The 72,089-nt window shown below is 35.8% G+C and overlaps 5 protein-coding genes and 1 pseudogene across 6 annotated transcripts in view; 3 read left to right on the top strand and 3 right to left on the bottom strand.

Annotated features, from left to right (window-relative positions):
* LOC145581846 (lysine--tRNA ligase, cytoplasmic-like) overlaps nucleotides 1–9,649 on the bottom strand; it is a 12,021-nt gene extending 2,372 nt beyond the window's left edge. The window contains exons 1-12 of the mRNA XM_081638875.1: nucleotides 9,396–9,649; nucleotides 9,218–9,296; nucleotides 7,527–7,592; nucleotides 7,224–7,389; nucleotides 7,042–7,135; nucleotides 6,720–6,805; nucleotides 5,233–5,351; nucleotides 5,086–5,148; nucleotides 3,684–3,809; nucleotides 827–1,109; nucleotides 634–730; nucleotides 371–527 (exon numbers count right to left, since the gene is read on the bottom strand). Coding sequence (XP_081495001.1) covers nucleotides 371–527; nucleotides 634–730; nucleotides 827–1,109; nucleotides 3,684–3,809; nucleotides 5,086–5,148; nucleotides 5,233–5,351; nucleotides 6,720–6,805; nucleotides 7,042–7,135; nucleotides 7,224–7,389; nucleotides 7,527–7,592; nucleotides 9,218–9,296; nucleotides 9,396–9,484 — 1,425 coding nt within the window. The 5' untranslated portion in view covers nucleotides 9,485–9,649. The remainder of the gene's footprint in view (nucleotides 1–370; nucleotides 528–633; nucleotides 731–826; nucleotides 1,110–3,683; nucleotides 3,810–5,085; nucleotides 5,149–5,232; nucleotides 5,352–6,719; nucleotides 6,806–7,041; nucleotides 7,136–7,223; nucleotides 7,390–7,526; nucleotides 7,593–9,217; nucleotides 9,297–9,395) is intronic.
* A 26,312-nt stretch (nucleotides 9,650–35,961) lies between these two features.
* On the top strand, nucleotides 35,962–38,479 carry LOC145582902 (B-box zinc finger protein 24-like). The gene is made up of 3 exons (XM_081639951.1): nucleotides 35,962–36,451; nucleotides 37,569–37,880; nucleotides 38,001–38,479. The coding sequence occupies exons 1-3, from the start codon at nucleotides 36,269–36,271 to the stop codon at nucleotides 38,235–38,237; spliced, it is 732 nt and encodes a 243-aa protein (XP_081496077.1). The 5' UTR covers nucleotides 35,962–36,268; the 3' UTR covers nucleotides 38,238–38,479.
* A 1,302-nt stretch (nucleotides 38,480–39,781) lies between these two features.
* On the top strand, nucleotides 39,782–41,023 carry LOC145580762 (uncharacterized). Its single transcript, XM_081637873.1, has one exon. The coding sequence runs from the start codon at nucleotides 39,782–39,784 to the stop codon at nucleotides 41,021–41,023; it is 1,242 nt and encodes a 413-aa protein (XP_081493999.1).
* Nucleotides 41,024–44,220: 3,197 nt separating this feature from the next.
* LOC145581845 (uncharacterized) lies at nucleotides 44,221–49,886 on the top strand. The gene is made up of 7 exons (XM_081638874.1): nucleotides 44,221–44,446; nucleotides 44,789–44,898; nucleotides 45,701–45,850; nucleotides 45,940–46,169; nucleotides 46,948–47,058; nucleotides 48,301–48,345; nucleotides 49,606–49,886. The coding sequence occupies exons 1-7, from the start codon at nucleotides 44,344–44,346 to the stop codon at nucleotides 49,763–49,765; spliced, it is 909 nt and encodes a 302-aa protein (XP_081495000.1). The 5' UTR covers nucleotides 44,221–44,343; the 3' UTR covers nucleotides 49,766–49,886.
* A 1,404-nt stretch (nucleotides 49,887–51,290) lies between these two features.
* LOC145581844 (putative fructokinase-4) lies at nucleotides 51,291–55,463 on the bottom strand. Its single transcript, XM_081638873.1, has 4 exons — nucleotides 54,913–55,463; nucleotides 52,840–53,172; nucleotides 51,783–51,899; nucleotides 51,291–51,668 (listed from the first exon to the last, which is right to left on the bottom strand). The coding sequence occupies exons 1-4, from the start codon at nucleotides 55,342–55,344 to the stop codon at nucleotides 51,534–51,536; spliced, it is 1,017 nt and encodes a 338-aa protein (XP_081494999.1). The 5' UTR covers nucleotides 55,345–55,463; the 3' UTR covers nucleotides 51,291–51,533.
* Nucleotides 55,464–63,423: 7,960 nt separating this feature from the next.
* On the bottom strand, nucleotides 63,424–66,675 carry LOC145581843 (putative fructokinase-1; annotated as a pseudogene). Its single transcript, XR_014099697.1, has 5 exons — nucleotides 66,288–66,675; nucleotides 65,750–65,993; nucleotides 64,852–65,183; nucleotides 64,176–64,292; nucleotides 63,424–63,589 (listed from the first exon to the last, which is right to left on the bottom strand). The product of XR_014099697.1 is annotated as a putative fructokinase-1 (transcript).
* Nucleotides 66,676–72,089: the final 5,414 nt, after the last annotated feature.

Genomic DNA, 72,089 nt, shown 5'->3' with positions numbered 1-72,089 from the left:
AAATCCTAAATCAATTAGTCACAGTCTAAACATTGCTTTTGTCATAAGAAATTAGTCTCTCTCACACACACACATACACATGGATCTGTAAAGAAAACTGCCCACAGAACTTCCCTTGCGCTTCACCAATAGCAGACAGCTATTGCCAACAAGTATGCAACACATATGGTTTCAAACAGCTATTATCAAATACAAATATTGGATTTCATGTTAAACAACCACAAACATTAGAAAAACTTGCCAAACAACCGCACATGCTATAAGATGTGCATTAACCATTTCAAATAAAAGGGAACTTTGATGTTGAGGCAGTGTAGATATAATTAACACTTCCACGTCCATATCATCATACAGAAAAATAGAAACTCACTTTATCCAATAAACGCGTAGTTGTTTGTGGAGGTGGGCATTTCACATCATACTTTGCACATGCATTGATCAAATATTGAGTAGTCTCTTCACTAGCTAAATCCTTGGGTATGGACAGATTTGCCATTTTCTCTAATTCCTCTATCATGTCAATCCTCCTGCAATATAAGGATTCAAAGGGTATTTAATATATGCAATTTCCAAGACCTATTATTAAAACACTCTAAGTAAAAATAATCAAGATGGTATTAACAAGACACATACCTGTAAGGAGGAGTGAAATCAATCTCAATAGGCTCCTTATCTAGCCCATTGGCATGAAACTTAATGACATAACCACCAGTCAATTCCTTCACCATCCCTGTTGGAACATAAATGGTTAAGAACCTAAAACCATGCATGGGAAAAAAAAAAAAAAAAAAAGTTCACCAAGATTATCTATCTCATAGGTGCTTACCACTCAACAACTTTTCAGTCATCTCCATCAGATCATTATAATCTGCAAATGCCATGTAAAACTCGCATGACGTGAACTCAGGGTTATGTGTCAGGTCAATACCCTCATTTCTAAACAGCTTCCCAATTTCATAGACACGGTCTAATCCACCAACAACTAGCTCCTTCAGATACAGTTCGGGCGCAATACGCATATATAGCTTCATATTTAGGTCATTGTGATATGTCACAAATGGGCGAGCCGCTGCACCACCAGGAATCATGTTCATCATTGGTGTTTCAACCTGAAGTGAAGGAAATAAATCGATTTTGCATTATAAATAGTTGATGAGTGTTTCAGGACATAAGAAAGGATTCCAGAGAAGAAGGATGATTTAGCCAGTTCCATAATGACAATAAGATAATTTAAGAAAAAAAATAACAAGGTAGAACATGAAATTTCAGCCAATCCTCCACTGATTTATGCATCAAAATTCTAACAAGTATGCCATTATGAAAGGGTAAGGATGTTTATAAGCGAATCGGGTTTACTGGAAGTCTGGAATTCACCCATTAATCAGAAGATTGCAAATGGAATTGTCAAATCATATTTATTCCAAATAAGGACTGGGCATTTTCAAGAACATTAACAGTTGATCCATCTTGATAGTTTTATAAGAAGAGAAAGGGGCAGTGGGTAATAACTTTAGAATAAATAAGACATTGGTAAGGGATCCAGTTAGAGGGTGTACTTATTTCCTCTACATAAGGATATAATGGGTTGTCATAGGTTCCTCCATCAAGCCCTAGCAGCCATCAACACTACCTCACCCCATCCACCAATGATTTATCTTTGCCTGTATTTGAATCCTAATAACTCTAATTCATTTTACTCAATCCTTCTTCTGCAGTCTCAGTATTACCTGGACATAACAGGCCTCAACAGGAATCAGCAATGGTTCCACCCAGCCACCATCAGTTTATCCATTACTGCATAAATTAATCATCCGGTAACACTTCAAGTTCATGGAACCTCTGATTTTTATTAAAAGGGTTTGCCTGTCTAAGGGTTTTGGTTCTTAGTGTTGTAAGCTTCTCATTCCACACACATGCTGATATGCACATTTTCCATAATGTCAAATATCCAACTCTTCTAACATAACACATTTCTGGCCATGTCTAATCCTGCACTAACTTTTCAGTCCTGTCACCGGGTGCAAAAAATCAAAACAATGGCAACTACAGACTTTAAAGCAAAAGCTTGGGTAGAAAAGTAAGGAAATAATTGGAAAAGGGAAAATATAGACCAGATTAAGCCCCTAGAGGAACGATACCAAATTAATTAATAACCACTCTGCCTAGCAAAGGCAAAGCAGGTGGCTATACCAATCCAGAATACTATTATGACAAATATATAATGACAGGTACAATAAGAAAGTGAACAGCTACAATGAAATACATGGTGACATATTACTAGACCTGGCAATCCTGACCCAGACCTGATGACCCGACCCAAATGACCCAACCCATGACCCGAATCGACCCGAAATTGACCCAAACCCAAATCAACCCAACCCGACCCATACCCGACCCGAAGTGGAATTGACCCGACTTTGACCCAAAACCCGAAACGACCCGAAGTTGACCAAGACCCGAAGTGACCCGAGACCCGAAGTTGACCCGAGACCCAAAGTGACCCGACCTGTAACTTGAATTAATTGACCCAAATAGACTTGAAACACAAAGTGACCCGGACCAAAATTATCTTATACCTTAAATGACCAGATCTATTAAAGCTACTTGACCTGAGCAAACCGACGCGAAATAGAAAAAAACGGCAATCAAACTGATTTAGTTTTTTTTTATTAAATTGTAATGTGTAACAGTGTAAGTAATTTACATATTTTGAGCATTACTTTTCTCGATTTATTCGGCCTTTTATCTCTACAAGTTATTAAAAATTCATAAAAAGATTGAAATTTAACGACTATTCTACGGAGTTTGTCCATAAAATTAAAAAATTAACTAAAGCTCGAAATAAAAGTCACAATTCTCACAAGTCTAGAAAAAAAATAGTACAATAATAATGTGTACATAACATAATGTTCAATACCAAATGAAATTACAAAATATTCTATAGTCAAACAATTACTATGTTCCATGAAAAAAGTTGCCTTAGTAAATATAGTGAATTTCTCATCAAAAAATAAATAAATATATATATAGAGTTAAATTTAACCCAATGCATCGACCCGAAGTTGACCCGAAATTGGACCCAAAGATTGACCCGACCCAAAAATTGACCCAACCCGAACTGACCCGACCCAAACTCGACCAAAATGTTGACCCGATACCCGACCCGATTATCAGTCGACCCGAAATCAACCAAAAATCCAAAATGACCCGACCCAAACTTGACCCGATAACTTTTTGACCTAAACTTGACCCAACCCGAAATAATCCGACCCAAATGACCCATTTGCAAGGTCTACATATTACTAGTAAAAAAATGAGCAGAGTAAATAGATATTTTGCAGTCCCAGTAAGTGCTGATCAGATGCAGTTTTGACCAGCAACCTGTACTAGCTATTAATGATAATTTGCTATAATCATCTTGTGGTAAGAGTAGTGCCTAGTGCAGTGTTAAAAATATGCTGTAGTCAATTTCCCATGCACATTAAAAATATTTCCTTGATGTTCAGCATATTAAACTACTTGTACAGAACTCACAAGCACAAAACATTTATTATGGTGAGGATAAAAGAGAAGGAAATGCTAATCCCTTAATCACCCAAAAATAACGAAAACATTGAGAAAATTTTCGTTTCAGAAACAAGAGGATAGCACAAATTTTCAATGGAGAAGAAACAGAAATTTACCTCTAGGAAACCAAGATTGTCAAGAAACCTCCTGATATATTGAATAATCTTTGAACGGGTCCTGAATATTTCTCTGACCTCAGTATTTAACATCAAATCCAAGTATCGTTGGCGATAACGGGTTTCCTACAAATAAAAAGAGAACAAACATGCAATCAGCATGGTTACAAGAAAAAGAAACCTCCTCTTTTTCTTTTTCTTTTTTTTTTTTTTTTTTTTTTTTGCAAACAAAGAAGTAAAAGCTGTGCAGGAAACAAAACAATGTTTCATTCCCATACACAGCAGACAGCAATAAGCATTTTAAAATTGTACAGCTTGCCAATGCTTAATTGCTTGACATATAGAGAAAACCTCAAACATTAAATGTAATGTCATACCCTAAACAAAGAATTATGCGGACCATAAAATAATATCCAATATATTAGGACAACAAAATAGATAATCTTCCTTTCTATGAGAGCTCCAAAGACTAAGTTAGTTCAAGGGATTCTAGAATGAGGTATGGGTTTGAAATGGATAATACCCATACCATGCTGGTAGTTGACAAAATACTTCCTCCGTTTTTCATTAGTTGATGAACTCAAACTATCTCATCATTTTAATTCTCTTAAGTCTTAAATTAACTCTTTCCCCATACATTTGTTCCCCTCTTTCTCCAAAGAAAAAACCAGTAGGCATATTTGAACAAACCATCTATTCGATACAGATTGCTTCGGTGAGAAGCAATGGTCAACAGACACCAGAAATCAGAAGAGCAACAACAGCCAGCGGGATAGAGCCAAGCATGGTTAAACACTACGAAAAAAGAATAGGAGACAGCTGCTACACTATTTCAGGTCTTTTTTTTATATTGGTTTCTGGAAATTGGAAAAACAACTAAGCGTATCAAGGAAATTTCGGTTACGAGTAACAGATGTACATTTCCAAATACAATTCCCTAGCAGGGACCTCGAAGGAAAATGTTTGTGTAACAAGTCTACAGCTTACTGCAAGTAATGATGGCAACAAACAAACAGGATAACAGGGATTGAAATATTTAGTTCGGCTACAGCTTTAAATCATGAATAGCTTTTCACATTTACATTGTAAAATCTGAACCAGCAAAGCATCATTCAACCAGAGCACAATAGCAATTATCATTGAGTGGTCAACCAACACTATACACTACGACATAATTGTATGAAACTATATGATTCGTAATGGTGCAATACATTAGGCGACAATACAGTGCTATGGAAAAGGGAGGAAGACTTCCTCAATAGGAATTTGATTAAATGCACAAGCCCATAGCTCCTAAAGTAAAATTGTATAACACAGGAGCCAGAAAGCTAATTCCATGCTGGCAGGATGAAGTAAGCAGAGGGAACAGTCAAATGTATAATTTTTCAAAAAACTCCAGTACCTGGTCCTTCAAGATGTACATCTCGGGATTTCTTGTACTTCCAGGGACCCAGACTTCACCTTTCTGAAATAGAATAATACATTATAAGTAGAGCTAGAAAGCTAAATTGGCACTGCTCAAACAAAGGTAAAATTTAACTATCTTTACATTGGCGTTCTCTGAAGCAGCAGCAACACCAGGCTTCTGTCTAGGCATCATATGGAGGCAATGAGATAAAACAACAAAAGACTTGGGGAAAATACTTAGTTCCCCTCTCTTTGTTTTCCCTGTATCGGAAGAAGATACGTCAGTCCATGAGGAAAGGCTGGCAAGATTGACAGCACCTATATGTAAGGTGACACTGCATAGGAAACTCAAAGAAGACTAGGGGGAGAATTGATCAACAACTTTATATTAAAATTTCAAAAAACAACTGATATTGAACTTTCTATACTTCCCTTACAGCAAGAAGCTAAAAATTGACACTTAAACATCCATTCATTTGAAAGTTATACAAACCTAATAGTAACATTAATGAGAAACTAAGGGGCCGTTTGGTTCATCAAAGGGAAAGGGAATGACTTAAACAAAGGGAATGGAAAAGAATAGAATGTAATTCCCTTTCTTTTGCAATTTTGTTTGTTTTATACAACATTAAAATCACAACCACCACAAAACCACCATACAACCACCACAAAAACTACCAATTCACTTCTCCTTTCCCTTTTGCTCCGGCCACTGTGAATATCCCAACCACCCAGTCACCCCACCGCTGCCCCTCTCCCTACCCACGAAACCCTAGCCCTCGAGAAAGCTCGGCAATGGCTGCACAATTGACAAGGACAGCCGTTGCAATTGCGGCCGTATGAAGGGGAGGTTGCAGTCCGGTGGCGAAATCTTTTCTGACAAAGGGAGGGAGGTCTTAGCTGTTGCAGATGGCAAAGGAGTTGAATTTTAAGGGTTTTTCAGTGGGGAAGGAGAGGGGTTTCGGGATAAAGTGGGGCGCCGAGGGGTTGTGGTAGGGTGGCTAGGTGGTGGGGAATCTTGCGCCTAGGGTGTTCGGCTGGGCGTTTCACGGGGAGGGAGGAGGGTTTTTTTTTAGGTTTTTGCAAGGGTGGAGGAAGGGTTTCGGGGGAGGGGAGGGGCGGCGAGGGTTGGGGGAGGGGCGGCGAGGGTTGGGGAAGGGACGGTGGTGCGGTGGCTAGTTTTCCGATGGTGTGGGTAGGTAGGAGGGTGGTGGTGTGGTGGTAGTTACTAAGGAATGGGAATGGAAATACCTAGGGGGGTGGGGAATCAACTTAGAGGGATTTGGGGGAATGAAGAGGGTAAAGGGAATGGGAAAAAAGGCCTAACAAACGACAACAAAGGGAATGAGGGCAGTTGATTCCCATTCCCTTTGATGAATAGTACTACGTATTAAGTATTAACAATTTTACGCCGGGACTGGCAAAATAATGTAGTTTTGCAAATGCTTGACATATCTCACCTACCCTAACAGTTCCCCACCTTCCTCCCCACCCCCTTAAAAAAAGTATATACGTCGTATGTGTGTTTGTGTAAAAGATAGATAAAACAATACAGAGCATTTATCTCCAAGCATTAATTGAACAGAGACTAGATTTTTCAGACAAAATCATAAATTTTAAAACACAAACCTGGGAATCCAGTTACACCGACTATATCACCACGTTTCACAGCAGCGTGGAACTTTGAAAATTCAGCTTCGTCCAGCTCAGAAGTCCTGCAAAACGTAAAAGTTACTAATGTAGAGCAGATTTGGAAAGACCCAAAGATGTGTTCCATAAAAATAACACCGCCTCACTACCTCACCACCCCACCCCCTTACCAACAAAAAATCTCCTTATGTAGGGAGGGTGTCATTGTACCTAATTTCATTCATAAATTCTACAAAACAAACATTACAACCATGTATGCATTATGTGAAAGCAGAAGATTAATAACATAGTAAACAATTACCTGGCATCAGCCATCACTTGGACTTTGACACCTTCGCCATGCAAATCATAAAAGAAAAGCTTTGAAGATGATGCACGCTTGCTCATGATTCTCCCTTAAAAAGAAAAGGCAACACATACATTATCAAAATTGCAAATCATTCAATGACCCTCTAATTTGCCACAAAACTTAACATTCCCTACCAGCTATTGATACTTGCACATCCTCAAGATGGTCCCCATTGTTCAAAACACCATACTTCTGAATATATTCAGGGATACTCAATGTAACAAAGAACTTATGTGGGTACGGATTGATTCCTGCCGCCTTCTGTGCATCCAGCGATTTCACCCTGTTCTCAAAGTATTGCTGCCGCAAAACGAAAAAACCCACAATTCAATAAAATCAACAAAACAATCCTGTCTTCAAAAGATTCGCCTAATAACAATCGTGAACACGACCATGAACTAATCAAAGCTAACAAAAATATCGAATAAATTACATACAGTAGGGTCCATATCCTCATCGTCAGCTAATTGAGCCTTCTGACCTTGAGAGCTCGGCATTGCAGCCTACACACAAAACAACAGTTACAAAACAATTAGCACATAAAATCATTAAACTCTATATATAGAGAGTGTTCACAAGACTAGTCCTAAATCTGCGATAAACATTATCTTCCTATTATATCTATCACTCACTAAGGCCCTGTTCTTTTGAGCTTCAAGCATAGCAGAGCAGAGCAGATTTCAGCAGAGCAGAGCAGATCAGATTTCAGCAGAGCAGAGCAGAGCAGATTTCAGCCGAGCAGAGCAGATTTCATTAATATTAATATTATTATTATTACTAATATTATTATAATTACTAATATTATTATTACTATTATTAATATTATTATAATTACTAATATTATTATTACTATTATTATTATTATTATTACTATTATTATTATTATTTTTACTATTATTATTATTACTATTATTATTATTACTATTATTATTATTATTATTACTATTATTATTATTATTATTATTATTATTATTATTATTACTATTATTACTACTGCTACTACTACTACTACTACTACTATTATAATCATTAAATTTTATTATTAAATATTAATTATAATTAATAATATTTATATTATTAAATATTAATTATATTATTATTATTAATATTATTATTATCAAATATTAATTACGTTATTATTAATATTATTATTATTAAATATTAATTATATTATTATTAATATTATTATTATTAAATATTAATTATTATTATTATTAAATATTAATATTTAATAATATTATTATTATTAAATATTAATTATATATTATTATTATTAAATATTAATTATATATTATTATTAAATATTAATTATATATTATTATTATTAAATATTAATTATTATTATTAAATATTATTTATATATTATTATTATTAAATATTAATTATATATTATTATTAAATATTAATTATATATTATTATTATTAAATATTAATTATTATTATTAAATATTATTTATATATTATTATTATTAAATATTAATTATATATTATTATTATTAAATATTAATTATTATTATTAAATATTATTTATATATTATTATTATTAAATATTAATTATATATTATTATTATTAAATATTAATTATATATTATTATTATTAAATATTTATTATTATTATTAAATATTATTTATTTATTATTATTATTAAATATTTATTATTATTATCATTAAGTATTAATTATTTATTATTATTATTATTAAATATACATTATTATAATAATAATTCAATATTAAGTATTAATTTTAAACAGAACAGAGCAGAGCAGATCAGATTGAAGCAGAGCAGAGCAGATTCAGCAGAGCAAAGCAGAGCAGCTCTAAAGAACGGGGCCTAAGTAAGTTGCACTTCTTTCCAAATAAAATTCAAATAATTCGAACCAATTCCAAAGAATTTACACAATATTCATACAAAAACTTCACAAAATCAAAATGTCAGAATACAATTTACAAAATTATAATCAAATTTACAAAAATTAACTCAATTTCCAAATTATTGATAATTACACCTACTTAGCAATTCATATTCATATACTATTGATTCATAGTAAAACTTCCAACAACTATAATTCTGGCTAAAAATGTAAACACAATTCAATCAAAAAAAAAAAAAACTCAATTGTCCAAATACCTGCTTAGCAGCCTTCTCCTCCTCCTTACGACGACGCTCTTCTTCTTTCTGCTTATTCTTCAATTGCTTCTTCAACGCACTAATTCCAGAAAAACAAAATCAATCAAATTACAAGTACCAAAAAAAAAAAAAAAAAAAAAAAAAAAAAAGAAATTGAACGAATTGAATGAAATTATACTTCTTGCTGAGTTCGGGTTCAGGATTAGGGTTAGAATCCATAGACAAATTAGCGACGGACTTGGCAGCGTCTTCGGCCGGAGACGCCATGAATGACGGCGGAGAAGAAGAAGAAGAGAGGAGAGAGAAAGAGTGCGGTGGTTGAACAAGGGCGGCGCTGAAAGTAAGTACAGTGAGATAGAGAAGGAAGGTGTTTAGGGGTTTTTTTTTTTTTAAAGAAAGAGGTGTTAGGGGTTTTGGTTTGGGCTTTACAAATGTTTCATTTCGTAGAGTTATTTTATGGAGACATTTTTGTAAAGTAATAATAATAATAATAATTTAATAATTACTTGGTCACTTTATTCAAAAAAAAAAAATTACTTGGTCACCAAGTTCTGAATTTTTTGGTTACTTGGTCACCAAGTAATTAAAAAAATGACTTCCCAATGTTTTAGAGTAGCTAATATTTAGGCCCTATGTACTTTACCTTACAAAATACTCGTAATATTAATTAAAATAATTTCATTTCAGTAAAAATAAGTTCATTATAGTAATATTAATTTCAATTCAGTAAAAATCAGTAACTTTAAAAAGGAAATATAATATGAATTCAATAAATATAATTTCAGTTCCGTAAAATTAATATCAGTTTAGTAAAAATAATTTCAGTTTAGCAAAAATAAGGTGAAGTGAACGGAGCCTTAGTCTGCATAATGCACGGGTTAATTTTTTGGTTAAATCAATCAAAGTCTTAATCCCATAAATGAGATAATTTTTTGGTTAAATGTATGTTTTCAATTAAATAGGTGTACAATTGTGTATTTGGATTGTTCTTAGATATTTTTAAATCAAAATATGTGTAGATATAAATTTTATTTTATTAGTAAAATGAAATACTACGTAAAATAATGCAATACATTATTCTTTTTACTAAAAAAAAATTAAAAAATGTTTCCTTAGTTAATATCAAGAAACACGAGGAAACCTAGGTTTATCACATTGATAAAATTTTGTAAATAAAAAGTCTTGGTTTTTCCAACCCACTTGGACAACTGGCAATGATGGATGAAAATTGATGGACAACTGGCAATGATGGATGAAAATTGATGGAGTTAGAGAGCTTTCTCCATTGAAGCAAGGAGGTGCAGCAAAAATTAGTACAGTACCTCTAATCTCAATCAATATCGTGAGCTTCAATGTTGGAATAAGTTAGCTTCAATGGACAACCACCATTTCTCCACCAGATTTTGGCAGCCTCGCCACCAAATTAAACTAAAACCCTAAGAAAAATGGAGAAATCAAGGGCATTGTTTTACCGTCCTCCATTAAAGTTACTTGTGAGCTTCAATCCCTTCATTAATGCTCTTCAAGTGCTCGCCGCTTGCTACTTCAAGATTTTGAGTGATGATTTCTCTACAGAGGCGTAGCCGAAATTAAAAGTTAACAGGGCCAAGACTATTATATTTTCGAGGCTAAAATATCTTTCGTGTTACCATTGATAATAAAAAAATTTCTATACAAATTTCAAAGTTCATCATTTTATTACCTCTATTTTTTTTTTCAAAGTTCATCATTAACGTTATAACAAATACAAGACAGATATAAAGTACTCCACAGAAAAAGTTAAAACTACTCTAAATCAGTAACAATTGATAAGAATAAGGAGAAACATAAACTAACAATATACAACATTTATAATTTAGAAAATTACGTGTTCTTTTTGAATGTATGTCACAACATCATATTAAGGCTAACCCTACTTTAAATTATTGACAATTAACAAAAACCAAGAGAAACATCAATAAGAAAAATGCAACATTTAGATTTTGGAAAGTTATGTGTTTTTTTAATGTATGTCACAACATTATATAAAGGCAAAATTATTATGATCATCAATTAATCAAATTTAAACAAAGTATTATTGAATTTGAAGCATTGAATATTCATCTACTACTTATACAAGAGAGATAGAGAAAAAAAAAAAAAAAAGTGGGATTATAAAAGGGAGAAAAAAAAAACAGGCAAATTATAAAACAAAAATAAAAGAGAAAAAATAAAGTGGGATTATAAAAGATGAAAAAAAAAACACCAGAGTAAGAGAGTTGTAAGAATTGAACTTATAACCTTGAGCTATCAAGTACAGAGTATTACCTTTCTACCACTAAAACAAGACTATCTTTGTGTTACTAGTTTTCACTTAATAATATATGTATAATAAATCTGCAGGGACCAAGTTAAAAAATTATGGGCTACATGGCTAGGCTACGAGGGTCGGGCCCCTGTCAGCCCCCCTTGTAGCTTCGCCCCTGTTTCTCCATTAACTTGTTTGCTCCTTCGAGACTTCAAGTGATGATTTATCCATCAACTTGCCACCCACTCCTCCGAGTGACGACAGTCAGATAGATGACTCGTCGCCGTCGGTGGATGGGTCAACGAAGAGAGATGGGTTTCTAGTTTCTCATTTTTAGTTAACATCGAAGGGAAAGTTAACGCCATTAGTTAGATTGTCTAAATTGTATTACACATATATATACACCTCAATGCACACATAATAGCACCATTTTACCCCTTGATAAACTTTCTCTGTTTATCAATGTTATAAACTTAAATTTAATTACTTAACTAACACACATTATAATAACTAGTTCTTTGCCCAAGCAAAGCTCGAATATTCACTGAAAAACATATTTTTATTAGTTACTCTAAGTTCGTATTTTTTTTTTTAGGTTTTGTATGCATTTAAATATATATTTACGTTATCAAATTATTATAAATGAGACACTTTAATATAGAGTATCTCTATTTTGTAGATCTTGTAGTTTTCTAACAAATTATGAATTTAAAATTGAGATAAGGCCCTGTTCTGTTCACCTTATTTCCACTTATTTCAGGGTTAATAAGTTCAGATAAGTTCTGATAAGAGTTAATAAGTTCGGGAAAAATAAGTTCACATAGCTTCGGATAAGTTGTGTATGGGTTAATCAGGGTTACCCAAGTTTAATTTATAACTAAAATAAGTTATAATAAGGGCTAATAAGTTCTGATAAGTTTAGATAATTAAGTTCAGATAAGTGAAAATCTTGTGAATAGAACGCACCCTAAAGAATCCCTATTTTTAGTAGGAAATGAATATTTCATTTTATAAATTAATGAATGAAGATTTAAATAAATATAAAAGAATTTATAATCTTAATATACTTCGTATAATTAAAACTTTTTTAGTTTGGTGATTTTCTATTTGCAACAATAAATTTTAGTTGAATTGATTTTGAAATTTAAGGGTAAAAAATCACTAATTTACTATGATGTTATTTTTAATCTTTTCTTATTTATTTATAAAGAATATTATTTTATTTATTTAAAGTTGTTGTACATTATTGTTCTACATTTTAGGATTTTTTAGGCTGTAGATTCTTTTTTTAAAAAAAATAAATTATCTTATTATTTTTTAAGGAAAAAAAAAGGAAAAAAATTGGCGGGAAAATTTTAATTGTGGAAGCGACATGTGTACTTATGGAATTTTTTGGTGAATACTTTAGTATATAGTATTGATGCAAAGGTGAATAAAAATCATTTGTACAAAACCAATCATATAAAACTCTTCTTAAATTATTGTAATCAGAAACAAATTAAAAAGCGAAGCTAATATTGAATTTAAACAATTTAAAAGCTCAATTTTAAAAAATATGTTAATAAAGTTGAAAAAATTTATCTTTTAATGCTCCCGTATATTCAATTTCACTATTTTTCCTTAAAATATAGTCTTGATATAGATTTAGAGTGGGATGAGATGAAGTGTTGAGAAAGAGTAAAAAGTGAGAGTGAGGAAAGATGAAGTTTTACTCCATCCATATTTTATTACTTGTTTCACTTTCCTTTTGCAGCCATATCTTATTACTTACTTCATTTTCTTTTTTGAAAATTTTAACAATATTACACTATTTTTCCCCACTTATACTTACTTTTGTTTTTTTTAGTTTTTTTTTATTCTTCCACCAACTCCACTTTCATCATATTTTATTACTTTCTACTATTCTTCCTAGAACTTAGGCATGGAGAAATGGAGCAAGTTTTAGAGGGAATAATTTTTTGTAAAAATGAAAAATTAATAAAAATTAATAAATTTAGAGTATCCAAGAGACACAAATTAAATGAAAAACTTCTTTCAAAAAAAAAAAAAATTAAATGAAAAACTGATCATTTTATTTTTGAAGGGATTGAAAGCGTTTGGTATAGAGATTTTTTTTAAAAAAAACACTTCATCTGAATGCAAAATTTAAATTTAAAAAAAAAAAACTGAAAAAGCAGGATTTGGACAAGTGTCCTTTAAACTTCCCATTTTAAAATAGTAGTATAGATTTATTATACTCTCTCTATTTTTTTTAATATATAACATCACTTGTATTAATGAGAGCTATTTGGTTTAATACTCCCTTCATTTTTAAATACTTGCTCCACTTTCATTTTTCGGCTATTTTTAAATACTTGCTCTATTTCCTTATTTGAAAAGTTTTTACAATATTTAATTAATTTCTCTCACCAAGTGGACCCAGCAACATTAATTCCATATTCTCTCTCCTTCAATTCTCTCTACTACTTTTGGTTTTTTTTTATAATTTTTTATTCTTCCACTAACCCCACTACTTCCATATTTTATTACTTTCTCCAATTTCTCCTAAAACTCCGCGCATGGAGAAAGGAGAAAGTATTTAAAAATGGAGGGAGTATTATGCTAGATAAAAGCCTATGTGATGCACAAGTTTTTTGTTCATAAATTCATGAACAATAAAATATTTTGATTAATTTCTATATTGCTTATTTGAAAAAAGATAATTTTTATTATTTTAATTTATATTGTGATCTTATTTGTTGATGTTAATTATGTGGAAATTGAATTTACAGCTTATAAACAAAAATTATAAATTAATGTGATATTTCATTTGTCGAATATTAGAATAAAATATTTAATGTTAAAATATATTTTTTGTTTTTGTAAGTAATTTAATCCTAAATCACTATTTGTAGTTATTTTCTAATTATTGAAATTACTATCTCAACTCTAATTCGTGATTTTTTTAATGTTATGTGGCTATTGATTTTTTAATTCTAAAATAAAATGTAGATTTTTCATTGGTCAAAATAATGTCTTTGTAAATGAAGAAGTTATTATTTGATTCTAAATTAATGTCTTTTACTCTATGTTTCTCATTAGAAGGGTTTTTCTTGGTTCCCTCGATCTAGGGTTTTTCCCTTAGGAGGGTTTTCCTGCCCTCCATTGCTAGGTTTTTTCGGTTTTATTTTTAAGGTTTCCTTCTCTCTTCTCCCCTAGCCTTTCTAGCTCCATCTATTTTCCTGTAGGTCTCAATTGTGAACCTTTGTAGGGGCTTCCACTGGTGATCTTACCGATGGTAAGAATTGCTTTCAATAAATGGATTTGATCCTTGAAATGATGATTTTTCTCTTGTGTTTATTTTCTTTTATTATTTGTATGGCGGTAATTGAAGATGTAGGGTTTTATAATCTCCATAACAATCCATATGACTATATGAGTATTTTCACTCAAACGACTACGCATTAGTGGATTGAGATGAATAAGTGCTAACTCACTAATTGTATTGCTTCAGATGAAGTTTATATTAAAGCGATTGTTTGTCGAGTGTGTGATGTGTTTAGTTTTAAGGTGTTATGTACTTGTACTGGATTTTTTTGATTTCTTAGGAATTATATGTAAGTGACGCATTTGAGTGTATTTAGTATTATTCTTTATTGTTCAAATAGGTTGATTACAAAGGAAGTCTAGGCTTGACAACAACATACATTAGTGTTACTTTAGAAGAATACTACAAGAGGGGGGGTGAATTGTAGTACTAAGGGAATTAGCCAACTTTTTTGTGGAAATATAAAAACTAAGCTAAAGGAACTCAAAGTCACACAAAGAGTTTCGAGCGTGGAAAACTTCTTGGCCCTAACAAGAAGAAAAATTACGACTACTTGGGATTTTAGGAAGCATTCTTTACTAGAATAGGGAAAACAACCTATTACAAGCTAAAAACTCTATCTCCAAGTTCCTCAACGAACTTGGAGTTCCCAGCAATAAGTCCCTCAACCTACTGCTCTTCTCTTCTCTTTCTTTTCTCTCTCTCTTTCTCTTCTGACTTCTCTTAGAGTTCACTCAAACTCCCAATCCCCAATTACAACTCTTGAAAGAAATACTCTAATGAAAGTAATTAAGAAAGTTATTAACTTAAAGTAGAATGCGACTCTCAACTCTTTTAGAAAACAAAGAAGATAGAAAATATGATTGAGCAATGGTGAAGTTTTCCAAAAAACAACTTCGATATTTATAGTAAAACATAGCTTGATTAAAACGCCACAACCTCCACTACTTACGCCACTACTGCTGCACATCAACGCCACTATTCTCCACCACTTCCAGAGCGGCAAACATGTCCCAGAAACCAGGACACATTGAACCTCTTAGAAGCAGTTTCTTCGTTAAGTGGAGAAGACTTAATCAACCGTTAGTTGCGCAAGTTTAGGAAATCAGTTATGCAAGCTTTTTGAAAGATATTTTTTCCGAAATAAAAAGATATTAATTTGACATAAAATCAGAAAAGATATTTTCAATAACAAACTTTCCTACAATTTAGCAATCTTTAAAATTCTATCCAAAATCAATTTTTAATCGCATTCTACTAAGTATCCAACTTCTAATTATTTTTCACTTACATAAAACCTAAAATATGAAATACTTTAGACTTTATAATTCTCTTAGGAAGTCTCTACTCCGAGCCTTCATTCTCCAGCTTCTACTCTGAAGCTTCTGTTCTTTCAAAGGAACACTGCTACTAATCTTCTGTTTCTTTATGCTCCAGTTCCATTGCCTCAAATAGTTTTGCAATCTCAGCTCGACTTATCAAACTACACAACTTAACAAGTCATTAGTTCAATCATAAGTTTGACTTGTGTTATCATCAAAACATCAAGGGCAACAATTAAGAAAACTACATGGTGAATTTTCAGCATCTGGCCCACAATATGTTTGATAATCTTGATCTGTACATTCGTCTTTATTAAAGGCAAGTCGGCCCTCTTTCGATTCCAATATCTTGAGGAGACCTTGAACTTGTAGCATTAATTCCTGTAATTATAAATAAAATAAAATAAAAGAGAAAAAAATGTACTATATCAATTAATCTAGAATAAATAATAAAATATTTCAAAAAAAAAAAAGAATAAATAATAAAAAGTTCCATTACATATGTAATGGTGTGCATTTGTGTTATGCTCCATGCATGTAAATTGGTAACACTAAAAAATTTAAAATTGTTTGTTATTATTGGATTGAGATACTAAACAAAAATAATAATTGAATTTTTTTTTTATTAGAGCTCCATTTGATTTGATGTAATATGTTCTCATAAAAAAGAATTTTCCTAATTTTTCCATTTTTCTTTGTTTGGTTTGTAAAGGGTCGAATGGGTGGAAAACAATTTTACCCAATGTTGAAAAATTGCATCCTTACTTATGGACAATATTTTATTTTATTTTTTTATTTATTAAAAAATTCCAAAACAAAGGAAGCCACAAATTCCTCCATCAACCAAACATTGAAAAACTGATCATTAGCAATTAAGGTTCTCCTTGAAAACTAATTTTTCAACAACAATGGTTTACATCAAAACAATAGGGCCTAAATAGAAAATTTCAAGTTTTAAAAATGATTTTTAATGTAGGATAACAAATAAATTTGGCATTTACCACAAGACAAGATAACTAGAACACTAGAATAAGATGCATAAATGATGTGTTTCCCGCCATGTTGATTTCCTTTTATAAAAAGTTAAGAATATGGATGATGTATATATAAAGTATTATAGAGATGTGAGCAAATTGTTTAAATTTTTGGCTCTTTATATACTTGTAAATTGTTGTTTATTATTAGTGAATGTCTCGTGATCATATCATATATATCTCATGTCATCTATTTAGATATGAATTCATTCCTAATTACCTATCATATCTCATGTGATTTATTTAGATATGAATTCATTCCTATCATATCTTTGATTTATCATATATATCTCATGTGATTTATTATATCTCATATGATCTATTTAGATAATAGATCATAAGAGATTCACTAATAATAAACAACAATTAGCAAGTACATATAGAGTCAAAAACTTAAACAATTTGCTCACATCTCTATAGATATATAAATCCTCCATATTCTTACTTTTGTATAACAAGTAACTACATTAGTTAATTATGACCGGAAACACATCATTTATGTATCTCATTTTAGTGTTGCTAGTTATCTTGTCTTGTGGTGAGTGGCAAATTCATCCGTTATCCTAGATTAAATATCGTTTTTAAAACTTGAAAATTTCTATTTAGGTTATGTTGTTTTGATATAAACCATTTTTATTGAAATTTAGTTTTTCATGAAAAAATGTTTTCAAGAAGAATCTCAATTGCAAATTAGTTTTCTTTTGTTTGATGGAGGAAAATGTGGCTTTATTTATTTATATATATATATATAAAAAAAAAAAAACGTTTATCATCAGTAATGATGCAATTTTTCACCAGTGGGAAAAATTGTTTTCCACCCCTTCACAAACCAAACAAAGAAAAGTGAGGGAAAATATTTTTTTATGAAAACATATTACATCAAACCAAATGGAGCACTAATAAAAAATCCAATTATTATTTTTATTTAGGGCATATTCTGTTCAATTTATTTTCAGTTCGGTTCCTAATTTTCTTCTCTCATAAACAATTCATTTCAATTCAGTTCAATTCAGTTCAATTCAATTAAGTTAAGTTGTTTTTAGTAAATCGAAACAAACCCTTATTAGTATCTCAATTTAATAATAACAAACAATTCATATTTGTTAGTGTTACTAATTTACATGCATGGAGCATAACACAAATGCACACCATTACATATGTAGTGGAGATTTTTATCGTTTATACTAGATCAAATTGATTAAATAGATCCTTGCAATAAAAAAAAATCAAATAAGTTATTTATAATTACAGGAATTAATGCTACAAGCTCAAGATCTCCTCAAAATATTGGAATCGAAAGAGGGCCGACTTGCTTTAATAAAGAGGGATGTACAGATCAAGATTGTCAGGCATATTGTGGGCCAAACGCTAAAAATTCACAATGTAGTTTTCCTAATGTATGTTGTTGTCAAGCATAGACTTTCTTTGTAATCAACATATTAAATAAAAAAGATTAGAATAATACTCTGTGTGATGCATGGTTATTATATATACTTCCTATTTGTAGTATACAATTATTTATTTATATTTTTTACAAGAAAGTATACATTATATTTTACGTTCTTTCTATAGAATAATACGAAGTACTTAGAATTAGTTGTTCGTTAGATTACATTGTTTGGAATCATAATTTGTCTACTAGTTGCTTGGTATTTTTCACAATGAGGTAATCATGCTATTATTATAATCAAATACCTCCAATCAAGTTCATGAATCTAAAGATTAACTTCGTACTTAAACTGTCATATTAGACTAATCAGTCCACTAATCACCTCTCATCTAAGTTTGACAAACATAAATTAATCTTCTTTCTTATCTAAATTGGTTGTTCTTGGGTACAACAAAAGCCACCAACTACTTGAATTTAAACATTCTTTCTTTTGTTCAACCACTTCTAGTATATACTTAATTTATATAGTTATATAAATGTTTCATTAATTAAGCTCATAGTTCTGTTATATGACCATATCTTATTATAATGATATGATCATGCAAAGTCCGGGAAATCGAGAGATTATAGAGTTGAATTTGCTAGAAAACTATGAATTCTTTGAAGAAACTGATGTATGGCAGATCGTAATTCATCCTATGAATGAGAAGTATGGAAATCGATCGTGCAAAGATCCCGAGTTTTGGCATGCAAGGCAAGCATTTCTTAGTAGCTATCATTTTTCTGAAGGAGAAGATGATGATACTACAAGATATAAGCTTAGAAGATCAGTAAGAAAGATTAATGGGGTTGTTAAAGAAGTTATCTTGGGATTTTATCGTCGAAAAATAATGCAATTGAAGAAATTGAGGGTTAAGACTTATCGAGCTAGTTTGGTTCGTCCATCTATACTTTTTATAAGATGTTTTGTACCATGGAGGAGTAATAAGGAATAGATGTTACAGTATAATATCCTCATACAATCATACTTATAATGTCTTGTTTACCCTAAAAGGTTCACCACACACGTACAATTTTTTTATTTTTTATTTTTAATTATACTTTTCCCGAACCCCTGCCCCCTATTTTCTTTAGGGGCTGTAAGAGGGTGCAATTGTTCGTTATATTATGTACTTCGTATAACATAAATATTCAACTTGTATACCTTTTCTTTGATCACCATTTTCATTTCTAATGTGATTGTTGCATAGAATTCCAAACTTGTAGTGACCTACATAGAGCTCTTTCTCATCTTTTATTCTTTTGTATAATATTTTCTTTCCATTGATCTATCATCTTTTCTTTTCGTTCATTTTATTGGTTATTTCATGTGCATCATTATTATCTAATTCGGTATCTCTTTGTGATCGAACAAAAATCAATCACTTATTTTAATTTCTTTTAATCACACAACAACAATTGTTTAGTTACTGACCAAATTTCAATCACTAACTTATAATTAATCCTGAAAAAAGCTCTCTCATACTAAGAATGATCAAATTATAAAGCAAGCTATCAAACTGAATTGTTGGTAAGGTTATACTTGATTTTCTAGCAAATTAGATGAAAGTTAATTAATCTACATAGTATAAAAATAGTTTAAGAGAATTAATAAAAGGCGGTGAAGATTTAGTGACCCAACTAATAAACTATAAACCCATATTCAAATACTTAAACCTTGACATGCTTAGCTTCATCGTGTTGGTGAGCTCAAGCCTTACCATACTGCATAGTACTGGACTACTGGTACACTCATTGTAGTAAGCTCGCTTCGAGTTCTATATAGGTTGTTTTGCCTAAGGCAATAGCTCTCGAACATTACAAGTTTTCTAATCAATCCCACCTTATTCAATCCTGATGAAATAAAACATGGAATGAAAAAATCTCCTTAATTTAACTTCCAAACAACCACAAGATTGTTCTATGTTATCAGATCATTTGAGTACATACATGCTAATTTCTATTATTAGTCAAATTTGCTCATATCATCGTATGATTATTCATGTCCTATTCTAAAGGAAATGTTTTTTAAGTCAATATCTTTGGTGACTTGAAAGAAATTGGCATCAAGTCAATAACATGCATAGAATTTAATCAACCAATTTACACACAAAAATTTGCCCCCAAAAATTAAATTACTCTTACAAGTTACAACAAAAGAAAGGAACAATAGTTTAACAAATACAAGTAATTTAGTAGATTAAGTTAAATAAAGTAAAATTTTAGGCATGGATTAGTAACCCAGGAAGAGCTCACTTCAATCTCACCATCTTTCTAATTTCATTTTCATTATCTATAAGACTATAAGGGCAGAACCAGAATATTACTATTGGGGGACCAAAATCTTCAATTCCTTTGACTTTTATAAGGTCAAGTAAAAAAATTGACCTATTTCCAATTAAAGTTTTTTTAACCTTGATTTTATTTAAAAATTCGAAAACTGTGGGTGTCGAAGCTTCCACCGGCCCCCCTATATTCCATTGGAGTATATGAGTTTATGTCTTTCATCCAACATACTGATTCAAGTTATATCATGTATGTATGTGCAGTTTACTTTCCTAATTAAAATAATAAAATAATAGCGTGTTACTTTAACATGCATTTAGTATGCGTATGTGTTAGGGTCTGTTCTCTTCACCTTAACTTCAGTTCAGTTCAGTTCCAATCAGTTCAGTTTAGTTCCTAATTTCCTTCTCTCATAAACAATTCATTTCAGCTCTATTCAGTTCAGTTCAATACAGTTCAGTTCAGCTCCAATCAGTTCAATTTAGTAAATCAGAACAGACCCTTACTTTATAATATTGAAAGCCTATAACCATTGAAACACCCTATCGAAGTGGAATAACGCTAACTCTAAAAAGAAGTCCATAAGTGAGAGGAAGGACTAAAATTGCTAAAGGCAAGGTCCAACCGTCCAAGAGATATTGGCTAGCTACTAGAAGGTAGATTATCTCTCTCTAACTCGAATGCCATCTAAGCAAAGAACTCTAGTCTCTTAATTTTGGCTGTGTGATTTGCAGGAATCGAAGGTGGTTAGCGAGTTGGAGTTGCAGAAAGCCTATTGTTTAGGAGGAATGCCCCGGGCCAGCTAGGGCAGATGATGGAGGCTAGGTAGTGTCAAAACCACAAGTACGTTCAACATGAGGTCAATCCTGAAGAAAAAGAAAAGGGTTCTTAATGCAGAATCAACTTTGAAACAAGCAAATTGCATGATTACTAATTGTTAGTTAGCATGCATGCAATCTCCTAGCAAGTTCATTAGCTATTTATGATGTATGACTGTTGAAGTTAATGACTTTCTTTGTTTCATTAAAATTGGAGCAACAATATTTCTGCAAACAATGTCAATGAATCACAATCGTAATTAAACGTACTTAATGTGAAGCTCTTGAAGGGCATCATATCCCTAGCTACCTACTTTTTTTTTTTACAAGATAAGACTGAAATTGTGCAACATCGTAATTATGTTTCCATCTGGCTATGGCTAATTAACATGTATGTTGATTGTGATGTTGAAGGTATCCAATCCATGGATCGAAGTAGCTTGTGTGTGTTACTTTCTTCAACATCTACACAAGGTGATGATGCCACAATAGCTACAATTAAATGTTTGAGCGACTTTCACTTGGTTCTTAACCACATAAAAAGTAAAGATGATACGTTTTGCGGTATATACTTATAGAGAACCATTAAACACTAATCGTTTTAGCGTGTATTAATTAGAAGGAAAATAGTCATTCCAAATTTACAATTACCACATGTCAATGTATGCAATTTCATAATTCTCAAACTTTTGTGACTCCCATAGAAACTGTTTAGGGTAAAAATACCCCAGGTACGTGGCCCAATCTCATAGTGACACGTGGCCCAATAAGAAGGCGACACGTGACCCTATGAGAGTGTGACACGTGTCCACCTGACAGGGTGACACATGTCAGCTATCTTTAAATACACAATACAACATCAGAAAAGAGAAAAAGGCCCAGATTACATCAGGCCCAAATCCCAAGAAACCCTTGAAAGCCGTAAAACAGCGCCCCCCATGACACGTGGCGACCCCTGATTGCGCAGCCAATCACGTCACGACATTCTAGGATACAAACCCTAGAGGGGCACATGTTCCCACCCCTATAAATACCCCAATCATTTATGATGGGAGGGTGGATGGTGACAGAACATAACCATAGAGTATTAAAGAGCTCCAACTTCTCTCTACTTTCTCTCTCTAGCTTTTCCGATTTCCGATCTCTAACTTGATCGTCGGAGGCGAATATTCCGATAAACGGAATATTCGTTGTTTTGCAGGTGTCCACGTCTCATTGTCAGGAGAACGCGACTAGTATCCGAGGAAATCACAAAAAACCCCGAAACATTTGGCGCCGTCTGTGGGGATACTCGTCCGTTATGGCAATAGATGGTCAGACACCTAATACTGGTCCTCGTCCAGGCGAGGACGGATATGTAGAAGACTTACATACAACCATACATTCTAGCAATCCTTTGACTGCCTCATTTCAAGAGGCCGAACAACCTCCTGTTACCCCAGCTACCCTAATGGCCGAGCTGACTAAGCTCCGCAAAGAGTTGGCCTCCAACCGACAAAAAGGGGGAGGAGGTGCTTCCAAGAAAACACACAACAAGACCAATGCAACTGATGCTGGTAATACCCCATTCCGTCGTCCGCATGGAAGGTCTCCCCGAGTCCCACGGACCAATCTCTCTAGTCTGCTGGCGAAAACACAGTCGGCTGGGGGGAGGGGCAGACAGTCGAAAAGAGTTGAGACTGAGCCGTCACAGCGTTTCAAAGACGCAAGGGATTACATTCGGCACAAGCAAAGGGAGAGGGCCGCATATTCTGACACGGCCTCTACCCCAACCATGCCGGATGAAGCCTCCAACCAATCTTTCTCTCAATACACCAACATGGCCGTCTCCAGCAGAAGTCAAGCCGCTCATACCATTACTCCCAGACCAATTCAGCCATCACAATATCAGCCCCCTCAAGTACTCAATGGGTTGATACAGCCAACTCCCCAAGTCTTTGGGCAATATGGGCCGTATGGCCAGGTGTTCGGCCAGGCTCCCTACCTGGCTGGAACGTCCGCGCAGCCTCAGCCTATCGATTGGCAGATGCGTTTGTTGAATTTGGGAGATAAGCCGCCTCCGTTTTCGCAAGACATACTAACGTCCCCTCAACCAGCAAAAGTGAAGAGTGTACTAGTGGGTGCCTATGATGGTACGGGCAACCCAGAGGAACATATTACCTCGTACAGGAATTTGATGTACTTGCAAAGTGTAGATGATGCTACATGGTGCAGATGCTTCCCGGCCACTCTTAAGGGGGTGGCCCAGGATTGGTTTAACAGCTTTCCGGCCGGATGCATAAATTGTTTTACCACCCTCAGTTTGTTGTTTGTGGGAAATTTCTCATACAACATCCCACCAAGAAAGACAAGTCTCAACTTGGCAACAATTGTTCAAGGGAAGAATGAAGGACTACGCTCATACGTCCAAAGATTTAACCAGGAAAAAGCCCAAATTCATAATCTTCCGGACGAAATGACATACTCAGAATTTCTCCGGGGATTAAGGCATAATGGTTTTAAGTTTGATTTGGTAAGGAAAAAGATTCGGTCATACGCAGGTGTATTGCGGGAAGCCGAAGCCTATATTGAGGCCGCGGACTTTTGTTCACTCACCAAATCAGAACAGCCGGCCAAGGGGGCTGAAAAGAAGCAATCTTTTCAGCAAGACTCGGCCGGCCGAAAGAAAGAACGAAGCAAAAGAAAAGAAATTTGGGTAGCTGATGACAAGCAACCCAAGTCAAAGAAAAGCAAGACGTACGAGCCTCAGTATGAGTTCAACAAGGATGGCTACTCCATTTTGATGGAAATAAAGGACAAGTTTGAGTTTGAGAAGCCTCAGCCTTTGAGAGGCTCGGCCCAGTACAGAAATAAGAACAAGTATTGTCATTACCACAAGGATGTAGGTCATGACACGAACGATTGTATCAATCTCAAGAGGCTGTTGGATAAGTTGGACGACAAGGGTCTGCTGAAACCTTATGTGACCAAGTCCAAATTCACTTACAAACGGACAGACAACACGTCCGAGAAAAAGCAACAAAGTGATAAGAAAAATGACAAGGAAGATGATGGGAATAGCACTGATTCAGGTTTTGTGGCCGTGATATCAGGAGGCTTTGCTTCAGGCGGCCCTACCATGAAAGGAATCAAGCAGGACGCTCGAAATTTGTCAAATGTGATGCAAACGGACGCCGTTAAGGCCGAGCCATTTCCTGAAGTGATCATAAGTGAGGCTGACCTTGGAGAGGTCAGGGCTTTGCACAATGATCCCATGGTCTTTGTCATGAAGATAGCAAATTTGAAGGTGGGACGAATATTGATTGATACGGGCAGTTCGGCCGATATCATCAGCCTGTCTGCCCTAAGGAATTTAAGCTTCCCAGAAGATGCTCTCCAGGACATCACTCACCCCTTGGTAGGATTTGGGGGGAATGTCATTCATCCCGTCGGACGGATTGATCTTCCAATCCGTTTTAGGCAGAAGGGAGAAGGGAGAGACATGGTCGTCCGTTTCCTTGTTGTTAAAGAGCTGACTGGGTACAACGTCATCCTTGGCCGCCCCACTCTGAATGCAGCCAAGGCGGTCATAGTGCCTCACTTAATGTTGTTGAAGTTTGAAAGGTCGGACGGAAAAATTGGAACAATACAAGGAAGTCAGAGAATGGCTAAGGAATATAATCAGCTGGCCGTGAAGCCAACAGCGCGCGGCCCAAAACTGTCCGAGCCAAAGGAAGAAGGAACCTCACTCCCAGCATACCAGGTCGGCCAGAAGCGTAAGGCGGCCAGGGCAGAAGAAGCCTAGCAATTAATGACTGTCGGTCGGCCAGATGAGTTGAGGCCCCAGCCAGCCGGCAGCCACCAGGATATAGTGCTTGACTCCAACCACCCAGAACGGACAGTTAGTGTCGGCACTATAGCTTTGGGATTGCTTGGGGATGAGTTAGTCCGGCTTTTAAGAGAATTCAAAGATGTGTTTGCATTTGAAGTTGGTGAAATGCCAGGGATAAGTCCTGACCTGGCCGTGCACAAGTTGGCCGTGAATCCTTTGATAAAACCTGTCCGCCAGAAGAAGAGGAATCACGGAGAAGACAAGAATCAGGCGGCCGCAGCAGAGGTGAAAAAGCTGCTGGACGCCGGTTTCATTCGGCAATGCTTCTACCCAGATTGGGTGGCCAGTGTAGTTCTTGTGAAAAAGCCGAATGGAACTTGGAGAATGTGCGTGGACTACACGGACTTGAACAAGGCGTGTTCTAAGGATAGCTTCCCTTTGCCTAAGATTGACCGTTTGGTTGACTCTACGGCCGGACACGCCCTAATGAGTTTTATGGACGCATACTCCGGATTCCACCAAATTCCTTTGTGGGAAGAAGATCAAGAAAAGACAGCGTTTGTGACCGAGCAGGGGTTGTATAGTTACAAAGTCATGCCATTCGGCCTCAAGAATGCCCCTGCTACCTTTCAGAGGCTTGTTAACACAGTCTTTAGAGACCAGCTCGGCCGAAACATGGAGGCGTACATTGATGACATGATTGTCAAGTCAAAAGAGCCGGCCGACCATCTCAAGGATCTACGAGAAACGTTCACCGAACTCAGGCGGCATAAGATGATGTTGAATCCAAATAAGTGTGTATTTGGTGTTGAGTCCGGCAAGTTTCTCGGATTTTTGATTGATCAACGTGGAATTGAGGCCAACCCTGAAAAAATTCAAGCCGTCCTTGATATGAAGTCTCCAAGAACAATTAAGGAGGTGCAAAGACTGACCGGCTGTTTAGCAGCCCTTGGAAGATTTTTGTCAAGGTCAGGGGATAAGTGCCGTTACTTTTTTCAAACCATTAAGAAGAAAGCCATGTTCGAGTGGACGGAGGAGGCCGAGGAAGCATTCGTACAGTTGAAAAGTCACTTGCATACATTACCTCGCCTCGTCAGTCCGCTCAAGAATGAGAAGCTATATATCTATCTTGCCATCTCTGAACATTCTCTAAGTGCCGTCCTTCTTGCTGAGAGGGACGGCCATCAGGTCCCGGTGTATTTTATCAGCCATGTACTTCACAATGCTGAGCTTAAGTACCCCCCAATTGAAAAATTTGGCCTGGCCTTGTACATGGCATCAAAGAAGCTGCGGCCGTACTTTCTGGCACATTCAATTGTGGTCTACACCGACCAACCCTTGAAGAAGCCGTTCTCATCGTTAGAAGCAAGTGGCCGCATGCTCAAGTGGGCCTTGGAACTCGGGGGCTTTGACCTTGTGTTTGAACCAAGGAAGGCAATCAAGGGGCAAGCTTTTGCGGATTTCTTGGCTGAAATGACACGGCCTGATCTTCAGCCGGCCGGGGACCAAGTCTGGAAAGTGTTTGTGGATGGTAGTGCAACAACGACTGGGTGTGGTGCTGGTGTTATATGTGAATCTCCTGAAGGAGAAAAATATGAGTATGCGTTGAGATTTCAATTCCAAGCGTCAAACAATGAAGCTGAGTACGAAGCATTGTTGGCCGGCCTAAGGATGTGTAAAGCGGCCGGGGCAACCAAAGTTGAAGTGTGCTCGGACTCCCGGCTAATAGTCCACCAAGTCAATGGTGGCTTCGAAGCTAGGGAGCCGGCCATGATAAGTACATGCAGCTAGTGAAGGATGAGGCCGAGTGCCTAGAACATTTCTCTCTCAGACAAGTTCCTCGATCAGAAAATCATCAAGCGGACGCGCTCTCCAAATTGGCTTCCTCGGCAACATGTGATACTCCAAGATCAGTGTTTTGGGAAGTAAAGGAGAAAAGGGGTATTGATGCCGAGCCCGTTCAGATAATAGATAGAAGTTCAACCTGGATGGACGTAATTATTTCCTATCTAAGGGATGGAATACTTCCGGACGACCCAAAAGAGAGTTGGCTAATGAAGAGGAGAGCGGCCTGGTTCGAGATGAAGGATGGGGAGCTATTCAAAAGAGCTTTTGTGAAGCCTTATCTTAAATGTATAACTCCCGAAAGAGGGCATGATGTGTTGGACGACCTCCATCAGGGGCATTGTGGCTCACATATTGGAGGACGAGCCTTAGCTGAAAAAGCGACACATTTGGGATATTACTGGCCGAGCTTGAATACGGACGCCATGCAAATGGTGAAAAAATGTGACAAGTGCCAGAGGTTTTCAACCCTTATTCATCGTCCAACAAATAGTCTATCAGCCATCAGTAGTCCGCTTCCTTTCGCTAAATGGGGCATGGACATCTTGGGGCCGTATACTCCTGCATCCGGCCAGAGACGATATGTACTAGTGGCAGTAGACTACTTTACTAAATGGGTTGAAGCTGAGGCCGTCCGGGGCATCAAATGGACGGATGTTTCAGCCTTCATTTGGAAGAGCATAATCACTCGGTATGGGGTACCTCAGTCAATGGTGTTCGACAATGGACCTCAGTTTGAGACGCGCCAACTCAAGGAATGGTTGGGGGACCAGGGCATAACTCATTGTTTTGCCTCAGTCGGCCGACCACAAGCCAATGGCCAAGTTGAGGCCTATAACAAGCTGATTTCAAATGGGATCAAGCGCAAGCTTGAAAAGGCGGGTGGCCTATGGGCAGATGAGTTGGTTAATGTACTATGGTCCATACGGACAACAGCAAAGAGCTCAACAGGGGAGACTCCATTCTTTTTGGTCTATGGAGCTGAGGCTGTACTCCCAATTGAAATGTACGAGCCCACTTTGCGGGTAATGCTCTATGATGAATCGGCCAATTGGGAGGCCATGAAAACCGCTCTAGACTTTCTTCCAGAAGCTAGGGGCAATGCGGCGCTTAGACATGAAATTTATCGCTTAAGGATGACAAGGGCATATAACCGCCGAGTGTCTAAGAGGCCACTCAAAATGTGGGATCTAGTGTTGAGGAAAATGGAAGCTGTTGGTCGTGCCAATGAGGACGGCAAGTTGACCCCAAACTGGGAGGGGCCGTACCGAATCAGGGAAGAAGTTCGAGACGGCACATATCGCCTTGAAGCAATTGATGGCCGTCAGATCCCACGGACATGGAACACTGACAATCTGAAGAAGTATCATGTTTAAGTTTCTCTAAGTACTTAGCCAAAAAGCTGTGTAAACAGCTAGGTCTATTGACCGAGCCATGTAATCAAAGCCATACGGCCGCAACAATGTACTTTTGACAAAATTAATGAAAAGTCAGACATTGTTGAACTATTTTGCTATTTTACTTATCTTTATTTGCATATTATGATTTGTAAGTAAAGGCCGAGTGAAATGACTTACTAAGTTGCTTCCAATATAGCAACACGGCTTATCAGTCTTACTGAGTGGCCGAAGCAACAAGGAAGCAAGATTGCTTCCGATGGAGCAATTCGGCCACGGGAAAAAAAAAAACTGATTCAATTCAGAGAACAATGCGTCCGCACCAATTCAAGGCGGACGGTTGAGGCAAGGTATTCTGAACTTGTTTAAAAAGCAAGTGTCCTTTACAAATAGGGCAAGGGCATACCTAGGCGTTTAGCCCGGCCGAGTCAGGAATCTCTAAGTTGAGATAATACTTGGGATTTCTAGGGTACGTCCGAGCGATAGATTCAACGGACTACTCGTACAAAGATAGCTGACGGCCAATTAAATTGATTCGGTGCTTCACCTAGTCCAAGGGCAATCATTACTATGATTTGATTAACTTGCTAGTCGTCATACCCTTTAAGGCATAAAAACTACCAAGTTAATCAAACATCTTAGAGTATGGACTAGGCGAACACCGAATAAAGGGGCATACCCCTAGGAGCGTACGAAAAAGCATAATATTGAGACGTACGAAAAACATTCAAAAAGCACAACATTGCAAAAAATTGCTAAGTATGAAACAGAATTAAAGAACCGCTCAACGGGCGGACGAAATCTTCATTAAACTGACCGCGCAAAAGGCGGCCGAAATGTTTACAAAACCGCTCAAATAGGCGGCCTCGAAAAAAAAAAAGAGAGTACAGAATAAGCTAAGTAAAGTAAAGCTGAAAAAAGAAGAAAAAGCTGGGTAGCTGAGCAGACGGTTGCTGGAGGACCTGAGCTCTACTTAGCCGTATCATCCTTGGCAGGCTCCTCCGCAACTTTGGCGTCTTTGGCCGGAGCGGCATCACCGTCCGCCCCCTCCTCCTCATCCTCTCCCTCCCCCTCGTCCTCTTCGGACTCGGGAGAAGTAACTACCAGCTCTGGAGGAGGCTGGCCGGCCTTCTTCGCCTCTTCCCTGAGGCAGACATAGTTCAGCCGCTTCTTAAAGCGTTCTTCATAGTATGCGGCCTCACCATCATCCACCATCAGCTCGAAGGCATCGAAGAAGTATGCCCTAAGCCTGTCTTCGGCATTCTGCTCAATGCGGACGATTTCCTCCGCGCTGGGCGACCGAGGAGCTTTTTCTTCGGCCTTCAGCGCGTCCGCTTCGTCCAAAGCAGACTTAAGGTTGGCTTGGGCCAACTTTAGCTCACTCTTCAAGGCCTCAGACGCCTCGAAGCCCAGCCTCCATTTCTCTTTCTCCAGGACGGCCTCGTCCCTCTCAACCCGCATGGCCTCCCTGGCCAAGGACTCCTCTTCGAGTGCCTTGCCCAGTTTGACCAGGTCTTTAGTTTGCCGCGCCGCCTTGTCGGCCAGCGCGGTTATTTGGGTCTCAAAATGCACCCTTTGGACGGCGGTCGTCCCCGTCACAGCATCCTCGGCCTTCCTGATTTCGAGCCAAGCCTGCTTCAGCCGCTCGTTCTCTTTATCCTTCCATTCAAGGAAGGCGTTCAGGCGGAGGAAGAGCTGCGGACAGAAGAAGGAAACTTAGTCAAATATAGAAAAATTTGCTAAGTGTTAGAAAGAAAAAGTATAGAGAAAAGGAGACGTACCTTAGCAGTACAGTTGAGCATAGGGCCGAGGAAGCCCTCATTGATTCCCCGCAGCTTATCACGCTGCGCTTGGGGAACCGCGCGAACCATGGCCTCGCGCATGGCCTTTCTGTCCGCGCCAGTCAGTGACTGGCCGGGCAGCCTCATTTGCAACTCCTCTGAGATGTCTACGGACGACCGGACAAGAAGAGTTAGCTAAAATTTACAAGCACAAGTAAATCAAGTGGTACAAGAATAAGGAAGAAAGGCTAACCAGTAGAGAAGCTTGGAGGAGAGAGATTGATGGGAGGGGTGGCAAAGAGGCGTCCCCCTCGTTGTCTAAACGGCCAACAGTGTCACTGGCCGACTGACTGGCATTTAGCCAATCAGATTTTTTAACTACCTCGACATGCGGAGTCGAGATGGAGCCGGTCATTTTTTCCGGGGATGACTTACCCCCATCGTCTAGTGGGACGGACGAATCGTGGACCCGATCAGCAATAGGTTCCACGGGCTTGGAGACCCCGCTTTGTGTCAGCCGGGGCTGTTCTCCTTGAGACTGCGTTGTAGCAGTCTGCGACTTTGCCTTGGCCGCGGATTTTGAAGGCGTCCTGGTTGCAACCGTCTTCCTCCTTTTAGATGCGTTCGCATCAGGAGTGGACGAAGCCGGCTGCTTCCTCCTTGCCTTCGGAGTAGAAGAAGACTGTAAAAACACAAGCAAAGTTAGAAAAATTTCAACAAGGCAAAGAACGTGTCAGCGTCCGTGTAAAAGTGGGAAAGAGCCCCCTTCCAATAGGCCTGAACGGACGAAATGCGTCCGTGCAAACTCGGGAAGCAGGCTCCTCCCAATATAGTAGAACGGACAATGAGGAAAGAAAAACTCAAAAAATAAACTAAGTGTTTACCTCCTTGAGTTGCTCGTACATCTTGAAACGAGCCTTGTATCGAGCAAGGTCCACCTCGGACATCGCCACCTCTCCCTTCTGAGCCGGGTCAAGCATAGCGTACGCCTCCGCTGCAAAGAGAAAAAAGCAAAGTGTTAGAATATTTTTCTAAAAACTCTACGTGCGTACAAAATTTTTATATATCTAAGTGTCCACCTTGGGGCATGTTCTGGTACAGGCCGTACGCAGACATGAAGGTAGTGTCTCTAAGCCAATTGGCAAGAGGAACCCAATGGCGAGGGACACGTTCGGTTTTGTTACCCCGCTTGACTCGGTTGACCATGAAATATTCAAGTTGGTGCTCGTGGCTTGGATGGATGGGCGGCTTGTCAGGTTTATGGTCCCCGCGTCCGAGCTGAATGATCCGGACGGCACTTGTTCATGCGGAGGTTGAACTCCGCATCTTGGGTTTTGATGCGGTAGAATCGGTGCTTCCAGTCCCTCCATTTGCTGACACGGTCGACCACAACCATGTAATCCCTGGTCGCGCTCAAGACGAGCCAACCATCCGTATCCTTCTCCAGCCGAGTAAGTGAGTGCATCTCACAGAAGACTGCAAAGTCTGGCGTGAAACCCTTGCAGATGCACGTCACCAAATACCCAAAAATATTTAACCAACTGTTTGGCGTCAGTTGGAAAAGGCCAATGTCATATTCGTCCAGAACTGTCCGGACGAATGGATGAAGAGGGAAGCGAAGGCCTACATCCAAAGCGGCCCTGTAAACGCAAAACGCCCGTTTGCGCGGCTTCTCATCATCCTAGGTAGCCACAGCAATGGCTTTCCTGGGGACTTGTATTTCGAATCCCTCCCCCAAATGGAGGGACTCCTTGTACTCCTCAAAATCCTTTTTCAAGAACTTCAGGGCCGTCTCTCCAATCGTACAGGCGTACGGGTCCCTGAAGTTGTCAATATTGGCGACGTTTTCTTCGGCCGCCGCCTCACCTTCGGCCGTCGCCTCACCTTCGGCCGTCTCACCCACGGCCTCTTTCTCAACTTCTTCTTCTTCCACTTGGTGAGAAAGGGCACTCCCAAACTCTGAAGACAGCACCCTGTCCAAGTCTGCTGCCTCGGCCGAGCTTCGGCCTCTTGAGCTATGTACGCCCATGGAAGAAGGAACGCCCTCCTCAACTAATGGACGCTTGCCTTTGTCTTTGGCAGCGTCCGCCTGATTTCCCGAAGGAGGGGCGTTGCGAATAGGCAGGTCGGACGGTTCCCTAATTGAGATTCCCGTCATGGGTCTGTCCGCCCCGCCCAGTTGAAGTAGAGGTTGAGAGGAAGAGGGGACGGACGAACCAGCAGCGTCCGCCCCAAGATCGGTAGGATGGTCTTTGCAGGCTACCAGTTCGGCCCCATCCATGACTGAACTGGAAAATTGAGGGAACCTAAGTTCCGGAGCAGGAGTGGACGAGGCGCCTTCAGCTTGTAGACGTTCCTCGAAGGAAGAAGTGACCTCCACGGCCAAGTGATGAGAGCCAGTGGAGGCGGTCGTTGTTTGGGTGGTGGAGGTAGTCTCCACCTCCATGGTACTTGGGTTATTAGGGTCATAAGGGACCCTAGGGTGAACCAGACTACCGTCTGGGTTCCTGGCCGCATGAAGATCGCGCGTACGCATTGTTCTTGCCATTGCCTGTGGGGACAGAGAAGAATAAGTGGGGGTGAGTATGTATGCATCAGACATAGACTCACTCCAAGGAGGAGACAACTCTTCTCCGTCCACTCTAGACTCCTCAGTCCCAGGCGAATGGCCGGCCTCATGAGGAGAGTCGGACGAAGCCGAGTATGGATCCAGAATTAAAGTAAAGAAAAAAGAAAAACACAAGAAAAGAAAGAAGTGTAGACAACCTACCTGTGTACGTTCTGAAAACTTTGAAAGTGTTCTTGTTATTGTTGAAGATTGACCGGAAAACTCAAAAAATGCCCGGACAACTCAAACTCACGGCGGCGCTCTTGAAGATTAAAAGGAAAATCACTTTCTCTCACTAGACTGCTCTGACTTCTCTCTAGAATTCACAATTGGGTAAAGTGTGAAAATGAGAATTCACTTCCCATATTTATATAATGAACTTATGGGGGCAAAATGGTAAAACCATCTTTCCCGCCTAAACATTCAAACGGTAATTTTTTGAGAAATTACTCGAAGAAAGGGACAGAATGACGTTAGGGTTCTGTTAACTTGTGAAAAAATCAGACGGACAATTGACGGCACGTTAAAGTGAGTTGAAGTGAGTTAAGTCACAAATTCAAGAGATTTACACCTTCAATACTTAGTCTCCAGAATTTAAAAATATCTAAGAGGAAAATGCGTCCGCCCAGTTCCCAGACGTTTAGTCCAAAGGGGAAAGTTCAGACGTACGCAGTATGATGAAAGAACCATAGAGTACGCTTGAAATCAAGGAAGCCCAATCCATTTCAAAAATATGTGGACGCTCTGGGTAGTTAGGAGATAAGCTCCTCCCAGAGTATCAGAACGCCCAGACCAAAATAGGAGGACGTCTAGTCCCACTGCTGAGGTCGCTCTGGGTGGCTAGGAGATAAGCTCCTCCCAGAGTACGAGAACGTCCAGACTAAAAAGCAAGGATGTTCATTTTAAATGCTGTGGACGCCCTGGGTAGTTAGGAGATAAGCTCCTCCCAGAGTATGAGGACGTCCAGTCCAAGATATGCGGACGTCCCGATGAGCTAGGAGATAAGCTCCTCCCAGAGCATGAAGACGTCCAGTCAAAAGTATGTGGACGTCCAAATGAACCAGGGGTTAAGCCTCTCTCAGAGTACGAGAACGTCCAGTACAAAGTATGGACGTCCAAATGAGCAAGAAGACAAGCTCACTCCAGACTACGAGGACGTCCAGAACAAAATATACGGACGTCCAGGTAGCAAAGAGAGCTTTGAGTCCAAAGTATATGGACGTCCAGGGCAAATGGGAGGTAAACCCAACCCAGAGTGCCAGGACGTCCAGAATGCAAGATCAGAGGAGGCGACCAGTAAGTGTACGAGCCACCCCCTCTGAGGGGCAAATGTTTAGGGTAAAAATACCCCATGTACGGGTCACTAACATTACACATTTGGACCCTATTTCCGCCACTTATTGGGTTCGAACCTCTTCACATTTGTGTGTGGGGATCAGTTATTTTTGGGTTTTATGTGAACCGGATCGGATCGATACATTCGTGGCCCAATCTCATAGTGACACGTGGCCTAATAAGAAGGCGACACGTGGCCCTATGAGAGTGTGACACGTGTCCACCTGACAGGGTGACACATGTCAGCTATCTTTAAATACACAATACAACATCAGAAAGAGAAAAAGGCCCAGATTACATCAGGCCCAAATCCCAAGAAACCCTTGAAAGCCGTAAAACGACGCCCCCCATGACACATGGCGACCCCTGATTGCGCAGCCAATCACGTCACGACATTCTAGGGTACAAACCCTAGAGGGGCACATGTTCCCACCCCTATAAATACCCCAATCATTTATGATGGGAGGGTGGATGGTGACAGAACATAAACATAGAGCATTAAAGAGCTCCAACTTCTCTCTACTTTCTCTCTCTAGCTTTTCCGATTTCCGATCTCTAACTTGATCGTCGGAGGCGAATATTCCGATAAACGGAATATTCGTTGTTTTTCAGGTGTCCACGTCTCATTGTCAGGAGAACGAGACCAGTATCCGAGGAAATCACAAAAAACCCCGAAACAGAAACAAGTTTGACAAAACTAATTGTACCACAAACTAATCATTATAGTTCACAATCTCAATTCATTTAATATAATCATAATTAACAACGCTCTTATTAATAATAGTCCTAACCACCCAAAACACTTTACTCCTCACATGAATGTACACTAAAACTTATAAATTAACACTTGATCCATCAAGCACTTAGGATCAATTTCCTAAATAAGTGACAATTTACTTGCATTACATGACATGACAAGATTTTCAAAGTCCTTAATCTATGAACTTTTTCTCTCCGTACAAGCAATGTTGTTTCCAAATACCAAAAGATCTTCTCTATAGCTAAGCAATGAGGTCATACATACACTCAATTAGTCAATTATAAATAACAAAATAAAGAAAAAAAAAATAAATATCACAACTTGATCTTGACAAATGACAATTGAAAACCACGCAAACACATTTATTCACAAACAAGTGTGTATGGCATTTGGTAGTTTGCAATCACATAAACACATTATTAGTTGCACTTGTCCAAACTTTATAATTTCTTGCAAATTAGATGGCATCACATTCACATAAAAACTTTATAATAAAAGTTTTTTCAACAACATCTAACCAACTCATCAACAGATAATTTAATTCCCTAAAAATTTTATGACCACAAAATTTGTACACTTTTGTTAATGTCCACATATAAGTGTACCCTACTAAAAAGTGTTGGACTAATTTGTGCCCTTAATTTGATCGTGTAAAAATCTTGAATACTTATCTTTTATTTCAGACAATCCAACGTCAATTTCTCCACCATTCAAGTTTGTTTCTCTCTCCTATAATTTTTTGTATGATTTATACCCCAATTTCATTCACATTTATATTTCCTCTTCTTTTCTTTCTTATCTCTAAGAAAGAATATACAAAGAGTTAAGCTTAAATTATAAATATTTTTTCATCTTTTTGATTAAAATAAATTCTGGGTTTTGTTAAATTGCTGGAATTTTCATCTGGGTGTATCTTAATTTTTGAAAAGATTGCAATATTGAGTGAGAAATTTGGGATTTTGTAGAGAAAAAAACAGAGTAGAAACAGGGGAATTGAAAAACAGAGTAAAAAAAAAAAAAGTTGATAAAAAATGAAAATTCAGTGTGATGTTTGTGAGAGAAATCCTGCAACAGTGATTTGTTGTGCAGATGAAGCTGCGCTTTGTGCAAAATGTGATACAGAAGTTCATGCAGCAAATAAGCTTGCTAGTAAGCATCAAAGACTTCAGCTTAATTGTCTTTCTAGCAAACTTCCTACTTGTGATATTTGCCAGGTAATTTCTCTTTAAACCATTTTTTATTTGATAAATATAGATCATAGTTGTAGTAGGTTATACGGCTTATTATAATTAAAAGTCAGTATTAAGATGACTTTGGTTCATAGTTTATTCTTAACACGTTGATTAAAAAACTTTGACTAAACTAAATAGACAAATTAACTAGTTTTATATGACTAAAGATATATTATTACTCTATTATTCTATCATATGAAGTGAATATATATACGCAGTATAAGTAATATAATTACATCACCAAAAAGGTCCACTTTGTTTACTTAATTACAACTTTACAAGGGCCTAAACTTCATACTATATGAAGTGATCTTGTGATTTGTCCAAGATTATATTGCTATCAAATCTACTAGGGAATTGGGAGTTTGGGACCCTATTAGTTAGCTATTTAACAAATATTTCCTCCTTTTGCGAGTTATCTACTATAAAAATTATCCGTACCATGTTACTCGGATTTGGGTATTCATATCTTACTTGATATGCTTAATTGGTTTAAAAACTAAAGGGTTGAAGTATCCTACCCTTGGTTTAAAAACTAAAGGGTTGAAGTATCCTACCCATTTTCTTAGGTTAAATTAAGAGTCCGAGTAACATAGCCTTGCTACCGCAGTAAGTTTAGGAACCAATGTTTCTCTTTACATCTCTGAGTAAGGTTCAATTTTATGGATGAGTCAATGAGATGAATTGGTAAAACTCTTATTTTTAGGGTATATATCAAAATAGAAAGTGAGAAGTGAGGAGCTTAACATTTTGCTTATACAAACGGTCTAATTTCGAGATGGATTTGATATTGAGTTTTAGAATTTGTGATCTGAACTAATTGAAGTACTAGCAATTTCGAATCTTGATATGAGTTACATACTTGGACCTCTTTGTCCAAGAAGAGGATAACAGTTTATAATAATCATCCATTTTTCGTGGTAGAATGGAACCTATGAGAATATGCTTAAACTGCCTATCTAAAGATATGGTTCCTTATATGTGTATTTTGTCTGTTTACAATAATTCATGTACTATATAGCAGAATTATATTCTCAGCTACTCCATTTTTTACAAAGTAGAATTTCTGCTGATCTCTGCTTCATTTTTTTTGTTACAGGAAAAGACTGCATTTATCTTCTGTGTAGAAGACAGAGCCCTTTTCTGTCAGGATTGCGATGAATCGATTCATGCAGCTGCAACTCGCGCTGCAAACCACCAGAGATACTTAGCCACTGGTATACGAGTTGCCCTGGGCTGCCTCTCCAAGTGCAGAAATGAAACTGAAAAGAATTGCACAGAACCATCCAACCAAAATGCACCTCAAGTCGCCGTAAAACAACCAGTGCAACAGCCTCCCAACTTTTCACCTCCCTCGTCTTGGGCTGTTGATGATCTGTTGGAGTTCACTGATTTCGATACTGACAATAAGGTGAGGAACATTTTCTGCATGTCATTTTACCAAGTAGTTAGTAGTAGAAATCTTTTTTGACACTACTAGTATATAGCAGTAGAAATCTTATTGACAAGTTTTTCATTATGTAATGTGCAGAAAGGACAGCTTGAGCTTGGAGAGTTTGATTGGTGGTCAGACATGAGTCTGTTCGGCGAGCAAATTCCTCATGAAGCCTTAGCAGCAGCAGAAGTTCCACAGCTTCCAATGTCAATACCAATTAATCATACAATGCAATACAGACCTACCAAAACCAGCATGCCCAACAAAAAGCCTCGGATTGAGATTGCTCATGATGACGATGATGAGTACTCAATCGTCCCTGATCTTGGTTGATGTAGCAGTCTGTTATATGGCCTCGTGCCAATAACAAAGTTTTCAGTAACATGATTGCAATGGTACATTATGATATAGTACGCATAAGTAAATGTTGCAAATGTGAGAGCTGTAAATTGAATGATATGCTACTATGAGGTTTGTAAATTGTTCATAAATCTCTGGTTTGAGGGTATGAACATCTTCAAATAGACTTATTGGACAGTAATATCAGGATCATGCATGAAAGACTTATTGTTCAATCATTCTTACTGCAGGGACAAGCTTCCCTCTAGTGCGCATTTATCACTATGTGTTGTTAGAATTTCAAGCATGCAGCATAAAAAGGGCTTCATCGTTTCGAGTTGGTCATATTGTAAAATGATTATCGATCAACTGAATCGAAGCTGTTTAACTCAGTACAGGGTGTCATAAAAGCTGCGATCTCATCCAAATCAAACATTATAGCCCTAAATCGCCCCAAAAGTAGCATTCCTTGCTTAACTTGAAGTTTCTTGTATGTGGTCATGTCTCTCCCATCTAAGCTACGTCTCTAATAGTTTGTTCTACAGAAATCAAATTTGAATTCGTTCCACGACACCATACGTGATAAAAACACATCATTTCCAACCTATATCGTGCTAGTTTTGAACCTTGGTTTTGAGTAACTATTCTAAACTATAATGTATTGTGGAGTTGATGTAGTATATCAAACGTTAGTAATTTAATAAAAATCAAACTCTATTACAATCTTCATCATCTTATTAATAATTTATGTATTTACCTGCTTTCATGATAGTTTAGATGGTAGATTTTTAAATACGTGTTAGATGTCATAAGTTTTGAGGAGTATATTACTTTTTTAAATGTCAAGTGATGCAATTTCATACATGCATAGTGCATATAATTAGATTGATTTATTTTCAGGATTTATGTTTTGGTTCGTAAGTACTATGTATCATACTTCATTTTTATTTTGAGTTCAAATTTTGTATTTTCGATAAATTCCTTTACATAAGTCCCCTTCCAAACAAAATATTACTGAGTTAAGAGTATTTAAAAAGAAATTTTGACCATAATTATTCATTGATGCATAGAAAAACAGAAAATGATAAATTGATAACACCATCTTTCTGCCGATAATATTCATTAGAAGTTTCCAGAAATCATAAGCAAGGACCAAATATTGCACAAAATACAACTGACCAACTATGGACCTATGATACACCTAGACATAATGATTAAAGAAAGCAAAAACAATTTCATCCAAAGAAAGAAAGAAAAAACAGATAATTTAACAAAGAAGTTTAGGTTGATCTGACCTCTTCCATTGATGCCTTAATTTATTCCAAACTGCCAAAACAAATGATTCACCATCTTCTTAAGCTTATAAATTATTTATTATCACACTTGATAATATTAACAGGATCTTGATATGAAGTATTACATGTTACTTTCTTTTTCTCCCTCTTAACTTCGACTTTGTCGATATATAAACAAGCATCACTGCTACAAACTTCATCAATTCAAGCACATTTACTATAACACAAAACATTTGTATACCAATGGAAAGCAAAGAGCACCAGAAAATGTCCTTCTACTTCATCACAATGGTCATTCTTGCCATTTTCAGATCGATGTCAGTCCACTCGACTACCTTGAGCTCAGAGATTGATGTCCTAAGGGCCTTAAAGGAAGGGATTGATCCCAACTCGATTCCAAGCAATTCATTCATCAGCACCTGGGATTTTGCACTGGATCCTTGTGAGAGCACAGGGGCACACTTCCTTGGGATCCTCTGCTCGATTCCTGAGGACAACTCAAGCAGTCGTATCACGATACTTGACCTGGATGGTGTTGGGTATGATGGATTTCTCACTAGCGACATTGGGAACCTGACCGAGCTCACCATCCTTAACTTGAGCAGAAACAAGTTTCGAGGACCAATTCCCGACAGTGTTACCAAGCTTAACAAGTTAACTGCACTTGTGATGTCTGACAATTTCTTTACGGGCAGCTTACCACTAGGACTAAGAAGACTGAAAAGGATCCAAGAACTAGATGTCTCACGCAACAAACTAACTGGCTTGATACCTACTTGGCTCACCAACTTCAGGAGCCTCGAGTCCTTAAAAATGGCAAGCAATGGATTTTCTGGGCGTATCCCTAACTTGGCAGGGTTATGGCAACTCCACACATTAGACCTCAGCAACAACCAACTTTTTGGGATCCTCCCTCAGCTTCCTACAAGTTTGAGAACATTGTCTCTGAGCCACAACGTACTTTCAGGGAGTATTCACTCGATATACGAGCTCCAAAACCTCAGATTGTTGGACCTGAGTGATAACAGATTCAGTGGCAGAATCAGAGGAATTGTTAGCTTACCTGAGGTTGTTAGCCTGAATTTGTCAGTCAACTGGTTCACAGAGCTGCAGGTTCCCAAATTTGCAGGTGAATCTACCCATCTTGAAGTGCTTGATGTGCAAGAAAATCGTCTAACAGGCCACCTACCAGCAAATTTAGCCACAATGGAGAGGTTGACAGCAATATACCTGAGTCACAACCAGCTTTCTGGACCAATTCCAAGGAGTTTTGGTGTTAGGCTAGGTGCTCCTTGGAGGCATGTGTTCCTCAATCACAACTTTTTGGTGGGAGGTGTACCCCCAGAATTCGGCATTCAAAAGGTAAAGGTGACGGGGAGCCTAGCTCACAATTGTCTCAAGTGTCCGAAAAATGTAACCATGTGTGAAGGAGGTCAACGCCCAGCTCCGGAATGTGCAGGGCAAAGTGTCGAATTTTTACAATAGGAGGAAGCACCAGCTAGCAAGCAGAAGTAATTATAATGTCTTTCGTTTAGTCACAATCGTTTGTAATGAGATATATCAGATGAGAATAACTGTGTATTGATAACAATTTATTTAAAGTAAATAAAGCTGATTACTTCATAAACTGATAATACCATGTATGTTACTTGCACTATGCCATCATATACTTCACAATTCCTCATGTCACATTATAGCAAGTGGGGAGGTCTAAATAAAGAATGAAATTACAACCCTAACCAAATTAGTTATATCAGACCTAGGCCGCCGAGGAAGTGGGAAAAAGAAAGGGGAAATCACATGCCTGAAATTATGAAACCTAGAACTCCAAAATGATCTGCACGCAGCAGTAGCTTGTGTTCCAGCTCAGAGAAGCCAGTTGGCTTGACATTACCAAGCCAACTAGAACTGAGAACCAAACCAAATCCAGCTAACAGCTTGTTTCCTAATTTCCACAAGAACCTGGGTAAAGGCAGCCAGGAAGACATATGTAACGAATACCACTAATAGGATATACAAATCTGGTTCATTGATGTCATACATTGGAAGTCTATAGGAAACTTTGAAGAGCATTAAGGGTGTTAAATATAAACAACATTTTACTTATATTGATTTGCACATACTCGGAGCTGGAACCGAGAAAAATCTCCCCATATGCACACAAACCACCTCAGATATATCCAGAACTGACTGCAGAGAACACACTTCCAAATGCAATGAGCTGGGGATAAGCAGGAGATCTCAGCATACCAGGCTGAGATCTCACAGTGCTATACATCTGCAACAAAATTTACAAAAATGAGCCAGGTTCAGAACTAGTAATTCAGAAAGAAAATGTGTGTAATGATTTTGATTATATTCTCACTAACCCAAATACGTTACAGAAATAAACCCGCTATTATCTTAGCCCCCTTGCCCCATTGACAAAAATTCTAAAGACACCCTGATTTGTTGAGTCTAACATCCTAAACCTTAGATTTCAAAATTATGTACCTAGAGTCAGCCATACGCTACCATGGTCATACAATGATGGCATTGTGCATCTCATAGAAATATAACACTAAGCTGAAATGGGTTAAACCTAAATTAAGTTTGTCTTAGATGGGATCACAAAACTTGGTTTGAAACTTTGATCCAATTGCTCAAGAGTCACGACATACTCTCTACCAATAAAAAGATGATAAGCTATAGTGAGGTAAAAAAACATTCAGATTGTAGGCAACTTCATACTCCCAACTCTTTCATGCTAAACTTAGTCAATAGATACCCTAGTTTGCTTAGCACAATAGACCAAAACCAGATCCTTTTATTTCATTCTATAGAGCTAGACTTCGAATGTCCTAACTTCTTAAATGAGATTATTATGCTACACTTCTATGTTCAACTAAATTTAAAGAATCAAAAGACATTCTACATTTCTACCCACATTGCTCAACCTCGAGCTAACTCAAACCCGGAATTAGCTGGTTAGATTTGATCATATTCATCCCAATTCTAAAAATAACACCATTCCAATTTACAGATTTATAAATAAGACCGTTTTACCATCATAAGACCACGGAAACTAATGGGACCGAGGTTTTCCCGGGGCGAAAACCCCAACCTTTCCAAAATCCCACCATTTCCAAAGCAGCATAGAAAGCCCAAGACAAACAAACAACCTCACAATCCACCACATTCCCCCACCCCCTAACCCCAACCCCACAGAATTAAAAAGAGAAAAAAAAAAAAAAAAAAAAAAAGTTGCAGACATACATGGATGACAAGAATAACGGGTTACACAATCATTCCAAATATAGAAAGATTACATATTGTAAACTACCCTCAAGAATTTTGTCATTGTCAGCAACAATGGCCATGAATTCTTACAAATCCTTGCTCAAAACGAATTGTAAAATGAAAATCAGAAATTTAACCAAATTTCAATACAGTACAATAAAAAGTACAGATATTTACTCCGATAATAGAATTTAAACAGAAATTAGGGAATAATAGCAATTAGGGAATGGAATTGTGAAACAAATGAGGACTTCAATAGCAATTAGGGAATGGAATTTAATCCTAATTATTTTATTTATTTATTTTGAATAGAATCCTAATTAAATTTTAGCAAGGATAATTGAAGTAATACAAAATTTATCCGTACTATGTTTTTCGTACAAGGTATTAAACACGTGTCTTTGAAATGAAAATTAAAAAATCAATCTTTTATTTTTTGGTGAATTAAAAAAAAATCAATCTAATCCAACCTTGCGTGAGGGTTGTCCCAAATGTCCCTTGAGACTTGAGAGGAAGGAATTTCATTTTTCTTTTTTTCAGTTCTTTTTCATCTTTACATTAAAGCAACACGGAGTACACAAAATTTCTCCGTACTACTCGTCTACTACGTTAAAAGATTACAAAAGTAATAGTAGTAACTAATGAGTAACAAATATCAACAAAATATTGGCTCACTTGATAAGATTTTTACCTTTTTTATTCTAGAAGTATGGGGTTTGAATCTTATTAAATTTTCATTCTAGAAGTAGTTTTATTATTTGAAATCTTATTTAATTGCAATTTTTTTTTTTTTTTTTTTTTTTGTTTTTTTTGGGATATGATGTACTTAAATTTTGAATAATTGATCTACCACCTCTGTTTTATATTTTTTTGCAACTTTTGCCAAAAATAGATTTTATACATTATTTGCAACTAATGTTTTCTTTCCTTTTTAGGTTGTCATTTCTCTCTATTTCTCCCCTCATCACATGCATTCCTATTTTCTCTTTATCTTACACTCTCAAATAAATTTTGTCTAGAGTCCGTGTACCCTTTACAAAAAATGTGAAACAGAGGTAGGGTCTGTTCTAATTTACTGAATTGGGTTGAATTGAACTGATTGAAGCTGAACCTGAACTGAAATGAATATTTTATGAGAGAAGGAAATTAGAAACTGAACTAAACTGAAATTAAGCTGAAGAGAACAGGCCCGTAGTACGTAGTATATGGATTTTTGTTTTTTAAAACTGATTTTTTATTCTTTATTTTTATTATGTTTTAAGTCAAATTGTTGGATAAATAGAATGAAGTTTATTAATTGGAAGACTACGACTCACTCTGTTACAATTACCTCAATTTTATTATATCCATTTAAAAATTATCTCATAACCAAATACACAAATGTTATCATGTAGACTTGTTGAGTAACTTGGATTTTATACACTTCTATCGTCACAAGAAAAAAAATATACACCGTACGAACTACTGAAACCAAGTCCAATTGAATTTTTATAAAGGTAGTCGGACAGTCGGCGCATCAATCGATCATGGACCGCGTGCAGATGGAAGAAGCATTGATGGTCTTAAGTAAGGGTCTTTCTCAAATCAAATGGCGCCTTAAATCTTCATCAAAGCTTCGTCTTGAGATTGGTTTGTTCCCCAAACTTCAATTTCATTTCTGGGTTTCTGGAATATTTACATTTTCCTATCAATTTGATATTTACTTTGCAATTTTTGTTCAATTTATAGCATACCCACTTTTGGGTTAAATCCCATTTCAGTTATTTTATATGTGATTTATTCATGATTATTTCAGGCTATTAAGGAATTAAAATATGCTGTATGCTCTAAAATTCTGTCTTTTTAGGGAAAAATTTGATTTTTATGTGCATTGATTGTGTATTAGTTGATTTGCATAATAAAATGATTGTGTTAGAGAAAAATAAATTTTAATGATGTAAAATCTGTGACTTGATGAATTTGGTGTTGTAGATGTTTTGGCATTGTGCTCAGGAATGAGGCCTCTTGTGATGGTTGACTATGGTGGAAAGATGCCTGAGCTGCAAGAGCATTTGGGCTCTCTTATTGACCTTATTCACAAGGTTTTTGCTTCAAAACTTCTACTTTTGTTTGGATCTTTAATTATTTGAACTCACACTCTAACATGGGTATGGACACTAGACACTTAATTTAGGACCAGAAAAATAGAAAATTTCATATTATGGATGAATTTGACATTTGAACTCGTACTTGTGTTCGACTCTAATGTAATTAACGTACGTCGTAGGTAGCAATGTAGCATTAGATATCAGAGACTATACAAAAATGTAACGGAAACTTGGAATTGGATTGATCAGTTGATCTATTTTACCTATTAGAGAGACTATGTCACTAATAATATGAGTTGCGGTGAAGGAAATGCTAAGCAAGAAAATACTATTCTTTTGCAGTTTTTATGTTTGCTATCTCAAATTTTGTACTATAATGTTATGATGATAGAAAGTAATAGCCAAACCTCATAAGGTTTTGCATCCATAGTCAATTATAGTCAATTGTTTTGTAGAAGAGGAAGTAATTTCAAAAACTGTTTCGATCAATTTCTAACATTAACAAGAATTTTCATGTACTGTATGGTATAGGCGCAAATTTTTGTGTTTGCAACATCATTCTTCATAGATCTTGAGTGACTTACTAGGTGGAAAAAAATAACTTACCATATTAAAGGTTTTCAAAAGCTGGCGCACCAGGCACCTATGAATCTATCATCATATGCCTACCGCAAGTCCACAAGCAATGTGATTTTCTTGGAAATCGTATACCTCTCTTGCATTACATATAAGTTCTAAAAAGATTTCACGACTTTTTTTCCATAAAGAAGTATTGTCTAACAATTCTCTCTTTCAGGAGTCTACTATTTTCCAGCAGTTAAGAGTAATGGTTATTGAAGATATGATCTACCTGTTAAATGTCAGGGAATTTGCTGAATTTGTCACCTGGAGCTTAAGCTTGGATGCAAAACAGTATTTTGTGGATCTTGAGCAGGATCCTCCTAAGGTAGCTGTAGAGGACAGCAATGTTTAAGCTGTTTGCATGTTGCTTAATATCTTTTGCCCTCTCTGACCTCCTTAGCTTTTGTCTTTTAGATGATATCAACAACTGTTGGGAGCTCAGCTATCAAGGAGTTGGTGTCTGTTCAAAATCTGTTCTCATTGGTGTTTACTTCTGATGGTGTTAATTGTGATGCTTTGCCAGGACAAAGTAAAGACCACCAAAGCTATGCTAAATCTTCTTCTAATCTTTGCCAATCCTTGAAAGTTCTTGATTTCAGTAGCTGCATGCAAGACTATCAAATCACAATACCGACTCTAAACGGGTGATTCCCGACCCTCTCTTTCACTACTGTAGTTATGGTCATGTAACAAACACTTGCAATTGTAGAAATGTGGATCTAGAAGGATGCTCTTCCCAGGGAATTCTATCTTGATTATTATCCAGTAAGGGTTGATAGTAAGCTCATGGCTCTTTACTAATTAGGGTGACTTATGCAAGCCTTGCCCAGACACTAACCTGTGAACCAACCAATATATATTGAAAAAGTTTTTATGTTACTGATGGATTATGATAATACAACACTTCAGAAAGATCTAATGGTTCTGTCATGCATGTTTTGGATATCATTGTCTATACGTCAATAACAATGCTAGTTATTCATGGACTTAAATTCACAAGTGACACACACACACACAAAAAAAAAAAAAAAAAAAAAAAAAAAAAAAAAAAAAAAAAAAAAAAAAAAAACACCCTGGTCTTACCACTTACTCTTTTTCTATACTTGTTTTTATGCTGGTTTGGCACTTCGTTGCCTAGATTTGGTTCTAGCTATAAATTTGAGGAAAAGGCCACTTGAAGATATGTACAATACATTTTCCGTTCTCTACTCCCAACATTTGTGCACGACCTCTACATCTTGGTTCTGGATTTTGTTTCTTAAAGCATAAAATTCATAAGTCAGGCTTATCACTTGACATGTTTTTACTTAAGAATTGTGCTCATTGAAGAAATTTTTTATTGCTGGTTGCTTTTATTTTGATTTAGATATTTTCTGGAGAATATAAGCATTGCTTTTAAGTGTAGCTCTTAATTGTATACAGATGGCTTCTTGGATATCCAGTGGTGTACCTGTTTGACAAGGACCATATTTCAGATGCTATCTATAATCTCTCAACCAAGCCTCTTCGCCTTTACAAAGTTCTAGTCCACAGGTCTGCTGCCTTTGAACCATAAATATGTGGTTTCTTCTGTTCTATTTTTTCTCAGTGCTTTCTTCCTTGTTTAGCTGAAATTGGGAGTTAACTGTTGTGAAGGATCATGTGAAACTCTTATCACGAAGAGTACTGGATTGACTATAGGTCTAGACTTTAGACTGCTTTGAGGTGTAGAGAGGCTTAGAGATCTAGCTTACTGATGTAATATGACATTAACTGAATAATATATAGTGAGGATGATTCTCATTGTTTTATATGCAAGGGTAAATTTCCATCTATAAAACTGGCCTTCATCTTTTTTTTTTTTTTTTTTTTTTTTTTTTTAACCACCAGCAAGGTTATATTAGTTCATATCAAAATCCGCCAAAGTTAAAAGACTTTGAGGAAAAGGTCAGAAACTTACAAACTCATCACTACCTCTGGAGTCCCATCTAGCCACTAGGTGAGCTAGAGTAGTCCCTGCCCTCTTTACATGAGAAAAGGTGAAAGAAGCAAAATTTGAGGAAAGAGCTAGGCCTTCGTCTTAATACACTGAATTATATGATATGCTCCCAGAGTTTATAAATTATGATGAGATATCTGTTGAAGAATGTGGATTTGGAGCAAATATATATAGGAGGCTGTTTCATATTAATGACCACAATAGTGTGCAAAAAGTCAAGGTCTAGTGAGTTTTCATGAACATTCCACACTTTTCATTCTTATGACTAAGAAAGCTCAATCCTTCTGATACTCTTTGATTTTCCATTCTTACAATTATGCCTTCATTTCTTCTCCTTTTTCTGCAGCTTCTTTTTGAGCTAGAAGCTTTTTCTGCAGTATAAGAACAAAGCACGCCCATAAAATTTTTATAACTAATAGAAGCTTCTCTTGCTCATCCTTCTGAACATGTGAAGTTAGGTGGAAACTAGGGAATGAAACAGTGATTTCTTGATTTTGAACTGATTTGCTTCTTCGTTTTTTCCTAAATTTATAAGGTGGATTCTACCTTGTTGCACTTGTATGAGTTGTATCATCAGAAAATCTGTGATTATTATCAGTAACAGCTTGAAGAGCGTGCATTGAAATTCTTGAGTCATCTTTAACTATTGTCTAGTACATTAGCTCTGCAGATCAATAGCTAGCATTGTATTGATATAAACATGCCTTATGCCTTTCACACATTTGCTTATCATATAATCATGTTTCTGGTGATGGACTTAGAGCATATTGAGTGACTTTTGCTCTTCTATCCTGCAGAAACGCCTCGTGTAGCAATACCTTACCAATAGAGGAGCTAATGAGGTAAGCCCGGATTTTGAATATTATCACTCACACATATTTACCTCTGAAACAAACTTACATTATATCAACAATCTGCCTAGTGCCAACCTTTTCTAGCTTCTTTATTTTATTTCCTTTTCAAATAATGGTTTTGATATGCACTAATAAACTGGCTCTAAATCAATTATGGTAATCTCTTTCCCAAAATGAGGCAGTATGCATACTTCATGCTGAGTGCAAAGTCTTTTTTCTACTAAGAACTTGGCTCTTGCATATTTTGGCAAGTTTTTTCTGCTAATCAGTGGAAGTTATTGCTGTTTTATCTTTACTGGTTAATACTTGGACAGACACATTCTGACTTGAAATACTTAACTTTCCTGCTTACTTTCATACGAGCTAATGGCTTAAATTGGCACTTTCTTCTTGCTTTATTTTGCCATTGCCCAAACACTGAGGGGGCGTTTGGTATAGGATATTGAAAATGGAGTGGAAAGGAAACAAATAAGAGGGTGGAATGGTATTATTTAACACTTAACTTTCCATTTGTTTGGTTTAACCATGCAAAAGAATCACTTAACCAAAGCTCCTTTTCTTTTTGTTTGAGGAAGGTAAGGGTAATTGTTACCTTAGGTTTTAGAGAGGTAACAAATAGTGGAAACCATTAGCCCTAGGTAATGGTAATTGTTACCTAAACCTTCTAACCAAACACTTAGTAACGGTAATGGTGTAATAATCCATTTCCACACCAAAATACTCTAACCAAAGATGTTCTGATAATAATCAGCATAATAGAAGTGATTACTTAGTCTAGCTCAGATAATAATCAGCATTGGTCTATGGTGATTACTTAGTCTAGCTCAGATAATACTGAATAGAGAATTATTAGAACAGAACGCTCAGCTATACTATCTGCTGCTAATAGAAGTTGGATTGGCTAAATGAAGACTTTCAAAATTCAAATCCATCAATTTAAGTCATTTCTGTAAATTGAGTGGTGCCAATGAATATTAGAGCAAGATATATGTAGGATCATGGACGTCCCTGTGCTCTAATTATGTGAACTTGATGTTGCAACAGCAAATACCATTTAATCACGTTTCATATTTTGGAGTCATCTAAAATGTGTCATGTTACAAACTGGCTTAGATAAGAAGACTGAGAATAAAATTTAATCCTTGCATTTCCACCAAATACATAAACAATCTTTTTTTCAAATTTCTTGTAAAAACGTTCTGCATCACAAATTCTGGAATATGTTTGCTTACATGAAGATGGTTACAGTTTTTCAGTGCCATACGACTTGAGCATGGAAGATCACAACGAACCGTGGGCAGAAGCGTTTTGGGTTCAGGTGCAAGCGAAACATGAAAAATGTAAACAAGTTTGGAGGTCCTTGCAAATGGAGGTCAGTGAATGCTATCCACAAGCAATTGCATTGTAGTAGCTGGTATCACCTTATTGTGGTAGTTAAAAGCCCAATGGTTAAAATGTGATGCCTATTGTAAAATGTAATTCCAACATTCTTTTTGGAAAATAAATTGCAACATTTATTTTGTACTCTATTTGGTTTTAGAGCATTTTAAAATGAATGTCGAGTGTCCATCTTAAACTTCGGGGATAAAACTGTAAAATTACACCTTTTGCTCCCCTTATTGGCACACAAGAAAGAATGTGAGTGGATGTAAAATTTCACCCGGGTGGCCGGGTGTAGGCTGGAATTAGTGAAATGTGCCTGAAATCATCATCAATTTTGGTTAAAACTGAATGTGTTTGAAGATTCTCAACACACTTACAGAGTACTCCATAGTAGGGAAACTGATTTTGGCACATGTGTGATTGATTTTGACACATCTTTTTTTGAAATGTGTATAGAAAATTATGTTCTCACGAATCAACGAAATTTATGTTAAGCCAATTAGCCAAAATCAAATACATAAAGTGTTGTTAAAAAACATCAATTAGTTTTTTTTTTTAATTTTTTTATTTTTTTTTATTTGGTATAAAATATTTTTCTTAAGAGAAAATTGTGAAAAAGAACCTTTTTAAGTGATCAACTTTTTAAAAAAAGACCTTTTAAGTGAAAACTTTTGAAAAATGATGTTTTAAGTTGCTTTTGTTTATATGGGGTACTTGGATGAGCTTGCGTGGTGGTCAACGCCGGACTATCACGTGTTAGTCACATGACTTATTTAAAAAAATAAAATAAAAAAAAACCACATTTCCCTCCTTTCCCGACCTAACCAATGAAAGGGTTAGGTTGGGATTCGGGAAAGTTTGGAAATTTGGGTTTTTTTATTTTATTTTTTTTTTATAAATAAGTCACATGACTAACATGTGATAGTCGGCGTTGGCCACCACACAAGCTCACCCAAGTACCCCATACATACAAACAAAATGCAACTTAAAAGGTTATTTTTCACAAGTTTTCACTTAAAAAACCTTTTTTCAAAAAATCGACCAATTAAAAGCTCCTTTTTCACAATTTTCTCTTTTATTAAACACCACCACTTTCTTCCTGCTCATTCTCTTTTATTATGAGAAAAATACAAGTTTATAGGAGATTAAGTGGGGTCTCCCCCTCTTTTATACATTTTGGAATTCTTGAACTTCAATTTCCTTTATGAATTAATTGAAAGAGGATAGAAGTAGTATAATAAATTAATAATAGAGTGTAAAAACAAAATGAACTCTTTTAGTCTAACTCTTGCCTGTTCAATAGCAGTGTTACCTCAACAAAGAAGAAGAAGGTCAATTAGACAGTTTTAGACAAATATACCTTTCAGAAGTTGCTTCTAAATTAAATAAACATAAAAGAAGGTGGTTGCTAACAATGTTCTTATGCATAAGAAGAAAACTTAAGTGTTTATTTTCTAAAACGAGCAAATTAAAGACTTGTTTTTGAAGTTAGACCCACATAATTCTCATTCAACCACAATGTTTCAAAATTAGTAAGGTAAAGTAAAGCACGTCATTGACATCTATAATTGCCTCTTTGAATTGCAAAACGACGCATAATTCAAAATATTTATTTATCAATTACTTATATAAAAAGACTTGTTTATCATTAACAGTGGAGAAAATTTTAGAGTTGTATTTTTTCCCCCACAACTTCCTAATTCTCTTCAATTCACTAATCAAATCCCGAAAAAACCAAGCAAACCAAGAGAGATCTAACACACAAATGAATTAACACCCCTAACAGTATGAAATCACTGAGAAGCCTTCTTGATGAGTTCAAAGGCTTCGGCTTCTGTAGGAAGTGCTGGGATTGCGCCCTTCTTGGTGGTTGTAATGGCTCCACATGCGTTGGCGAATTTCAAAGCTTCCTTCAATCGTGGTTCATCCTGAGAATTTCAAGAAATATACATTTAGTAGACGATATTTTTACTAGGAAAACAGAACTTAGATTTATAACTGAGGTGTGGAAACAAATAATAATCGAGGGAATTAGAATTTACCTCAATAATAGAGTGATCATCGACGATTTTGCCTAACAAGGCACCAACAAAGGAGTCACCAGCACCGGTTGTGTCAATAGCAGTCACCTTGAATGCCTCCACACTTCCCTTGAAGTTCTGTAACACAAAAAATATCATAATTTAGTAACGGCTTTTATTAAGACATATTGGCCTTGCACCTAATAATTGAACATTCTATTAATTATGATTTTCCCACAAGATTTAGATGATTAAATTATACATAATCATGATTCACGCACAGAAAATGAAAATTGCTGGTCAATTTCATCTTGTCCTGTTCTTGCTAGAATATATAAAAGTATCTAGTAATCTGTCGTTATAGACTAGAAGACCCAACAACAACATCCCAACAACCCTTCTACATATCTTCTAATAATTTTGATTACTTAGATTCGACACACCATCACAACTCAGTAGTATCGTTTATTACTTTATTGAGGGATGCTCGGGTACTTAGTATAGTATATTAAGAGTCTTTCCTGGCGTTTACTAACTTGATAAACGCCCTTTAACAAAAACAAAAACCAAAATCACGGGAAATTATATATGACCTAATTCGGGTGGCAAGCCAGTATAAAGTTCCATACCACATAAGTATAATAAGGTTTACACTGAAATGTTGCATGAAGCATGGAAAAGGACATCACACTTTATTGAAGACTTAATGTCAACGAAACTCATACAAATGACTTCATCTATAATTAGATTTAAATGTCGTTCTCACATGCAATGTCATTGTCGCTGTTGTTGTGGTCCATGCCATGAGATATTCTATGTAAAAATTGTACATTTGCACTTATATATTACACTAGTCATGCCTCAACACCAAGCTAAATTAATGATTTACAGAGTACAAATGTAATGCAGTAATAATCATGCTGCTTGATACTGTATAACAATTATTTAATTATAGAATATGGTGACTAATGCTGAAATTATATGATTGTTAATTAATCAATATAGACATTAGAATTATTATATCACAAACACCAATTATACAATGTCATAATGTGGACTTAAGGAAAGAGTTATGTACCTTGGTGTAGTATCTGCAACCATGGTCACCAAGAGTGACCAAGAGAAGCTTCAAATTAGAGTGCCACAATGACATTGCAGTAGCATCATCGACGGTGTTGCTTTCTGTGAGGAATTCAAGCTCATTGTCACTGATCTTGATCACCTCAGCCTTGTCCCAGATGCTCAAGATCTGCTCACGAGCCTCCTTGGCAGAAGGCCACAATGGCAGCCTAAGGTTGGGATCATATGAGAGCAAAGCTCCAGCCTTTTTGGCTTCCTCCATTGCTTTCAAATGGGCCGACCTACATGGCTCGACGATCAAACTAATAGAACCATAATGAAACACCTTGGCCTGCAATTTAAAGCAAAAATACCCATTAGACTTTTATCAATCATATGATCATCCAATTACATAAACATTGAGGCCGTGAATCATTAAACTAAAACCGTCTAATACAAGAATTTGCGCAAATTAATCGTTACAATTTCAAACAATGTACGCAAACAAAACTGCTAAATTTGTCCAAAGTGATCTAGTCACACAAAGTTACTAAAAATATTAAAAATTAACAACTTGACTCCTTAATTATTTGATTACACAAGCAATTAGTCATTTTGCATGCAGTACCTTTACAACTTGTCCAAATTAAATTATATTGCAAGTCCACTTTGATTACATATCAACCTAACATAATTATTCATTAATTATTGTTTATTGAATAATAATACAAAAGGCAAATGGGACGGCGTCAAATAAAAAGAAAAAAAGCGTCAAAAAAAATAGGGCGTTAATATAAAGAACACTTGGTTTTCTGACCCTTTAACTTAACGTAGGACCAACAAAGAAGATTAGAATTGATTATGAGGTGGGTCCCTTGTTTTCTGGTAAATTGTCATCGTATTTAACGATGAACCAATAAGCTTAATCTTGTTGCCTTTTTCAATAAATCACGGGCTAATGTTTTTAGGACTGATACCAAATCTTTGAAGAAAAACTCAAATTGGTTATCCTATACATAATGCATTAGTGATTCTGGTACTTAAGGAAATCATGGAGTACAAGCAAGATGTTATATGTACACCCTTTATGAGCATTGGCCGATTAGTATATGTAACTATTATTTCCGTATCTAAATCAAAAAGGGTATATTAGAATATATTCTTCAACAAAGGACAGAAAGAAAGCTTGATTAATTAAATATTCGAAACAAGACAGGCTACTACTCATAATTTCCTATAAAATTCAAAGAATTAGATTCTTTTAGACCAACTTCTTATAAAATTATACACATTTTCATACACATAATAAACCAAGAAAATGTTCATGCAATCGATCAATTAATGTGTATATTTATGGCTGAAAATAATGTTCTTGATTTTATGAATTATTTTTAAAGTCAAAGGATTCCATATTTTCCATATTGTTATTACTGATTTGGAGGTGGAGCCCATGTGATATACTCCTATACATCTGCAATAGTGGGTCCCACTTACACTCACATCCATCGAATATTTAGCGCGTGATATCACGTGACTTCTAACAATATTTTCTAGACAAATCCCAAAAAAAAAAAAAAAAAAAAAAAAAAATCATAACAGCAAAATCATAGTCCTTTGTAGTTGTACACCAAACAGACAAAAGATCTACCACAGTCGTACGACTACCTCCCACGAGCACCAACCCTAGTACCCTGACGGCCTGACTTATACAAGTTCTTAACGAATTAATAACACCAATCGACACATAATTTTACAATGAAATTCTTGTTCAGATCTCGTGGTATGAAGTTTTACACAAGTAATAGTACTTCGAATATGATCAAATTTAAATTATTTACGCAACATATGTACTAAAGTCAATTGATCAAGACGTATATCTACAACCACGTCAACTTTTTTTTTTTTATTAATTTTATACAAACGTTCACATCTACTAATATTAATTAGATCGCATTCATTCACACTCGATAAAACAAACTCATACTACTATCCCGTCAAATATACTTTTATAAACACGATTTCAAGAAGAAAAAAAATAATTAAAACACGCACAGCTCGGTGTAATTAATGTTTCAAAAAAAAAAAAGATTACCGATCGAATAAGATCGAGGTTAAGCTCAGCGGGAGTAAGAAGCATATCGGCACTTGGATTCCGGTAAAACATGAATTCCCTTTCACCATCGGCTTTCAGCGTAACGAAAGCGAGAGCAGTTCTCGCACCTTGATCGAACGTCAAACCATCGCCGGAAACACCGTTTTTCTTGAGAATTCCGGCGAGCATGAGACCGAACTCATCATCGCCGAGTTTTCCGACGAAGGCGGCTTTACCGCCGAGCCTCGCAACGGCGATAGCAACGTTCGCCGGAGCGCCGCCGGGAGCTTTAAGGAATCCCGGAGCTTCGGCGAGAGAAACGCCGGAAATTGTCGGAACAAAGTCGATCAACATCTCTCCGAAACTGACGACTAAGCCTTTGGAATCGGCGCCATTGTTTGAGAGTCCGCCATTGTTGTTGGTTTCTGCCATTGTTGAGAGGGGAAGAAAGTAGAGAGAGAAATTTGAATGTTTAGAGAGAGAAAGTTGAAATTTGGGAGAGAAGAAGGCGATTGGAAGGGGGTATTTAAAGAGGAGGGTGGGATTTGTAAGGACTATTTTCGGTTGGTTTTTGTTTAAGGGAAAAATTAAGAATTTAGGATTTATTAGGAAAATATTATTATTAGGAGTTTTAATTTGGGAGGGATTAGTGGGATTAATAGTGAAAATTAGTGGGTAGGATTAGGTTGGATATAATTATGATGATACATGATGATGTTTCATTTGTTTATTTATTTATTTATTTATTTATTTTTTTTTTGACTTTGAACTTACGAAAGTTATTGGGATGGGGACCATATTTTGTGTTGATCCAATTAGGATTAATGCTCCCAATAAGAAGATGAATTAGATAAGAAATTTCCAATCAATTTAATTTTTGGATTAAAAAAAATAAAGAATTACTGTATTTTAATGTAAATATTGTGGATAGAATATGAGAAGGTATTGATTATGGATTATATATATGTATCAAACTTTTAAGGAAGGATTATGTATTAATTAAGAATTTTAAGATTGGGATGAAGGGAAATATATATGAGTAATCCTTTTAATTTGGCAATAATCTTTTTAGGAGTTATGTCTTTGATTTTCAGAAATAAAATAAATTCTTCAATTATATTGTAGAAAAAGATATTTACATTATTACCTCATTTTTTATTTCTTTTTTTTGACATGCATTATTACCTTAATTCAATTTAGGATTGCTTTTTTATTTTTTATTTATTTTAAGGAAATTGATTTATGTTTTCAACTTGTGGGTTTGGTGGATCGGATTAATTTATCCATTTCTAATTAATTGATTTGTTTTGGATAACATTGGATTTAGGGCCTGTTCACATTTACTGAACTGAGCTGAACTGAACTAATTGGAGCTTAACTGAACTGAACTGAGCTGAAATGAATATTTTATGAGAGAGGGAAATTAGGAGCTGACTGAACTGAACTGAACTTATTAGAGCTGAACTGAACTGAACTGATTGGAGCTGAACTGAACTGAAATTCAGTAAATATGAACAGACCCTTAATTACTAACCATATGACCATTATTTCTTACATTTATCAGAATTTTTTTTAATTGATATTAAAATTAAAATAATAAAAAAGAAAAAAAAAACGAGTACTATGGTGGGTTGATACTTGATACTATAAATTAAAAGTTTTAATTTTTTGAACACTACTTCACATTACTCTATTGTTCTACAAGGCTATGTTACTTCACCTTATTTGTCCCAATTCATCATCATGATAAACAAAAATCATTTATCTAGTATATTGCGCTAAATAAATCAACAAAAAAACGCTAGCTACATGGTCATGGTTTAAACTATCATTATAATGGTTTATAAATAAAGATTTATCATTGTAATAAAATAAAAAAAAAAAATTCATTGTTTTAAACATTTAATTAGTTTTGTAATTAAGTATACATGTTCTCTTAATTATGTTCTCTTATATATGAGAAAAAATGTACATACACATCTTTAATAATAGTACTCCCAATATTTACTTCTTTATTTCGTATTTTGTAGAAATAGTACGTTTTGGCTATGTTCTGTATGGAATTTAAGATTCATAAGGTTTTGCGTAGAACGGATTCACGTGAATCCGGTTTATAATGCACACATTCATCTCCCACCCACTGCAACCCAAGTCAGCCATTCCACCTCCCGCTTTTGTCGCCATTCCCAAATCCTTTGCCAGCTCACCTTCTCTTTCTTCCCTCCACTTCTCTTTCTCCATCCTCTGCTCATCTCTCTAATGGCAGCGTCTTCGAGTCGTCTTCGTCTTCTTCCCTATCTACCAGAACACGAGCAAGTAAGTTGATTTTTGATTTCCGTTTTAGATTGATTTCTCCATTAATTTCATAATCGCACTTTGGGGTTAATTTTGGAGGTATATATATATATATATATATATATATATATATATATATATATATATATTTTGAATCTGAAGCAATTTAATTGATCATCTGTTTATAAGATTGGGAAAAGTTATATTATTCTCAATAAGGCAAACGTATTTATAATACAAGCTACAAGTAGCTAGACTAGACTAGTTACAAGATAAGTATAAATAACAAACTAAAGTATATGCAAAACTATCTTTACGTATAACAACTATAACAATAAGATAAGATTAGACTTTGTCAACTCTTATCTCCAACATGCCCCCGCAAGACGGACGGTCTTTCAGTGAGTCCGATCTTGGCTAGTATACCATCTAGTTTTGGTCTGGAGAGCGGTTTGGTAAGAAAGTCAGCAAGCTGATCACCCGTAGGAACATGCGTGACCCGTAATGAACCACTTTGTACTTGCTCTCTAATGAAGTAAAATGCAATGGCAAGATGCTTCATCTTGGAATGGAACACCGGATTTGCACTCAAATGAGTTGCACTAAGATTGTCACAATAAATGACTGGAACTTGAGACAAATGAACACCCAATTCTGTTAATAAGTTCTTGATCCACATTACCTCTGATGTTGTTGCTGCAACCGCCCTATATTCGGCATCGGTAGAGGATGTTGCTAGTGACTTTTGCTTCTTTGAGCTCCATGTGATAGGGGTACGACCTAAGAACACAACATGACCCATTGTGGAAGTGTAATCATCTTTGTTGCCTGCCCAATCGGCATCGGAAAAGGCATGAAGTATAGGGGGTGACTCACGATAGATTGTAAAGCCTTTGTCTAGTGTACCACACAAGTAACGCATGAGCCGTTTAAGAGCAAACCAATGATCTGTGGTTGGACAATGCATGAATTGGGACAACTTGTTCACGGCAAAAGCAACATCGGGCCGAGTCAAGGTAAGATATTGTAAACCACCAACGGCTGCTCGATAATCCTTAGGAATTTCAAGAGGGGTTCCCGAAGATGCCGTTAATGTGTGTGTAACTACCATCGGTGTAGGACATGGTTTCGCGTCTTGCATGCCGAGTCGCTCAAGGAGGTCCAGTATATACTTCCTTTGGCTTAGAAAAAGACCCGAGGGTGTTGACATTACTTCAACACCTAAAAAATAAGATAGTTCACCAAGGTCTTTTAGTGAAAACTTGTTAGCCAGACTCTTGATAAATAAATCAAGATTAGATGCATTGGGCCCAGTGACAATTATGTCATCTACATACACAATGAGATAAATGGGATGTGGCATAGTATGCAAGATAAATAGTGACGTGTCTGAAACTGCTCTTTTGAAACCTAAGCCAAGCAAGAAGGTTGTGAGTTCAGTGTACCATGCCCGAGGGGCTTGCTTGAGACCATAAATGGCCTTCTTCAACTTGCACACATGAGTGGGGAAGTTTGAGTCCACAAAGCCGGGAGGTTGTGACATATATACATCTTCATAGAGCGTACCATTCAAGAATGCATTATTAATATCAAGTTGCCGAAGATGCCAACCTTTGGTAACTGCTAGGCTAAGAAGTGTGCGAATTGTAGCCGGTTTAACTACCGGACTAAAGGTTTCTTTATAGTCGATGCCCGGCCTTTGTTGAAACCCCTTTGCCACCAAGCGTGCCTTATACCTTTCTATTTGTCCCTCCTTAGTGTATTTGATGCGAAAAACCCATTTGCATTTAACTAGATTTTGAGTTTGTGCCGGTGTAATCAAATCCCAAGTGCCCAATTTTCGAAGTGATTCAAGTTCCTCCTCCATCGCTTTCCTCCAAAGTGGATCTTTTAAAGCTTGAGCCACTGTTTTTGGTTCTTTGGGTCGAGATTGAACCGAGGTGTTATTTGCGTACTTGGGATTAGGCTTTCTTATATTATTTTTGGACCTTGTAATGATCCCTGATGGTGGATGTTGGTGGACATTGGGTTGTGGGACTAATAATTGGTTGGATTTGGTAGTGGCAGGGGGTTGGGTAGTATTAGGTTGCAAAAAGTTAGTGTGTGATGATGATTGGTTTGAGGGGGTTGGTTGGCAAGGGATACGAGGAGTAGAAGGTGGGCTAGGATTGTCATGATGGTGGGCTTGTTGGTGGGCTTGTGGAGTAGTGGGCTGAATAATGGGCAAGGTTATTGAACACCAAGTATCAGGTGATGGTGGTGGAGAAGGTAAGGGGAGATTTGTTAGTCGTGTATACGGGAATTCGGTTTCAACAAACCGAACATGACGAGATGTGTAGACCTTATTGGTAGATGGGTCTAAGCAATGATAAGCACTCTGAGTTTTTGAATACCCAATAAACACACATGGTTTTGATTTCGGGTCAAGTTTATGAGAGGAGTAAGGTTTGAGCCATGGGTAACATAAACAACCGAAACTTCGAAGTTTGAGGTAATTTGGTGGAGTGCCAAAAAGGCAGTGAAATGGAGATTTTCCATTTAGAGTAGGAGTAGGAAGGCGGTTAATTAGATACGATGCAGTTGTGAAGGCATACGACCAAAATTCTAAGGGAAGCTGAGCATGAGATAATAAGGAAAGACCAGTTTCAACTATGTGACGATGACGTCGTTCGGCAAAGCCATTATGCTCGGGGGTGTGAGGAGGTGAAGTTAAGTGAGAAACTCCATCAATGGTGAGATAGGAGGCGAGAGCTTCATACTCCCCTCCATTATCAGAGTATAAGATTTTTATGTTTTGCTCAAAATATTTCTCAACTAAGGCCTTGAACCTAATGAACACAGCTTTTGTATCAGATTTCTTTTTGAGAGGATAAAACCAAATATACTTTGTAAAATGGTCAACAAAGATAACATAATACTTGAACCCATCTAAAGAATAAACTGGACATGTCCATAAATCTGTGTAAACTAGATGAAGAGGAGCATTTGAAATTAAAGTAGAATGGCTAAATGGGAGCTTATGACTCTTATTACATTGACAAGCGTCACAATTGAAATCAAATGAACTAGAGACATTAAGTTTGAATTGAGAAACTAAATTCTTAAAAATAGCTAAAGATGGGTGTCCAAGTCTATGATGCCAATCAATCGCCGGAGCTTTGACTGTAGATAAAGCTAGGATAGATGAAGAGGCTGGTAACTCATATACTCCCTGCCTAGTTGGTCCCGTCAAAAGATGTGCCCCCGTGAGACGATCCTTCACAACAAAAGAATCAGAAGAAAATTCTATCAGAAGATTATTTTCTAAGCATAATTTGGATATAGATACGATATTTCTAGTCATATTTGGAGCGCATAGGACATTGGAAAGATTTAAAGATTTAGAAGTAGTAGGAAGTGATAAAGAACCTATATGAGAGATAGAGACACCCATACCATTGCCTATGACAATTTCCTCTGAGCCATCATAAGGGTGGTGTAAAGCAAGATTTGCCATGTCATTAGTAACATGGTGAGAAGCACCTGTGTCAAGCAACCAAGAGGAAGGGGAGTTGCCTTGAGTTGTGGTGGCCATATGAGCCTGAGGTGATTGTTGGTTTGAGGACGATGGTGGGAGAGTGGGACGAGCTTGGGGGAAACGTTCCTGGAAAGCAGAGCAACGGTAAAGAGAGTGGCCAAAAGTATGACACCATTGGCATTTGCCTTGGTAACCTTGTCCCTTAGAATTGTTCTGTTTCTTTTGGTAGGTACCAGAAGGCTTTGGGTTGGTGGTGGGACGATAGTTAGTGTCGGATTGGCGAGAGGTAGGGGGATGTTGATTTCGGGTGGCTGTAGCATGTGCAGTGATGGGTAAGGGTGTAGTAGCTAAATTGGGTTGAGTACGCAAACTTACCTCTCGGATTAGAAGCTTTTCATGAAGTTCATCAAATGTAATCAACGTATCACGAGCATTAACCGCATCAATCACAGCTTGATAATTAGCATCTTGCAGACCTTCAAGAACTCGTTCAATGAGATCCTCCGGCTTGACTGGATCCCCAAGGATGGCTAGTTGATCGGCACACACCCGAATTGCATTCATGTATTCAGAAACTGATTGAGTACCTTTGTTGATGAGCCGAAAGTTGGCTTTGACTAGCTTGGCATGACCACGAGATTGACGAGCAAAGGTGTGGGCTAAAATATCCCATGCTTCTTTGGTTGTGGAAGCACGAGAGACAAGTGGTACAATGGTAGATTCTAGTGTACCAATAAAAGCTCCGAACAAGAGCTTATCTTGGCGCTCCCATGTAGTATGGGCTGGGTTATTTGTGATAGCAGCAGATGCATTAGTGATGGTAGGATGAGGTTTTGGATGAGACCCATCAAGGAATTTGAACAAGCCATAGCCAATAAGTGTGGCCTCAAGTTGGAGTTTCCATGATAAGTAGTTACTGGTATTTAGTTTAAGGATATTCGAAAGGGAAACGATGATGAGAGGGCAGCTTGGCTCAACATCAGTAGGAATAGTGTTGTTTGCCATATGGAGAAGAGTAAAAGAAAAAAAGAAAAAAAAAATTATATTGAGATCAAAACCTGCTCAGATACCATATAAGATTGGGAAAAGTTATATTATTCTCAATAAGGCAAACGTATTTATAATACAAGCTACAAGTAGCTAGACTAGACTAGTTACAAGATAAGTATAAATAACAAACTAAAGTATATGCAAAACTATCTTTACGTATAACAACTATAACAATAAGATAAGATTAGACTTTGTCAACTCTTATCTCCAACACTGTTTAACTTGATTTCCAGGTTAAGATTGATTATGTCTGTAAAACCGGAGCAGTTTTTCCATCATATCCCAAAAATCATCATCAGGCGCTATTTTTGTCTTCTCTGTATATACTTCTTTAATCTTTGTAGCCATTAGTAGAGATTGAAGAGGTTGATGTTGTTATCGACTTCTTTCCTCCAATTTTGCTAGTTTTCTTCTCTCTCTTCTTATTTCGCCATTGTTGCACCTCTTTTAAGCTCCTTTCTTATTGCAACTTTCAAGGGAGAGAAACAAAGAGAAGGATTTTGTGAAGGTTTTTCTGATTTTGGAGGGTTTTTAATTTTCATTACAGTAATTGTATTTTATATTCACATTTTCCGCTTATTATCAAACAAAATAAATCTAATACCTGACCATACTAACATATTATCAAACAAAAGAAATCTAATACTTGAACAATATAACCTATTATCAAACAAAATAAATCTAATACCTGATCAATATAACCTGTTATCAAACAAAAGAAATTTAATATCTGACCATTATTATCTAATTTCTAACACTTATAATCTAATATATGATATTTATAATCTAATATCCGAACATTATTATCTAATTTCTGACAATTAAAAATTTAATTTTTATTTTTATGTTTATATGATTGGACTCATGTGAGTCCGTTCGGCGCAATACTTTTCCTTTAAGCTTATATATCTTCATATTCAAAATATCATGTCAAATTTAAAACATATCTTCATATTCAAAATATCATGTAAAATTTAAAACAAAGTTCTCAGTGAAAAATTATCGCTCAAGTTCCATTTTTCCTCCGCATTCAACTGACCTGACCTTTTTTCTCACTCATTTTTTTAATCCTTTCATGTATTCGGGATATTCAATTTTGATAGCTACCCATCTATTGCAAGTGGGTATCTGCTAGAGATATGAGATATCGAAAAATGTATATGTGATATATTTTCCGTAGATATCATTAAGTGAAAATATATTTAGCTTTATTTTATGCTAAACTATTATTTAAAATATATATTTTTAAGATTTATGGTTAGGCTAATATATATTTTAGGAAGATTGTTTTCTATCTTATGATCTTAAGTTTTGTATACTACTCTACCTATTGATCAATGATAATATAAGGGCTTGTTCACATTTACTGAACTAAATAGAGCTGAAATGAATATTTTATGAGAGAAGGAAATTAGGAGCTGAACTTAACTTAACTGAACTAATTAGAGCTGAACTGAACTGACTGAACTGACATTAAGCTGAAGTGAACAGGCCCTAAGTCATTTCAATATCTAATTTGTCATGATATCAGAGCCAAGTTGTCATGGTATCGTTTCCTTTCATGTGTTGTGAGACTTATGACGACTTTATTACATATATATGTTCGTCCAAAAAAAAAAAAAAACGTTATTACATATGTTATTTGGGCATCGCATTCATCTATTGTACGTGTATCGTCTTCCACTGAGACGCCTTCTTAATGAGCTCCAAGGCATCGGCTTCCGTCGGAAGAGCGGGGATTGCACCCTTCTTGGTGGTTGTAATGGCTCCGCATGCATTGGCGAATTTTAAAGCTTCCTTCAATCGTGGTTCATCCTGAATAAATCCATGAGATTTATTGTCAAATGTCAATACTTTTTACTTAAAAAAAAATTAAATTTATCAAGTGAACTAGTTAGGTTAAACAGCACAATTATTTTATAAATACTGTACAGTAATTATATAATTATAAATGTAATGACTCAACTCAACAAATATAAAACCGATACACTAAAAATACAAACATGCAAAATGAAAATATATAAACAACGAACATACATACATACATATATATAGAAATGGGCAATTCCTATCAACTATTCTAAGAAGTTTAGTTTAGATTTTATATTGATAATCACACTTCGTATTTTAGACATACATATTCTTTTTGAATAATGACCATCACGAACTTTAACTTTTTTAAGTGAGAATATAGTGTCTAGTTCATACCTCCTCTATTATTTTGTAGTCAACACATGTTGACTTTAAACACTATTAGTATTTACAAATTGTTTTTTACGACGATTAAACATAATCATATAAAATCTTTGTTTAAACCGTCTCAATACACATGATCAAGTTAAAGAATCGTATCAACTAAAAAAGAATTGAAGAACAAGTATATATATAGATAAGAATTTACCTCGATAATAGACTGATCATCAACGATTTTACCTAATAAGGCACCAACAAAGGAGTCACCAGCACCGGTTGTGTCAACTGCATTCACCTTGAATGCGTCCACACTTCCCTTGAACTTCTGTTACACAAAAAAAATAGAATTATTTAATGACTACTTTGACTTAGACTTCCACTTAAATAAGCAAAAATTTCTATATTATCATTTTTAATTTTCCACTTGGCATGATTATAGATGATTAAAATATACATAATCATGATAAATGTACAAATTTGTAAAATCATGGTCCATATATTTGGTTGTCTTTTTCTTGCTAGGATTTGTTCGAGTATCTAGCAGTCGCCTTATAAACTAGACATCCCAACAACCCTTTTACATATCCTCCTAATAATTTGGGTTACATAAACTCCACATACGGTGCGTAAACCCAAACTCTTATACGTACACAATATGGTGCATAGCTAAGAAACTTCAACTAATGTAAGGAGCCAAAAAAACAAAAAATTTCTACTTTTTATGTCCCAAAATAATTGACACAGTCAACCTTTACGCACATACCAATGTACTAATTAGACATTATTTTCATATAATTAAATATTCATAAAAATTATAATAATAGATTAATAATTATGTTATGAAACTTTATATTAATATTTATCTAATAATATATTTTCTTTACCTTGGTGTAGTATCTACAACCATGATCACCAAGAGTTACCAAGAGAAGCTTCAAATTAGGATGCCACAACGACAACGCCGTAGCATCATCGATGGTGTTGCTTTTTTAAGAAATTCGAGCTCATTATCGCTGATCTTGATCACGTCGGCCTTGTCCCAAATGCTGAAGATCTTCTCACGAGCCTCCTTCGCCGAAGGCCAAAAAGGCAGCCTAAGGTTGGGATCATATGATAGCAATGCTCCGGCCTTTTTGGCTTCCTCCATTGCTTTTAGATGAGCTGATCTACATGGCTCGATGGTTAAACTTATTGAACCATAGTGAAATACTTTGGCCTACATATGAAGCAACATAAAAGTGCTTATTATTAGACTTTTGTCCAATTTCATAAATACACTGATGTCGTAACTGAACAAAATCAAACCGTCTAATTCAAGAATTTGCGTGAATTATAACAATTATTATTACATCATATCGTCCTCAATTTTTTGAATAATTACGCTAACAAAACTACTTGTACAGTTGTACTAAATAATCCTAAGGTTATCTGGTTATCTGGTTATCTGGTTATTTACTATTACAAAATTGTTACCTTTAAAAAAATAAAATTAAATTAAAAAGGTTAGTTATACTATCTTGTCCCAAGAAAATGACAGCTATACCGAATTACGTAGTGTAATATACTATCCCGTAAAAAAATAATAGTTCGAGTGGTTAGAGTTTCTCTCCCGATTCCAGAATTTCCTGAATTCGATTCTTGTCACTCGTCCGTGCAGCTCTTTTAACACTAAAATTTACATAGTGTAATATTATTAAAGTGATTTCCTTGTTAAGCCTACTAAAAAATGTCACATACATGTTGATCGGTGTTATTAATGTTTCGAAAGAAAATAAAAATTACCAAACGGATGAGGTTGAGGTTAAGCTCGTTAGGAGTAAGAAGCATATCAGCACTCGGGTTCCTATAAAACATGAATTCCCTTTCACCATCAGCTTTCAAAGTAACGAAAGCGAGGGCAGTTCTCGCACCTTGATCGAACCTCAACCCATCACCGGAAACACCGTTTTTCTTGAGAATTCCGGCAAGCATATGACCAAACTCATCATCGCCGAGTTTTCCAATAAAAGCGGCTTTACCGCCGAGCCTCTGTTAGGGCCTATTATTGTATATAGCTATCGGGCCTATTTCTTGTGCCCTACTTTATTTACTAGGTTGTATATATACCCTATTAGACACTCTAATGAAATACAGAAAATCTATTCACTCTATCTTGACATGGTATCGGAGCCTCTATACTCTAAACCCTAAATTTTGGCCTATTATTGTATATAGCTATCGGGCCTATTTCTTGTGCCCTACTTTATTTACTAGGTTGTATATATACCCTATTAGACACTCTAATGAAATACAGAAAATCTATTCACTCTATCTTGACAGCCTCGAAACAGCGATGGCAACATTCGCGGGAGCGCCACCGGGTGCCTTAAGAAATGCTGGCGCTTCGGCTAGGGAAACGCCGGAGACTGTTGGAACGAAGTCGATCAGCATCTCTCCGAAGCACACTACTATGCCATTTTTGTTGGTTTTTGCCATTGTTGAGTGAAAAAGAAAAGGTGGGAACTAAAGAGAAAAGAGAGAGTTCGTTGTGTATAGGAAAGAAAAGGGTGATTGATGGAGGTAATTAAAGAGCTTTGGCGGGGCTTTTTTTAAAGGAAATAATAATTACAAATTAATAAGAGTATAAGATTCAGCTTGGTTCATCTAATTTTGTTTGAAATTATATTAGTAAAATATAAACTTTGCCGAATTACATTTATTTGAACTAATATTAATTTATCTAAACGTATAATATGTTGTTTGGACTAAATTGAATTTATAAAAAGGAGTATTAGTTTATTATCCAAATTTTAAAAATTGTTTGAAATAATCTGAATTTGTTTAAGATAAACTTATTTTATATGAAATTAACTAAACTTTATTCAAATAAATAAATAAATAAATAAAAATAAAAAAAATAAAAAAAATAAAAAAAATAAAAATTAGCTTGTTTTGTCAAAATTGTTTGAAAATTGACATAGTTTTCCTCTAAAATATTGTAACATTTTTTGTTATGTGATAAACAAAACCAAAATTACTTAAATAATACGAAGTATGAAAAAACAGATCGTTTACTTTACTAAGTTTAACATCTTGCTGCACGCAAAGTATACCTATTTGTGTAATGAAGTGGATATTTGTTATCATGTATTCATGGAGGATACTTATTTTGTGTGGATACAAAAATTAAAAAAAGGATTATTTTTGTGAAAATTTATCCGTTGCAACAAAACCTTATTTGTTTAAATTTAACATTATTGGTATGAATCTCATTAAAATTAATTCTATTTAAGAAAATCATAATAAAAATGAAAAAAAATAAAATTATATGTAGAATAAACATTTTTTTTTGTAAAAAAATAAAATTAATTGTAGAAAAAATTATACAATATGAAAAAATGGATTGCTAAACACCGCCATAAAAAATGATTACCACCACCAACAACTAACATTTGGTGTGAAAGGACAACCATGCCCTTACTACTTCACCACCCCTTATCCTCCTCGGCGACTCACCACCTCTTCCGACCGGTGACAACCACTACTACCCTGACCGACGACCCACCACATTCCCTCGTCGGTGGAAAGGTGTGTGGTTCTTTATTTCCGACAACTGTGGTAACCGAAGCCCACCCGGTAACCGATTTTGGGCTCCGGTTACCGTGCCTGGTAATCGGTTATGGGCTCCGATTTTGGGCTTCGATTACCGTGCATGGTAACGGTTACCGGTTACCGTGGAGGGTAACTAATTATGGTAAGCGATTTGGACTTCGGTTACCGCGATTGTCGGAAATAAAAAAATAAAATAAAAAAAACCACCACCATCAGCGAGGGAAGGTGGTGGGTTGACATTGAGGAGGATGTGGTGGGTCGTCGTTGGTCAGTGTGGTTGTGGTGGTCGTCGTTGGTCAGTGTGGTTGTGGTGGTCGTCGTTGGTCAGTGTGGTGGTGTCAAGGTGTTAATAATTGGTAGCAAGAGAGAAGATAGTGGTGAATCACTCATATTGGATAAGGAGTATTATTTTGGATAATTAAAGATGAGGGTAAAAATAATTTTTGATTGAATATTTATTGCAAATCTTAAGTCCTATTTAAATATGAAGTAATTAATACTCCGATAAATCAAAATTTCTAAACTTGGTAAGAATATCAACTCGCAACTCCTTTGGAATCAAATCATACCAAGTATGGAGTACCAAATTGGAATAGAATATTATCTTGTTTGGAAAACTCAATCAAATGGAGTATAAGGTAATCCTAAATTTAGGAGTGTTTTCCAAAATAACCCTTAATATTTTCTAATTTTGATTTATCTACTGACAACAAACTTAAAGTAATAAAATATCCCCTATATACTCACATTTTCTTTCTCTACGTTTATTCACTTGTTAAAAATTCTCATGCAAATGAATATGGGCAAGTAAACTGCAACAAAAAGAGTTTACAAGTTTTGTAAGTGGACTAATTTTTACCATATTCTATTGTGGATTAGTGTCTCTCAAATTTTGGACTTTATAGTCTGTACTATTTTGACTTGAAATTTGCATGATATTCAAACGTGAGGGTAGGGGCAGGTTGTAAGCTTGTTACTCCGTAAGTTGTAACCATTTCATTACCTTAACCGTTGAAACAGGGTTCTTTTATATTTTTTTTTTCTAAAATAATTATTTTATAGATTTATATTCTTCTTTATTTTGATGATAAGCTTATTAATGTTTTTTTTTTAATTGTATAAGTAGAATTTTGTAACAACAAAAATCTAAAATACGAGATTTGAACAACCACGTGAAACAGAATTAATTTAATTAAAAAGTACATGTATAAAACCAAAGAAGAGCATTATTCAACTATGTGCAACTAATTAATTTCTTCTTATTCTTTTCTCGTGGGCGATCTGGTGGGACGTCAAAACTCAATGCCCACGGTTTTAATCACATGAGCCCCTGCCGCACGATGTTCAGTTACAAAAACGAGGAATTGGACCCCCAACAAATTGCGAAATTAAATGTGTTACTCGTACCAAAGTTACCCATGTCACCACGTGTGAGTTAAGACTAATGTTTGTGTTAGGAATTAAAAACTAAAAAAAGGACCAATAAATAATATTGGTGGGCTAGTAATTGTACAAGTAATAACTGGTTTTATGATAATCCAATGCATTTCAATATTGTATAGAAAACCCTTTCTTGAAAAAGCTTTCTTCCAATGATAAAATTTTGAAATATTTTACTCAATATAGTGGAGTTTAGTCAACCACTTACTCCGTATTACTGGGCATAAGAAAGCATGGGTCTGGTACCCGAACCGTTAACACTACCGGTTCGGGTAATCAATAATAAATAACACTAAAAATGAAACTCCCTCCGTCCCATAATATAAAACTTGTTTGTGTTTTTTCACAGTATCTAAGAAATAGGTGGAAAAAGTGGATGAAATACATTGATAAAAATGAAAAGTACAATTATAGACAAAATAAAGTTAGAGAGAAAAAGTGAAAAAAAGTACAAAGCATCCACAAAATTCAAAGGTAACCTAGGATGTACAATGAATAAAGTTTAAAAAAAAGTGAGGGTATAATGAACTTTATATATTATCCAAAAATGGAAACAGGAACAACATTTTGGATCTTCAAAATGGAAACAGGAACAACATTTTGGATCTTCAAAATGTGAAAACAAGAACTATAATATTCATAAACCGAACCAATAAGTTCGGGTACCCAAATTTTCATATCGATTATCAGGTACCCAATATGATATCCATTAATGAAATTTTAGACTTTATAATTTAGTTATTATGATATCATTCAACACTCATTAACAACAATACCATGTGATCTTAACAAAATCGATCACTAATAATATTACTAATTATGAAGTAAAGTAAGAGTTAAAATTTTTGGAAAAATATATAGATTTAAGTAGGAAAATAAATAAATTACTTATATAATCGGATCAGGTTACCGTTAATTTCAAAATGATATCCAGTAACTCTATCCGATAACAAATTATCGGATCGGGTACTCCAACCGTTATGGCTATCGAATCAGATACCCTAATTTTCAAATCGGTTACAAATCGGATTTTCGTTTTTTCGAATAATTTTACTCAACTCTGTTTTTGTGCTATTTTTATTAATAATTGAGCTTCATTGCCATGGCTCGTTTGCAAACTTAGCATAAATCAAACTTTAATTATTTTTTGAAAGTTAATTTCTATTGTAGAAAAACATAAAATTGATGTAACATATGCTAATCTATTCTATTAACTAATACCAAAATAAAACATTGCTGTCATCATCAACTCTTAAATTATAAATTTTCCCTCTATTTTCTATGGGTGACATCATCATTTATTTTATTTTTTTTTAATCTTAACACTGTACGTGTTTCTAACAAAAACAATTACCACTCTTTTTTACACAAATTATAAAACTTTTTTATTGCATAATAATAAAAATTAATTAAATCATGCAATGCACGAGTCTAATCTAGTCTATAACTAATACTAAAGTAATTATTGCTGACATCATCACTATCCACGTGTCAGCTTCTTATAATAAATTTTTCCTTCAAAACTATTTTTGACATCATTCGTTTTTTTTTTTTTAAAAAAAAAAAAAAAACTTTTTCAAGGTAAATCTAATATTTGAAAATGATTGATTAATTATACATTTTTCTAAAAGCTTTTATAACTATATTGACTAAATACACAATTTCTCTTCATATTGAGTAAAAATGATTGACGATTGGTCTCTTTCACATTATTTTTTTCCTCTTACTTTAAAATAAATAACTCCAACATTTTATTAGTGATTTTACAGTAGTTTGGATTTTTCAATCTATATTAATTCTTCTAATTTTCTAGTTCATAATGAATAAAAAAAAATGCTAAAATTTTAAAAATTTAATAATAGCTATGAAGTTCATAAGTTTAAATGTCCTTCATTTTAACTCTATTAATCTAACGAGTGGGATCACGATTTGCTATGTTTTGCTTAAAATATTTATATTACACACTTACAAGTAAATTTTTTATTATTAAAACGGTGCATCGCACGGGACTAACCTAATAATGTTAACAAATTAGACCCGCATAAAAGCTACTTGTATGTAAAATACTGTATAAAACATGATCAAAATTTATGGAACTGTTCACAAATTTAAATGGGTCCAAAAAGTTTCATAAACATATTCAAGCAAGGGCTTGTTCTGATTTACTGAATTGAACTGAACTGAATTGAACTGAACTAAACTGAATTGTTTATGAGAGAAGGAAATTAAGAACTGAACTGAAATTAAGTTAAAGAGAACATGTCCTAATTCCCATAATTTTATTTATTTTATTTATTATTTTTTTTATATTTTGTTGTTGTTGACAGGCAACACAAATAAATAGTGAAATCAAATTAGTGGAACTCAAGCAAGGAATTTCTTGCTTATATGACCAAGCATCTAAGTCTTATGATGCTTGAACAAATTATTCTTGATAATTATTATGCCTTTTGGAGGCTTTGATGGTAAATTTAATATTCTTACTTCTTTAATTAGCCTGGCCTTTAGATTATTGAAGTTTTTGAACACAAGGGTCTTTCTCAAATATTCCCAAAACAAACAAAAATAAACCGTTGTCTTTAGATGCATTATTGCATGTTGACATCTACAACCTTCTCATAAATCCAAAACAAATTATTTATCTTTATCAAAAACTCCAAATTAAAGTGTATGATTAAAAATAATGGGACAAATTGAAGTGGAAAGTATAAAAGAAAATCCTTCGTACATAAGGCAGGAGCTAAACAAAATAAAGGATCTAGATGAAAAGCTGACAATATACATACTATAATCTATAATATGACAATGATATATGAAAATAATGGTCCTATTATTCAGTGGTGGGCAATCACATTCATAAACATTTGTCAAAGAATTTTAGAATTACACAACAAAATATTGGTCCAAAAATAGAAGGAAAAAGAGTACGTTACAAATGGCAAAAATAAAATGGTTTAACGAACTAGCCATGCTGTATGAAAAATAAGGTTAATCTTTAAAGAAGATTGTTCTAACTTTTATTTTGTACGTACTTATTCTTCTAAAGAAAATGTATGGGAAAGAAGGGTCGAAGTGAGAAGATGCACATTTC

Source organism: Chenopodium album, chromosome 15 (genome assembly GCF_948465745.1).
Source record: "Chenopodium album chromosome 15, dcCheAlbu1.1, whole genome shotgun sequence".
Taxonomy (NCBI): Eukaryota; Viridiplantae; Streptophyta; class Magnoliopsida; order Caryophyllales; family Amaranthaceae; genus Chenopodium; species Chenopodium album.
Note: the sequence above shows the minus strand (reverse complement) of the source record. Positions and strands in the feature narration are given on the sequence as shown.

Coding starts and splice junctions, on each gene's coding strand:
- LOC145581844 (XM_081638873.1), bottom strand. CDS start 55,344: ATGGCAGAAACCAACAACAATGGCGGACTCTCAAACAATGGCGCCGAT. Junction 53,173..54,912: donor ACCTCGATCTTATTCGATCG/GTAATCTTTTTT, acceptor TTTAAATTGCAG/GCCAAGGTGTTTCATTATGG. Junction 51,669..51,782: donor ATGATCACTCTATTATTGAG/GTAAATTCTAAT, acceptor TGAAATTCTCAG/GATGAACCACGATTGAAGGA.
- LOC145581845 (XM_081638874.1), top strand. CDS start 44,344: ATGGACCGCGTGCAGATGGAAGAAGCATTGATGGTCTTAAGTAAGGGT. Junction 44,899..45,700: donor TTATTGACCTTATTCACAAG/GTTTTTGCTTCA, acceptor TCTCTCTTTCAG/GAGTCTACTATTTTCCAGCA. Junction 45,851..45,939: donor TTGAGCAGGATCCTCCTAAG/GTAGCTGTAGAG, acceptor TTTGTCTTTTAG/ATGATATCAACAACTGTTGG.
- LOC145582902 (XM_081639951.1), top strand. CDS start 36,269: ATGAAAATTCAGTGTGATGTTTGTGAGAGAAATCCTGCAACAGTGATT. Junction 36,452..37,568: donor CTACTTGTGATATTTGCCAG/GTAATTTCTCTT, acceptor TTTTTGTTACAG/GAAAAGACTGCATTTATCTT. Junction 37,881..38,000: donor ATTTCGATACTGACAATAAG/GTGAGGAACATT, acceptor TGTAATGTGCAG/AAAGGACAGCTTGAGCTTGG.
- LOC145580762 (XM_081637873.1), top strand. CDS start 39,782: ATGGAAAGCAAAGAGCACCAGAAAATGTCCTTCTACTTCATCACAATG.